Below are 64,203 nucleotides of genomic sequence, written 5' to 3' on the forward strand. Positions count from 1 at the left end.
ACAATGTGACCTGCAAACACACGCACACAAGCACTGGAGTTAGACTTCGCTCAGCATTCAACATTACTGCACGAGAACCTCACAGGTCGCCTGTGTGTATAAATGCCAATAATGCTACTGAATGGTGATTCACCAGGTTCCATGTGTGTTACTCCAACACTCATGTTTCCTGTTGCCTAATCCAGCCAGTTTGAAGGGATGCCAAATAAGTGAAAGGTGTGGCCAGTGTTTTTGGAGGGGGAAGGGGAGGGGGGTCACACCTGGAGTGTGAGAAACAGGTGGTTTCTATGGGACCAGACTCCTTTGTACTGGACCAGATCTAACGCTTACCATCATGGCTCCTCTGGTCTTCAGGAACCTCTGCGACCAGGCAGTGGTAGAAGGGGTGCTCCCCGAAGCCGTCCTCCAGAAGATCTGGGGGAGGAAAATAAACATTAAATTCCCATTCCATGAGGTCACAGACAGACACACTCCTCACCCAGTTATCCACAGAACAGGAACACATCTCCTTCCAAGTGTAAACACACACTAATTTCCAGAACTACTTAACTAGTAGCAGGTAAGTACTGAAATATCAAAACCTTGACCATGTTAATTTCTTAAAGCTTTTTGAATGTCCTTTAAACCTGCCTTGACCTTTCTGTGAAACTTCCGTTGGCCGGAGGGGGACTTAGCCATGGAGTTACCCCTCCCTTCCGTGTCACGTGTATTACTGGCAGCTTAGAGGTAACAACGCTACACAGCAGCTTTATGGCAAAGTCCTTTTAGGCATTATAAAATCTGTTTAAGGGTTCTGGTCTGGGAATAATTGGAAAGACTGCATACGTTTCTTAAACTCCACTTTTTTTAGGCCTATATTTTGTTGTATTGTGCCTTCTAGATTTTTGCAACATTCCGACTACAAAGAGCATGAACGCTCCGCAGTCGGAAGAATGACGTAATCAGTGGGGGAATTTGATGGTCACACGACCATCAAATATGTGGTTATTTTTTACATAACTTATTTTTAACCTAGGAGTTTAGATGACTCGATTTGGAAATGGTATGTAATGTTTACACGTCGTGGATATAGGCCCTAATGCAATAAACAAATCTGGTGTCACCAGACCCGTCTGAACTGGTCGTGTCTGGGTGAGAAGAAACAGTGTGTGGGGGAGGGGAACTTCCCATACCTTTCTCGGTCAGCACAACTTGTTCCTCCATCTCCTCGAATTTCGCAAGTTCCTAAAAACAAATCGAAACCGGCGTTAAAATGTTATCGGCTACTGAAGACATTAAAGCAAACAATTATTGAATCCGAAAAAATAAAAACTTAAACATAATTGACAAGGAATTGACACCGAGGCACAACTTTAGCCTACACTCGACACTTAAGTTGATCAGAACAAAGAAAAAAACATTTGAAACATTACCTCCTGCTAAAGAGAATTAGCTGCTAATTAAACCACCCATTAACATTATACGTTCATGAATATGGCTAGGCCTAATACACGAGGACGTCAACAACTAAGATAAAGTCTTTTGTTTGGTCTATTCAGCCTATAATAACAAATATTTACAACGTCCTTCATGTCTGAGTATGTATGTTGGTGGTCTTTAAAAAATTTTTTACAAACCTTACCTTAATCAACCGCAATATATCGGCAACGTCTTTTGGTTCCGCTTTTCTGAGGCTAAAATTGGCCATTTTCTTCTTTTAGCCTTCTTTCCTTTACCCTTTCCAACTAAAACTCCGCGAAATGTGAAGTTAATCAAAAGCTCTTTCTTCATAAGTTTGCCTTTTGAAGATTTTAAACTTCCAAAAGGGAGGTTTTGCAACCCTTTGGTATAAAGAGTCTACCGTGATCACATGAAGGCTCTGGCGGAGTATTCCGTCTAACGCGTTAGATGCCTACTTCCGTATTTATAGCAAGAACAAGACGTCATCCAACGTGTACGACATTCAGCGTACGTGGTGGGTGTGTGGGGCTAGCTTACCTACCGGAAAGACGATTTGACTGAAATGTCCGAACGTAAACTTCGCTGGGGAGAGAGAAAACAAACATCTGATTTAAATTATGCTGACCTGTGTAGTAGGCCTATCACCTTATTCTGCCTATGTGCCAAGTTAATGTTCAATATGCCTAACTCCCTGTTTATTATTGTGGTCTGTAGTCACAAAGACACGGGAGGCCCAGATAGTGCGTCTGGTGCGTAGAGGAGGGGAAGATAAACAGAACCCGAGATGCAGTTCAGAGTTGCAGAAATAGCCAGGTCTCCATTTCATTACACTGCGATGTGGGCTTCACAATGGGCTTTCCCATACAGAAAAATAAGATATCCACATATGCAGATGAACATATTCCAGTTTAAGTACATCTACGTTAAATATGTATTTCCATCTATGTTAAATACATATATTTCTATGTATTTTATATTTCCATCTATTCAAATATAAGCTGGATGCAGCTGCATGTGAATATATTTTTTCCCTTGATTTTTCTGTATGGGTTGATTTCAAGAAAACATTTTAACATAGAAAAATGCCTATATGCCAGGAAGGCTCATTAGCCAGAAATACCTGAGCTGGCTAAAGAGCCCTCCTGGCATCTAGGCAGGCAATTGAATTCACTGTGTAATAGACGCTGAAGAAACATTGGGACTTGCAAAGCCAGACATGGCCCGGAGATGTAGGACAAAGTTTCTTCCCTGAATATGCTGCACCTTTCCAGGCTGTAGAGTTTTATGGTTGAGGGACCGGGGTCATGTCACATGATGTTCAAGTCCAATTATAGGAGATAAGATAACACAAGATGAAACCAGTTCAGATGCCATCAGATAAGGCTTTGCTAAACAAGAAGAAAAAGGCCTTCACGGAGGGAGACAGGAAGAAAAGAACTTCAAAAGGTACTGAAAGTGAAGATTAAGGAGGGGAAAGAAGCATATAGGTTCAAACCGGAACAACAGCTGCTGCAAGATGGAGTGAATCAGATATGGGCTGGAATGCGAATCACAGAAGGAAGCAGAAAGGTGCTGGCTGATGACAAACAGACTCTATCTGATAATCTGAACAGATTCTTCAACAGATTTGACTGCCCCACACCACCCCAGCCTCCCCCACCTGGTCTACTGACTATCACTGCTTTCTCTTAACCACCCCCCCCCCCCCCCCCCCGCCCTTTCCAACACACCTATGATATCATCTGCTTGCAGTCCCCTCTTCCCACCTCCTACTCCAAGAGCTCCAGCATCCAGCTCAGGTCAAGATGATGCTGGACGGACTGAAGCCAAGGAAAGCAGTGGGGCCCAATTACATCAGGCCAAGTGTAACCTGCGTTGTGTTGAACCTGCGTGATTCAGCCCTTCACACGCCCGGACTCGAAAACGGACGCGAACAGCAGCAAACAGAGACGAACTAGAAACGGTATAGCAGGTCCCTCCCACGTCTGTCAACTTTCGGTTTCAAACAAGTTCATAGCGATTTATTAGCGACAATAAATTATTAGATAGACCAAGACAAGATCTTTATATGCTGGAATTATCTTGAACTACCATGCAGACTTTAAAAACAGGGGGAACTTGCCCTTGATTTTCTTTAAACAGGCGAACTGACTCATGATGTCTCACCCTATCTTTGTTTGTAGCTGAGGGAGCCGTCACAGCCCTAAAATGGGAAGAGGGAGCTCAGGCCTCCTTTAGGAAATGACGTCACATCCCTTCCCAGCTGCTGGACGGCTGCATGGAAGAGCACAAGAGTTCAGCGAAGAATTCTGTCTCTCACACACTCACACACACACAACCTTTTCTCTGTCTCTCATACACACACACACACACACACACACACACACACACACACACACAGGCCTCTCTGTCTTTCTTACACCCACACACACACACACACACACAGGCCTTTCTTTCTCTCTCCCTCCCTCTCTCACTCTCTCTCTCTCTCTCTCTCTCTCCAAGAGCTGGGTTAGCATGCAGTAGCTGAAAAGTTTTGGGTTCAATTCCTGCCTTCCACTGCTGTGCTCTGAGCAAGGCATCCCCAAGTTGTTCTGGGGGCAATGGCCCTTGTACGACATATGTAAGTCACTTTGGATAAAAAAAGTCTCTCCTTCTCTTCCCAGCATAGAACAACATGCTGTCCAGACCTTCCTTCATTTCTGGCAGCACAGTGATGGGATGGCCTATAAATCTAAAAGAACCGTGTAGTTAGTTATAATAAGCAGTTACTCTCTGCCCAATCTTAAAGGCCTAGCTAGTTATAACACACACACACACACACACGTACGCACACACATACACACACACAACCACACACACACACACAGGCCCTTCATGTGAGTGTTCATTTAGAGCAGGGATGTGCAACTTTGGTGATAGAAAGGGCCACAAAAAATGTATCGTCACTATCAGAGGGTCAGATTTGACCATGCACTCCTACTTCCATAGTGGTGACTAATGGGATAGGCCTATGGAATAAACGCTACCATTTCAGAAGAACAAAGTATAGCTTATACTATAGGGCCACATTCCAGTCCAGTCCAGGTAGTGCTTCTGAAATGCCTAGCTTGTTATAACAAGCTGTTACACCCCCCCCCCCCCCCCCCCCCCCCCCACACACACACACACACACACTGGCGCATCCCAGACCAACACCCACCACTTAAGGAGGACTAAAGCTCTTCATAGGCGTGGCAGACTGAGAGAAGCTGCAACAGTTGTCCAAGCAACTTTACCTGTCAGGTGTGTCTCTGGCTGGAGGGACGTATAATAACTTGCAGCAGAAACTGGAGTGGTTATCTAAGGTCTTCCATGGAGATATCCTGTAGTTTGAACACACACACACACACCACATGGACATGCACCCCCCCCCAAAAACACATATTTAGATACACAAAATCACACGCACACACTACATCTATTATTATGACCGCCGCTAGCGAAGCGGTCATATAGGGATTGTGAAAGTTTTTTTTTTATTTTATTTTTTTTTCCGTCATCTACTTCCTGAATTTTTGGTCAACGATACCCGGGACACCGAACCACCGGGACACATGAAATTTGGTGGGTATGTAGCCCCACTAGACTTTTACGGAAAAATTTCGTTTCGTCCCCGGGGTCCACTCCCCCCCCCCCCCGTGCTGGGCCCCCCGAACCGCAAAAAAAGCAGTTTTTCCTAAATAACTACCTGAACCGTGGCACCGAGGATGAAGAATCTTTTATGGTATGTTGGTCTCAAGGGCCCACATCAATCTGGCCCATAATCACTCATTTGTGATTTGCACCCCCCCGGTAAAAAATGAAAATGCAATATTATTCTGTTTTAATCGCCCCTATCTTCAGTTAAGATGTTCAGAACTGCACCAAATTTTATTTGTATGATTGACCTGGCATTCTCTGGGGGTATGCCAAGTTTCGTAGAATTTCATTTACAGTACATTTAGTGACTGTACACTCATTGGCCTGTAGATGGCGGTGCACACATATACACATGCACACACACACAGGCACCCACATACTATCGGTATTAGAACGGCCGATACATAATTACAAATTCAGTAGGATTAAAAGAAAGCCAAAATATAAATTCATCATCATCATCATCATGGCTGCATTTCCAGTATTGGCGATAAGTAGTCGTTTGTCCACTAGATGGCGCATCGTTGCAGTGAGACGTAATTTTGTTGGAAATTAAACGTGGGTTGGAATAACAATGGACGCTTCCTACAAGGACTATAGTTTACCGCAGAGAACGTCTAATAAGGATAGGATGATGTTCACATGAAATGTAATTCCCATTTCTTCTTGAAGCCGAAATAAATCTGAGGATGTTTATCGGACATGCTTGGTTTTTACTGCAGGTACGTTAATTTTATAATATCAATAAGGACCTAGGTAATGTTACCGTTAGCGTTGGTTGAGTGATGATGATGGAGGCCAATTTGATTGATTGCATTTGTAGAAAACTATAAATGCGGTTATACCAAGCAAATTGATAGCAGCACTGTAATTGTATCTTTCGACTGTCATTTGTTGCATGTGCTACAAAAATCATTCTGTGCAATGGAAGATTTACCAACGTTACACCGTGATACAGTTTTGCCTATACATGAGTGAGACTGAGATGCCTGTTTATTTTGTTTTAAGTGCGTGCAGGGTGAGAGGGGAATCGATGTGCTTTGATTCCAGCTTGGTAGTTGTAGTCTGTGAAATTAAAAAGCACGTGTGTGTGAAGTATCCAAACAATGACACCTTCATTTCATTATGGCTGCTTTAAGCAACACACCTTAAGCTACTGTGTAGTGGGTCCCATTTAGAAGTGGCTACTTCATTCGCGCTTTCCTTGACTCATGGAGCTGCGTGAATTTTATTACAACTTTTCGCCACGATATGGCAGTTTAAGTCCGCTTGATACTGTAAGGCGTAAGCCATTGGTTCCCAAAGGAGATTTTATTTGTGTCGCCAGCATAGCCTATTGACAATTTATGTTGTAAATAGGCCTACCTTATAAGCCTACCTGTAGCTTAGGGAAGCTAACAGCTTTCTATTAGGATCTAGTGTGTTAGTTACAGTTTTGTCATAACTCCCTGATGCATTTTTGCATTTAGAATAGCCAGAGCGTGAACAATATCGGGTGCCTAATGGACTAGGCTTGGTGAACCCAGCCTGATCTGCCCGCTATTTTTTTTTTTTTTTGATTTCTTAAAATATTGAGGTTGGTCTGGTGAAAGCCAGACTAGCCATGGACCTCAGTTACACAATGCAAGGGAACATGAATCAGCCTATATTTGCACGAACAATAACGGACAACAGCTCTTCAACTTTGGCCCGTTAAAATGTGTATGAACAGTCTAGCGACGCATTTCATCAAGGCCCATTTGGACATGTCAGTTATTTGCACCACTAGATGTAAAACAGCATTTCGTCAAGACTACTGTTACTTAATTTGTGCATTGACAATAAAGTATTACATGAACTAAAGATGACTAAAATCTTAGAAGAAGAAACATTCACAAAAAATCCATCCATCCAAAAATGACCTTTGTTTTTGATAGCTGTTGAAAACGGCACGGAACTGACAGAGATGTTTTTGTATATAAATAAATAAATAACATTATGCTGATACCTTTTGCTTTTCCCAAATACAATGTAGCCTACAGGTGTAAGTGACCTTTCATCAATCCAGTTGCAATGGATGAACTGTGATGAACTGCCCTACTTGTGATTGTTATAAAACCTTTAACATCTCTAAACAATCTTCTTTGGCTATTCTACAATCTATTCACCTTTTCAGCACCAGTAGGCTATCGTGCAGCCGCACACACACACTCTCAGGCATGCCAAACAAGCATACACAAAAGTTTCAAGAGTGGGGGATGGAGTAAAATATGGAGACAAATTGAAGTGTGATTTATTTTCGCGGAACGGATGTACAGGACTGAGCGGCGGTCATATTTTGTACCGCTATGCGGTACATCTAGTTAGCTTAGACATTTTCATCCAAAGGGACATACAGAACATGCATTTTTATACGTTTTGGCAAGATGCTCCATCCTTTCGTAATCAGAAGGAAATGGATGTTAATTTGGTGTCATCAAACATAGACATAAAATGAAGTGGTAGTTTTAGCGTTTATTCAATGCATGTGTGTGCACGTCTGCACGAGAGATACTGAAACCACTCGATAACAAAGCTCCGCTTCAACCTGGAAGAGGTCTGCAAAAGGTGAAGGTGGAGTTTGCTGAGGCCAAATTGAAAAACTGGATACTGAGGACAGGAACTTAAATAAATAAAAAAAATCATAGACTGTAAAAAGTGGACTGCTGCACACAATCCCCAATAGACTAAATCGCTGTAGAAATATCCTTGAGCAGTTGGATGTTAACCAGTTGCATGTGTTTGTTTTCACACTCTCTTTTGTTGTTTACGTAAACAAGTTCTTTATGCTTGTTATGAACTGAAATATGTATTTTTGCATTCATTTATTTGTTTATTTATTTTTATGTGAGCTAAATTTCCACATGTAAAGTCCAGAAATTGTATGCTTTATGGCACTGTGCACTTTGCAAGGCAGGTTCATCTGGTCAGTTTTTGAAACAGACACTACAATGTATTGAATACATACAAATACTGTGTACACAATATTTTGCCTTTTCAGGAATATTTGTTCCTCTTTTGTTACACATACATTATATGTCGTAGATCAAATTGTCTTGCAATTGTATCATAGTTGGGAGTACACATTCACCAGTGCTATGTAATTATTCTTGCCTCACTAAATGCCGCAAAGTGTCCTCCTTTTTGGTGTTATGAAAATGGCCACCCTAGTGTGTGTGTGTTCAGTCTGTCTGAGTGTGTGTTCAGTCTGTGTCTGAGTTTGTGTTTTCAATCTGTCTGTGTGTTTAGTCTGTGTGTGTTCAGTCTGTCTGTGAGAGCGTGTGTTCAGTTTGTGTGTGTGACGCTGTTGAGTCTTCTTGATCAGGGTAGAGGTGTTGAGGGTCCAAGAGAGGTACTCAGAGATGTGGACACCCAGAAACTTGAAGCTGGTGACACGCTCCACCTCAGTCCCGTCGATGAGAATGGGGGTGTTTTGGTGGGGGTTTTGGTCTTCTAAATCCCATGACCCGTGGGAACCCTACACATTGCACCTCAAGAGTTGCTGTGTCAAACACATACAAGCCAACAAGTTCAAGACAACTCAAATTATTTTTAAGAATTTAATTGAATTCTTTCTGTATTTAGAATTGATCTGTCTGAGTGTTCAACCACTTGGTCAGAATAGACCTCTGAAGTTCGCCTACAAAAAAGCTGCTATCTTTGAGATCCGTATCTTGTGTATCTTGAGTATCTTGTGATTTTTCCTATGGGAAAATAACATGGGGATTTTGAATTATCGCACCTGTTAAACTCTCACGGGGACAAAGAAGTCTGAAATGCCGACGTTTTACGCAACACACTTTTGTCCTCTGCCTTCGAGTAGGTACTGTGATCTTCGGTACGTTAAGACGGCAAACTTAGATTTTTGCTACCCCAGAGCTAACTTGCCATAAGTAGTTAGCTTTAATTAACACCCGGATCTCCTTATATGGGCAAAGATGGCCTTTTTTTGTAGGCGAACTTCAGAGGTCTATGGTTCAGGATGTCATGGTGAGGCGCCATCTGTTGGACAGAGAAGTGAAATGTCTTGGGGGAGGTGAGAAATAATGGCATTTATCTATTTCATAAACAGCTTTAGTGTAACCAGGCATGTGTTTACTTTTGTAGGAAGGAACAGAGCATCCGGTAAATAATAAATGTAGATCTGATAGGGTTCATATATATATATATATATATATATATATATATGACAGAATGACAGGAGGCGTTCATTATCAAAAGACATCAACTGCTTTTATTTGTTCAGCTTCAGAACATGAACATTGATATTGATCACAAAGCACACCTGACAAACAGACTGCACGATGTCACTGCAGGACTGATGGGGCGAAACGCTGGGGAATTAAACAGGCCTGGAGAATCCGCTCCTCAGTTCAGCTTGTCAAAGTACTTCAGCTTCCCAGATGGGTCAGGAATAATCTACAACAAAGACACACAATTTAGATCCAGCAGTCACACACACTTCAAACTAACACAGTGTTACACACACTCTTTCACACAGTGGTGTGAACAAGTCAGAGCCGGGCCGGGGGCGGGGCACATGACCGGGCCCTTTACTAAACTCATCATAACATAATTTTACATAGGCTACACATGCCCGCAACAGCGGGTCTTACAAGCGTCAGCGCCACGGAGAGCAACTATGTAATTTTGAAGTCCATCAAACGTACATGAAGTGTAACCAAGAGAATAACAAAAACATTAGGCTACATGACCCCTAATAATAAAACAACAATAATACGCAGCACTATTTGAAGGGCATACGACGAGCCTTGCGCTCCGCAAACTCGTCCACGATGCTCTGTGTAGGCCTATGTCCATTTTCTTTGCTCTCTCATTCTCTATGGACAACATGGCAAGTCCACTCAGTCTCTGATGTCCCACTGTGCTCATCGAGTGGTTTTTAATGGTCTTTAACTTGGAGAATGAGCGCTCAGAGGTTGCAACGGTGACGGGAAGAGTCAAAAATAAAATTAGGGCGGTGCAAATTTCACTGAATGCAGAAGTTACTACTGGGTGGTTGCATTGGCGGAGCGAGGGGGTGGCTTCGGGGGCTCAAGCCCCGAATCTCTTTTCAAAAGCCAGAATCTTTTTTTAGTATGTGCTTTCAATTTCCAACGATTTCTAATTTAACTTCCCCTCGGTTTCTCTATAAATGTTACAAAATGTAGCCTAGGCCTACTATTACTGAGCAAATATCCCTTACTTTCAAAGCCCAATATTGACAGATAATCTGATTTCCCACACGATGAGTTTAGGCAATGCCAGAGCCGAGATGTAGCGGTTTAGTCATAAACCTGGCAGGAAAGTTCAGAGCGGCGCAGTCAGTCTAAACAGCAAGCCGGTAAGAAAAACTATTGTCAAGACATTAGGCAATTAGGCTACTGTACCCCGGAATACAAAAATAAACTTCAGAAAGACAGAAAGTTTGTTGTACTGTATTCTGTAGTCTGTAGTCTCAATGACCGAATCAGTATAGGCCTACCTGTTGTCAGTTGAGTTCGTTCAATTCATTTATTGTAGGCTAGTAGCCTAGGCAAATATGAAACGGAGATGTAACGTACCGGCGGGATTTTGAACTTGCATGTTTCATGCATTTTAGGGCAAAAAATACCATGGGATTGATGTGTTCTCCATTTGAGGAACGTAATCAATTGCGGATGTGCACAGACTCAGACACAGAGCGCATAGGCCTAGGTTAGGCTACTTTCACTTTCTAGAGCGCATTCATTAGGCTACGTAAAAGATGCTTCATACCAAAACAACGATCAAACATTAGCCTATCAAATGTATCATGACGTGTTGTGTCAAAGACTTACTCCAATTAGAAAATCGAAACCAAAATCATGTAAGTGTAAGTGTTCTCTCATTGACGCCTGTAGGAGACAATATCGTTGATCCAATTTTGTAAATTTGCACGTCGTAAAGTTCAATATGAGAGTTAAAATAAAGCCAGTCATACAGCAGAACATTTTATTCAATATTTTACACCTACTAAATCATCAAAGTAAATTTCAAAACTTTTCAGCAACCGTGAGTCATAACTCGTCCTGACTGGGGCAACCTATAAGCCTAATACGTCCCACTCTGATGAAAATGATTGAAAAGAAACCGTTTGCATGATCTTAGCTCCTCCGGCCCTGTGCCGTGGGAGAGGCCCGTCCCACCTTACCCGGAGGTGGGGGAGGGGCGCCCTCGCACCGGGCCCCTGCGCGTCCCAGGCCGGGGGCGTGCTGCACCTCCCGCACCCCCTCAAGCTCCGCCCCTGCTTTCACACACTCCTTCACACACACACACTTACCGTATCACTGCCAGGCTTCCAACCAGCTGGGCACACTGTGAACACAGTGACAGAAGAGAGTGAGTGAGCGAGCAGTGTTTCCCATACATTGACTAATCTGTGGCGGAGCGCCACGAAATCAAAATCGGCCGCCACAGATGAATATTCTATGTTTAATTTAATTTAATTTAAATATAAGATCAAATCCTTGCATTGCATAGGATATGCAATGCAAGAATTTAGCATGCTTAGCCTACTTACAGCTGCTTGTCAATTTCGTTGAAGGGCTCATTTTATTGACTCTGACACTGAATGTTTGCAAAATCCCGATGTAAATGGAAAAGTGTTTTCCAAAATTCAAAAGTGCTTGTCCCAAGGAGAAGTAGGAACCTTTATTTTAACTATGTAGAAAACGTTATGAATTGCATCCACACATCAGCAGCCTTTTAACGTTAACTGTGTTAATCACGAACCTCTTAAAGTGACAGGCACTCAATTAGACCTATACACTACCAAGACGATCTTAATCCCCCCACCCCACCCCCGTTGTCCAAGTCAGTCACCGCCACAAATTGAATCCAATTCTGTGGGAAACACTGGAGAGAGTGTGTTACTGTGTGTGTGTGTGTGTGTGTGTGTGTGTGTGTCAGGTACAAGGATACAAGGAAGTTTATTGTCACATGCATATAGTTATGCAGTGAAATTATGTCTGGTGTCAGCCTATTTGGGGGAGGGGGGGGGGGTAAAAAGTGCAGTAGAAGAGGGGTTTAGTAGATTAAGTGGCAAGGGCTGCATAAAAAAGGTGGGGGAGGATTGGGATTGGGGGGGGGGGCACCAACAAGGAGCACCCAAGAGCAACAGGGGCAAGGAAAAACTCCCTTACCAAGGAAGAAACCTTGGGCAGATCCACGGCTCAAGGGGCTAACCCAACTGCCAGGGGTCTTGGTGTGTGTGTTGGGGGGATGACAGGGGAGATGGGATAGTGTGCTGTGTATGTGGGGAGAGGGCAGTGTGCAATATGTGTGTTGGAGAAGCTTCCTCATGAGACAATGTGCTGTGTATTGGGGGGGGGGGGGGGGGCAGGGACTTACTATTGCAACAAGGAGCACCCAAGAGCAACAGCAGGTTTATGATTGTGTGAGTAAGCTACTGAGTGTGTGTGTCTGAGTCTGTGTTACTGAAGGAGAATGTGTGTGTATGTGTGAGTAGTACGTTACCTTCTCCATGTTTGTCGGTATATTGGAAAGCCTGCACCAGTCTGAGGGTTTCATCCACAGAGCGTCCCACCGGCAAATCATTCATAGTGATCTGTCTGAGAGTGCCCTTGTCATCGATGATAAACAGGCCCCTACACACACACACACACACACACACACACACACACACACACGAGAGAGGGGGAGAGAAACACAGAGATGGCTGTGTGAAAGTGGGAATTAAAGACCTAAAGGTACACAAAATCCTACAGCTACAGTAATACTGATCGACTCTGCCATTCTGGTGTGCTGGTGTGTGTGTTTGTGCACTTACAGGAGTTGGGCAATTTAATCGAAATGCATAAATAACCTGTGTGTGTGGGGGGGGTAGCAGCAGTGTGTGTGTGTGTGTGTGTGTGTGTGTATACCTGAGTGTGTGTCCCTGGTCCTCCAGGTAGACGCCGTAGTCTTTGCTGATCTGGTGCGTGAGATCCGACAGCAGGGGGATCTTCATGGGACCCAAACCTCCCTGCTTCCTCGGTGTGTTGATCCTGTCCATTACACAAACAGCAAATCATGGTCACAGGTCAGTGGGGTATACTACGAAGCACGTTAGACATATCTAGGCTATGTAGACATATCGAGGCTTGACAAAGCCTTGACTCAGGGGTATACGTTAAGTGATACTACGATAGCAGTTATGTGATATATTTGTCAAACTAGGCTTTCAGCTCAGATCTGTGCACGTTCTCAGTGTTGGGATGACGTTGGCCAATCGTGAAACGTGGAGATGCACAAGACTGCTTCTATTTAAAAACAATTACTTCCGCATTCATGAGCGATAGCATAATCTACACTGCGGTAATTTTTTGTGTCTAACCTATACATCAAATAAATCAATTGTCATCAGTTGTTGTATGGTATGCACGTCCACAGTGGGATATTTGCACGCACAGCACTATTAAAGCGCATTCGAGATCCAAAATATTAGTAGAGGCGGAGTTCCACCTGTAAGATATATGACAGAGTCCTACACGTGAGAACTTCGTTTTTAAGACAATTGATTGGTCAGTGGGCGGTAGATTACACGATTTGAGCTATAACTTAGCACATAACCTCCTCCCAACCAGGTTTGGTTGACAGCATAAGATGCCATGGTGATATAGCAACACTAATCCACTTTCGTGTCACAGCATACCCTAGCTTTGAGCGCAACATACCTCGCTAACCCACTAATCGAGATTCGTAGTACACCCCACCTGTGTGTGTGTGTGTGTGTGTGTGTGTTTACCAGGTCAGGTGTGAGAGTGAATATTGTATTTGAGTATGTGCACTACCAGTCAAAAGTTTGGACACACCAACTCTCAAATTATATCTTTATCTTAATTTATCTGAGTAGGCGGTTATTATAACCCACATGGATTCACGTTGTAAGCAAACAAAAAGTGTAAATAAAGCTACATTTTCAATATTTTAAATTCTTCAAGGTACAGACCTTTTGCTCATCCAACCATCCATGTCTCTCATCCAACTTTATATAGTCAGCCATGATGGATGCATTGTGAGCATTTGTTAGCTGCTTGTCTTTCACTGATTTTAATTCAAAAGAATGAAGTTGGCTTCAATAATATAAATTATCGGCAAAGTTGTCAGAGTGAAAAATATGAAATGTGGCGATGAAAATAATATATTTCTAGAGACCTTTGTCTTCTGTCATACTTTGGATGTTGTAGGTATTGTTGTGCGTCCAAACTTTTGACTGGTAGTGTATGTGTCTGTGTGTATGTGTGTGTGTTTACCAGGCCAGGTATGTGACTGTATATTTTATGTGTGTATGCTTACCAGGCCAGGTGTGTGAACTGAGAGTCCACTGAGCATGCCACCACTTCAGCATTGATGGCTCGGAACTCTTGGACGCGATCACTGAAGGCAATGATCTCTGTAGGGCAGACGAACGTGCTGCAAGGGCACACAGACACACACACATTAAACAGGAATTTAACATATCCACACTATTGCTCTTGTTTCATGCACATAACGTGTGTGTGTGTGTGTGTACTTACAAATCGAGTGGGTAGAAGAAGAAGACCAGGTACTTTCCCTTATAATCTGACAGTTTCAGCTCTTTAAACTCTCCATTAATCACTGCGCTTCCTTCCCAATGAGGGGCGGGCTTCGATACTGTTGACCAATCAGAAGTGAGCCATTAGCCACTGACTATGCTGCCTGCACATTCACTGAGACCCTAGTATCCGACCCTAGTATCCGATTCATCTGTGGACACCCTCCGAGTAAGTGAAGAACAATGCATATTGATTGGCTGGTTGATGAACGACTAAACAACTATTACTAAACAACCATGTGGGTAGTGTAGCTAAGGAGCTGGGCTAGGGTGCAGTAGCCTGAAAGTTGTGGGTTCAATTCCTAGCTTCCACCGTTGTGCCCTTGAGCAAGGCACTTAACCCCAAGTTGCTCCGGGGACAATGTAATCCCTTGTAATATAGTTGACATAAGTCACTTTGGACAACAGTGTCTGCTAAATTAATAAATGTAATGAAAACTGCTGTGGCAGTCCAGTGCCAGAGTGAGGGGACTGGTGTAATTAAAAATGACAAAGGGGGCAGATCTTTCTATTGGCTAAAACAATAGGTTATCATCCTGCTGTGCCTATAATACATATTAACTGGAGCCATATCTACACATATCTGAGAGAACATGATGTAGTAAAGTAGGCTACGCTACCTGTCAACTTCCAAGGGAGCGTCAACAAAGTAACGTGTCTGGCAGCTGACTGGTCAAAGTTCATGCCTCTTCTCCCTCGCCCTTTCCTTCGTTTACTTTGTCGTTTTACTTCATTAATCTATGATGATATCTAATGACAACTGATAGTATAGCATCGCATTGCAATACCAAGTCACAACAAAAAGCTCAACTCAGAGACAGCATGGCCAAGATATGCGAGCTTCAAACTAAACGTGCACGCCTCCAGCACTGGATCCAAGTGCCTTTCACTGACGTGTACTACCGAACATTTGTGCCAACGACTCCTATTTTATTAAAAGGGTCCGCAGTAAATAAAATCATACGCCACACTAATGACAGCTGAAGAGGTCATGCTTAAACAAGGCATGAAATGCCTGATCTAACGGGGCCGCACATTCATCAACTCAGAGTAACGTTAGGCTATCGGAAAATATAACTTTTCTGAAGATGGATTACCAGGGAACTATGTTGGAACGTTAGAACGTTAACTTAACTGCAACATTTCAAGGACTTACAACGAGTCCCTGAAAGGACAGTGACTTACATCTTTTTAGGTCCGGACAAACACATATTTATGTTAAAACATACATTTTTAAGTAAAACGTAAAACATGCTAAGGTTAAGGAATCGACGACAGCTGAAAAATGATAAAAGCTAATACACAGCAACTAAATTAGCTACCAGCTAGCGCCAGCTAACGTTACCATATGGAATGACAAACCCGATGACCAAGAGTTCGGTAACCTCTGCATTTAATGATTTAAACGATATCGCTGGTTCAGATTCAATTAAATTAATTCAAGATACAACTTATATAAACGTTTCGTTGATATCGCACTCACTTTTGGCTTTACTTAAGTGCAAAGAGTGGTCCGACACAGGCACTCTGAAAGCCTCTCCAGGATAAACGTGTCCACCTGCATAATTATAGCATTCTTGTTTTCCGTTTGCATCTTGAGAGCAAATAACGGCATCTAGAAGCAAGAGCAGACCACAGACGAGGCTTAAAGAACGGGTCTGGAAGAGGATGTTGCAGCTTGTTAGCTCCATGCCCAGGAATTGTAAGTTGCACGTCTGCAGAACTACCAGGAAGTTGTATTTGAAGGAAGGAAAACGCCTGACTTATATTTGTCCTACGAGGAGCACCGTAGATCCATAAATGATCACTCCTCAAGACAGGCCAGCAGGTGGCAATCGTAATCACACGCTCTGCAAAATAATGCAGATAGATAGATAGATAGGCCCTGCATTTGACATAATGGCCACAACAGTGAACAATTGTTGTCTTAATGCCATGTTTACGTTTTCAAAAACCCGTCACACTACGCTTTACACACTCCTACATCAGTTAACCTTTACTGAAAATGCCATACAATCACTAAAACGTAATACCTCACCCACAAGTGACTCATGCTGCTGCTCTTTTTGCTTTTTCATTTTTAAATATAGGTGGCACTATACATCGAATGAGTGGTTATAGGATGGGTTGACATGGCCCTTGAGACCAACATACTGAAAAAATGTGGTCCTCCTAGGCCCTAGGGTTCTCGAGATATTCACGGAAAACTGTGTCCGCCCTACCCTCCTTGCTCGATGGTGTTTTAAGCCCCCACTGTCGACTTCAAGGCAGCGCTGTGACCATCGACTTCAAGGCACCTTACCCTAACGCCTTCCATGCAGCGTGGCCTGGAAGACAACATTGGGGCCTTAAAACACTATTGTGCACCCTCCTTTCGGGGGTCCAGTTCGACGGGGGTGGGGTTGGGGTACAATTGTTCCGTGTCATCCTTGTGGGGCTACATCCAACAAGTTTTGTGCACCCCGGTCTTTCAGTGTCCTGGGAATCGTTGATACAAAATTACGAAGAAAAAAATAAAATAAATAAATATTTATTTGCGCGGCGGTCATAATAACTAAATCAGCTTTTTACCACCTCAAAAATAGATAGATAGATAGATAGATAGATAGATACTTTATTGATCCCCAAGGGGAAATTCAAGGTCCCAGTAAGTTAAGACATCACACCCAACATACACTACAACTTCAACAGGATGATAAAATAACATAACAAATCCACATGACTAATAAGGACAGTAAAATATACTAAATCAAGGATCCACATGAATGTACTATGAGCATGAGGTGCTTCGCGCTTGCAGTGACAGGACAGGGACAAACCCTGTGTTTCAGTATACAGTGGTAGGTCTCTATGAGATGTGTGCCATGGTAGTGCATGGTAGTCCAACAGTGCAGCAGTGCAGGGATAAAGTCTAGAGACCAGCATTAAATATGGCAATATAAGAGAAACATTTAAGCATAGTAACAGTTATAGTATAATTATGGACAATATAAGAGAAACATTTAAACATAGTAATATAAGAATTATAGCAGCAGTGCAAGGATAGTTTTGAAGTAATAGGGTATCAGCCATTGGTCAAGTATGAAGTTAGACCACAGTCCAGACTGGGGGATGGAGGGAGGGGTTGTGCATGTGGGCTAATATAGCCAGTAAAACAGACATAAGCAGTAACACAATGGGTCAGTGGACAGTCAGTACACAGCATTGTTATAGGAGGTCATGGAAGTGCAGAAGAGGGTATGGAGGGCTGATGTCAAAACATTATTTAGAAAAACTCATTCATGCATTTATCTCAAGGGTTAATTACTGCATGGGCTTTTTACAGGTCTTCCTAAAAAGACTATCAAACAGCTTCAGCTTCTTGTTTATAAATCAGTAAATGGAGCAGGACCTAAATATACCTATCAGACATGCTTCAACAGTACATACCTTCTCAACGTCTTAGGTCTCAGGAGAAAAACCTGTTAGTAAAACTATACTAAGTATGGCTATGTCAGGCTAAGTAAAACCTACTGTTAGAACTAAACATGGGGAGTATGCAGTTCAGCTCTGGAACCAACTTTTGGATGACATCAAAAAGGCCTGTAGCCAGTTTTAAATCTAGATTTAAGATTAAACTGTTCTCAGATGCCTTCTGCTAACTGCACTAGGTTACAAATTCTGAATAAGCCCTTAAATGATTCTTGTGTCTTTTATTTTGTCTTTTTAATTGTTCTTTGTTTTTAAATGATTTTACCTTGTGTGTTTTATGTTATTGATTTATTTATTTATTTTATTACAGTCTTTACCTTTTAAACTATTCTTTGACTATTGCCCTTCTATGCTTTTATTTGCTATTACTGTTTGCTTTTGTTTATGTAGACCTTTGTGTATGAAATGCACTATATAAATACTTGACTTGACTTAGTATGTTGTTCTGAGATAGGAAATCAGAAACATGCTTGAACACCATTTTTTCCAAAAACCTTTGACAAGAAAGGAAGAAGGGAGACAGGTCTACACAAAGCATTGTCCTTTTTAAAAGCTCATTTAATTGGGCACTAATCTGCTCTGAGACATACAGTAGGCTACAAGCCCTTTTGAAATGGGGATAGAAAAGCATTTTGTATATCACCTAGATGATAGTTGATAGTTAATGTACAGAGTTATTACGAATATTTAGTTGAATATCTTTTCCCAATTCAGGTAAAAGGCATGAAGGCAGTTACAAAGGCATGAGCAGTCTTTCTGGAATGATCTGTGAAGCCTGGCTCCAATCCAGGAGGATTGAGTCACCTTTAACTTGTAGAGCAATGAAATTTGGTTTATTCAATGATCAGGATTTGACTTTTATTCTTTGTTTTTGACTTTTATTTTTTGTTTTATTTTTCAACAAATGTAGATAGGCCTAGTTTACAACGGCACCGCATTAAGATTTTGTGCAAGTCCCTGGGTAGTAAGATAATAGAGTCCTAAGAGAGCATTTCATTTTAGCTGATCCCCTGATTTGTTTGCCTTTTCCTCTTTTGCTCAACGCTTGTAAATGTGCCATGTGAAGAAATAGTCCATGGGCCAGGACCTAGAAAATCACATATCGGTATCACCTGAGGTGGCAAAATCTACCAATGATTTTTGTAATCCTCCATGCCTGAGGGACATTATTTGGTATGATAACCCTCTCTAAGTGGTAGCTTAGTTGTATTTTTCATAGCTTTTATACCTGCACACGGTGAATTATACAATACAAGCCTATGTACAGATGTGGGTGCCTCAAAGTCTGGAGGAAGGTGGGACATGTCTTAATCCATGTTATATCACATCTAGATGACATAGGCTTCTAGAAAATCAAAAATTTAGATGGATGATTTAGTTTTTCATTAATGATGCAGGCTAAATTAAATAAAATCTACACATTTTCGCCTATATAATACATTAATATATACATGCAAAAGGATGGAAAAGGGTGAATCAAGTCCAAACTCATGTTTTGTGACATCTAGAGAGTATGGGCTTTTAGAAAATATATAGATTAAATGGCTGAATAGGCATGTTTGGCTTTGATAGAGACCATAATGTCTTGGCTGCAAAAATGGTTCAACTTTAGGCTACAGTGGAATTTATAGGTGGATGTGCTCAAACGTCTAAAGACAAGATTAATGAGGACTCAAAAATATTTTTCTAATTTTCATCACTATCATCATATTCATCCAGACTGGCATTTATGTTCTCCTCATCTTCCTCTTCCTCCATCTGATTGCTACAAGTTTGTAACCTACACAATTCCGTGCACTTTTTATTTGTTTGAAAGGCAGGAGCAGTCAGGAAGTTTGCAGGTCCGTACACATTTGCAGGCCAAGTTAGTTTCATCTTTGTCTATGTCTGAATCTTCCATACGCCCTGTAGCAGGATCTATGGTAATGGCCTTCTGCTGCACTAAGTCACGACTGGCTATGGATAGTACTCTTTTGTTACCTTTCCTGACGGCTGCTCTTCTGATTTTGTCATCAGCTCTTAACTCTTTGCATTTTGTTAGACTCTCTTTTGTCCTTTGAAATTTCAAATACTTGCTACATTTGTCCCAAAATACAGGTGCTGGTCATATAATTAGAATATCATGAAAAAGTTTATTTATTTCAGTAATTCCGTTCAAAAAGTGAAACTTGTATAATGTATACATTCATTCCACACATACTGATATTTTTCAAGTGTTTATTTCTTTTAATTTTGATGATTATAACTGACAACTAATGAAAACCCCAAATTCAGTATCTCAGAAAATTTGAATATTGTGAAAAGGTTAATTAACTCAAAACACCTGCAAAGGCATTTACATGGTCTCTCAGTCTAGTTCTGTAGGCTACACAATCATATGGAAGACAGCTGACTTGACAGTTGTCCAAAAGACTTCCAAAAGACTGCTGCTGAGTGGTCCAAAGTTATGTTCTCTGATGAGAGTAAATTTTGCATTTCCTTTCGAAATCAAAGTCCCAGAGTCTGGAGGAAGAGGGGAGAGGCACAGAATCCATGTTGCTTGAAGTCCAGTGTATTTCCACAGTCAGTGGAAGTTTCCACAGTCAGTGATGGTTTGGGGTGCCATGTCATCTGCTGGTGTTGGTCCATTGTGTTTTCTGAGGTCCAAGGTCAACGCAGCCATCTACCAGGAAGTTTTAGAACACTTTATGCTTGCTTCATGCTGACCTGCTTTTTGGAGATGCAGATTTCATTTTCCAACAGGACTTGGCACCTGCACACAGTGCCAAAGCTACCTGGTTAAAGGACCATGGTATCCCTGTTCTTAATTGTCCAGCAAACTCGTCTGACCTTAACTCTATGGGGTATTGTGAAGAGGAAGATGTGATACGCCATACCCAACAATGCAGAAGAGCTGAAGGCCACTATCAGAGCAACCTGGGCTCTCATAACACCTGAGCAGTGCCACAGACTGATCGACTCCATGCCACGCCGCATTGTATGCATTGTATGCATTGAGTGCTGTATGCTCATACTTTTCATGTTCATATTTTTCAGTTGGCCATTTGGAATTACTGACATGATTGAACTTTTTGATGATATTCTAATTATATGACCAACACCTGTATACATTTGGCCTCATAAACTCTTAAAGTAGTTGGACCTTCCCTTGCAGATTTTATTAGGCCTTTTGCAAGGATCTTGTCAAGCAGTTTCTTCATAGTAAAGATGCTACAGCATTTTCTGTGACACAATATGATATTCTACCCTCGGGGAGACATTTAGCAAGATCAAGAATGGGGCGATAGGCTCTTATTTCAGCTGCTCCCAGTAGTGTGTTCCATGACTTTATGTAGGTGCCACAAGGTTTATCATCTGAACAATGTATTAAACACTCCCCCTGAATACCACTACTTCCTTCTGCCATGCTTCTCTATTCTGGGATGTACAACAATTTGAAAGCAACAGAGATATATCAGGAATGATGTGCTAAAATCAGGCCTTTTCCTACTTAGCAACAGTGTGTGTGACTGTGTGTGTGAGAGAGAGAGACAGAGGGAATATATGAAGTGTGTGTGAGAGAGTGTGTGTGTATGTGAGGGAGAGAACATGTTTGTGTATGTGTGTATGTGAGGAAGAGAGTGAGAGTAGTGGCTTGAGCTGTGGCTTGACTGTGCATCATCAGTATTCTGCCACTCAAAATTCCAAATTCAAATACAGTAAATTCAGTTAGCCTACCAACTGAAGCTGCTCTCTCACACATAGGCTACATCTCTGTATATTATTTTTGTCCTTTCTTTTGTTCACACACAAATTGGGGAAGTACAGTTTACAGCAGACATTGCTTGATAATGATGTTAGTACCTTACTTGGGCCGGTAGGGTTATTATATCTAGTCTTTCACAAGTAGCCTAGTCATTGGTCATATCTTTACTCATTCTCACACATCTGAATCATAACACAAATAAAAATAAACAGGACTCACCTTGTAATCTGTTTTTGACACTACAGCCATGTTGTTCTGTAGCCTAACTAAACTGCTTCCATCCACATACATGGTAGCCTGGGTGCCATACCGAACTTAGTCCCGCCCACAACATTTGAGGTCGGGAAGTTCGGTCTGGCATTGCTCCATTGTGGAGCAAGTATGCTCGCCCTAGATCGGGCAGACCAATCAAACCGGGTTTTACGATGATGGACAGGTGAGCAACAGCGCCTGGTCTATCACGTCATCTGAGCACGCTTAGATTAGGCTTATGTTTGAAACAAAAACGGTGGCTAGAAGGATACATGGCTTTTAAGACCCCATATGGAAAATGCATATTATTTAATGAGGTTTTCACTGAAAACGATTATTTCTGAAAACTTTGGCCAAAGTTGAGATGTGGGAAAACTCGTAGTTTCACTTTCATCAAGGGAAAACAGCGCTGTTGCATAGACCTCTCCAGAATAAGTCCCGCCTCTGTAACCTCCGTATCCATCCAACTTCCGGTCGTGAAATGTCAATGGGAAATAACATGGCATTTCGAAAGATCGTACCTGTCAAACTCTGTAGGTGACAAAGTAGAAAAATTTGATTGGCCTACACACTTCTGTCTAGTTTCCACTGGATTTTTTGATTGTCCACCTGACCACCTGTTCGAGGGATTTGCGACAGCCTTTCCGAGCTGTTCAACATGTTTGTAGCATATCAGTGTTCAACAAAATTATTTTTAAAAACGGAGGGGATATAGGCTATCAGTTTTTTCCTAATAGCCTACCCTACTACGAATCTATTAGATTTCGATAATGAGTGTTGTAGGCTAGGAGTTATTGACGGCACTAACTTTTACAAAAGACCAGAAAACAATGAGGCATTTGTGGAGAAGGATGGTTCGTGTGTTTTCTTACACCTCACGGTAAGCTATTTCGTTGCTCTGATTGGTTAGGGTCCGTGTAACGCTTTGCAGTGCTATGTTCTATTTGCAGAATTCACATGAAAAAATATAAAAATAGGCTTAAAAATCCGTTATCCATTCTTTAGGACGGCACAGTAAATGGGTTATTGTTGCTTATTTTGATTTTCAATTGAGCACAGTTACGGTTTTCTGTTCAGAAGTTAAAAATTGAAATGATGCGTCAATTTTCTAATTTTCCTTTTTTGCCCTTGTGGTTGGACTGAACCACGAACACCGGGGGGAGAACACCATCTAGCTGGGCCAGGCCGGGGGGAGAACAGCATCTAGCTGGGCCAGGCTAGATGGTGGAAGGGAGCGCCGCCTGAAGTTGTTTGTGATTTTGACTCATTACTTTAGAGATGAATGACAAACTTTTTGGGAGAAGGCACGTTAAACATAAGCCTATGTTGAACATATCTACAGTAGCCTATATTTGAATACCATGGCCATAGCAAATAATTCCCCAAAGCAGAATGCTTTGCCATCGACGTCAGTCTTGGCTATACCGGACTATACAGGCTACCCCGAGCACTGTTTGACATGGTATTTTTGCTTATTTAACGCTTTACGCTAGACTAGGTTTCATTAGGCTAAACGAAGACACAACGGTGAGCCTAATTTATCCGTTTATCCATTTATTAATCTGAAGTTCTGATCTCGAGCTGACATTATCAATCGCTTGGCACCTTGATGCAAGCGGAACTGTGTTTGATAGCCCTCCATCTCTACATCTATTTTTTACAGTCTATGCTCTACATCCGCTGATAAAATGTGATCACCAACATCGCGCGCCAATATCTATCAGGTCACCCACCCCTACGCGTGGTTCAGCCCAACAAAAACAGTAAAAAAAGGGGCCAAAATCCAATATTAACTGAATTTTACTTTTGTTTCCAATCCAGTTTCTGTTTTCTTTATCTTGCGTGACTAATGACACATTTAGAAAATAGCAGCAATTATCTATTTGCTGACCAGTTAAAACAAATTGAAAATTGGATTATCGAACACATTTTTTATTTGGACCAGATGGATGGAACAAATAGAACAAAGCACTGCAAAGCGTTACACGGACCGGTTAGGTCTATCCAATTGAGTGCAGAGGCATTCCCCCCCTGTATCGGTTGAAACACGCCCCATAATTATGTCCCAATGGAGCAGTATCAGACTCATATTCTGACTAGAATTGAGGATGACTACATCAGGCTAACATACTGGCCTGTGACCCTGCAAACACCAACACCAGTATTGCCAGATTGGGGTGAGTGATTTCCGCCCAATTACGCTCAAACGAAGTCAAAAGAAGCCCAATTGGGCGGGCATCTGCCCAACCTGGCAACACTGACCAACACACTCTAAAGTTGGCAGTTTATATTTGTACTGTAGAATGTTCAGAAAACAAATCTAGTTCCAGACTAATTGAAAAAACAGAATTTAGGCCCAATAGTTATGCAAGATCTACATGCATTCTCTTTAAAATTTAAATATCATGGCATCTCCGTTCATAGTTCTGGTATCATTAAGGAAAACAGATTTATTACCCTAAAATATATTTTAAGTCTATATATTCTAGATGTGATATAATGTGCATTGAGACATCTCCCAACTTCCTCCATACCACTATACCTTAGTTCTGTAATGTATTTTCCATTACATTGAAATGCATCATTTTCAATGGACAGCTATTAGTTATGGGTCTAAAATAGCTGTGTATGTGTAAGTGTATTCAGCTATCTAACCCATATATTTTCTAAAAGCCCATACTCTCTAGATGTGATATAGCAAGAGTTTGGATTTGACCCACCCACTTTTAGTCTTTAGCCTCTATCTAATCCTATATTATATAGGTGAAGAAGTGTATGACTGATACATTTTAGCCTATGTAATTCATGGAAAGCTAAATTATCCATCTAAACTGTATATTTTCTAAAAGCCTATGCCATCTACATATGATATAACATAGATCAAAACATATCGTATCATCCCACACACTTGCATACATCTATACCTACAGATAGGCATGTATTGTGAATTGTACTGGGTATGGGTATAAAAGCCAGTAAAAATACAACTAAGCTACCACTTAGAAAAGGTTATCATACCAAAACATATCTCTCAGACATAGAGGATTACGAAAATCATTGCTAGATTTTGCCAACTTTGGTGATACCAACTTCTGCTCTGGCCCATGGGCTAAAAGCAAAGTGGCATGTTTTTTGTTATAAATAAAAAAAAAAAAAATTGGTGGCGCCACCAGATGACGTAAAAACAGCAGTCACATAAACTCTGACGTCACTTTTTTGGGAACGGTGCGACCGTCCCATCTGGAGGCAGCTAGTAAGGGAACTGTAGTATGCAGAAGATGCTGTCCATCATATCCAACGTTTTGCGGGGAACCGCCAGCAAGAATGTACGTTTTCTTTGTGTTTATGGTTATTTTTGTCAGATGCAACAGTAGCCTCCACTTTAACCCTATGTGTAAAATGAATGTTTTGACAATTTGTAGAAGAGCGTAACATATCAACAGCCACTGACCTTGTCAGCTAGCAAGCTAGTTAGCTAATGCTTTGGCTAGCGCTACTTTTCAAGGATCTTAACGTTTTACTAAAATAGGTAGCATGTTGGCATGCTGTGGGTATTGCTTTGGTGTTGAATTCGAATAGAATTGGTATAAACTGGGCTGTTGTTGTTATATATGCGTTGGCCTGGGAGATACCCTGTATCTATGGTCATGCTAACGTCCTGTATCACTTTCATGGTCGTCCTGTGAAGTGTCACAGGAAAGGCATCTTAGCCTGAGCTTAGACTAGCATAGCAGCTAACTTCAGACTACGGCTCATTAGACTGTTTAACGATTAACGTTAGTTAACTTTATGTTTGACACTGCCCAATGTCGACGTTTTAATCTGAATTAAAACGAATGTACTTAATATGCTTAAGTGGTGAGCTAATTTCACAACGTCCAGTAGCACACCATTCTAGGCTAGCGTGACCTAGCTTGAACTGTAACGTTATTGCCTACAGTGTCTGTAGCTTATATATAATGGTCTGCAGTATAGTATAACGAATTCTGTTGTGGTCTAGAGCTAGGGCCTAACTTAAGTATCCTTGATCTATTAGACTTCTTATTTTTCATCTTACGGAAAGCATGAATATTAGCTTGCGAGTCAAAGTACGTGGTGCAGGCCATGTAACATCAAAGGTAAAGGTTTTTCTCAGAGCTCATCTAACCGTATGAAATTATGTTTGCAAAAAATGGGTATGTATTTGAAGGTTTCGTATCAAAATGACGCCAACGTTAAACATTTTTCACAGTCCCATGTACACAGAAGTCGGCTGAAGTTCTTCATATGCACTAAATTCCCTAAGTCCAGATATTCTTGCATTAGGACAGGTTGCAAATTAACAAGTTCTGGTCATGTAATGTAATGGCTGTGCATCTGATGGTTCAGAACTTAGTTGTAGTAGCCCATGCAATCAGGTCAGTTCAGATACTCACTTAGCTGTTCTGTGGGAACATGCTTTTTTAGAACCAGTTTTTGTTATTACTATGTGACATTGAGCTCAGCTGTTGCTTCTTGTCTGTGTGGTTTACAGAAAACAACAGTTTGGTAACAGTAATGGGCAGTAACCGGCATTAGTGTTGTGTGAGCGCTGCCTGCCTGGTGTCAACAAAGAGAAGAGGGCAGGACATTGTGTAGACACGGGGTTCATGGCACACCTGAACTATCCTGCTCATAGCATGGAGTTTGTCTCTGCATTTGTGAATTTAATCTTTTTTTACAAACAAGCTTCAAAATGTACAGCGAGAGGCTAGTTTATTGTGTAACTATACGGTGAAAAGATAAACTTGTTTGTTTTCTGGATACATTCCCATTTTTTTAGGCCATTAATCCACACAGTGCATAAAATTCAATTGATCATGTCATAAAAATACTTAAAGGTGCTAATTTTATTTAGCCTGAATGCTGACACAGCTGATTTCAATAACCACTATCAGTAATGTGATTTGTGGCCCCCCAAGAAAACCTACTGTATATCACACAATATTGCCATATTCATTCTAATACTAGTCAGTTTGACTGCCATTTGTTGCGGCACTATTTAATGAGGCTATACTGTGTTTTATTTCAAAATACTTTGTTTCAAATTATATATAATTGGCTTAGTTTTACCGATAAGCTGTGACTTTAATTACAACTGAAATAGTAAAGAATGCTGTGGTAGCTATGGTCATTAAACCTTGTCAAGCTAATTTAAGGTCAAATTGATCTCCCATACTCGATTTTAGCCTAAATTAATCACTGGTGTTATACAACATTGTACTATTCCTTGTGATATTGCAATGAAAATTGGGAACTACTGTGATTTTTAAAAAAAAATATATTTTTAATCTAGGTTGGCAGGCTTGCTAATTGCTAACCATTGTACGCGTATTGAACGGTTTCCCATCTCTCACATCTCCTTTCTCTCCCTCTCTGTCTTTTTTGGCTGCCTACTAAAAGGGAGCCGAGGTGGCCTCAGAGGTAAGGAGCTACTTAGCTAGTCAGCTAGCTTGGCCATCAGCTGAGGCACTCTAGTGCTGTTTGGGGTGTACTGCTAAGGCTAAGCTGCTAAGGCTAATCTCGCTTTGAAGAGGTTAAGTGACTGAAGCTCTCCTGCATCACAGCAAAGTGTAACATAACGCTTTCTTTATCTTAAACCTGTACTTCTGCTCTTTCACACATTGTTTTCTTATTCACACAATTTTCATGGTCTCATCTACACCCATTTTTTTTTTTTTTTTTTTTTTTTTTTTTTACTTTACCGTCGCCACCCCTTGTCCTTCATCATCTGGCCTTTGCTCTCCTTCTCTGGCTCTACTTTTATATTTTCTTAGGTAACTACCAGGGATGTAATTTTATACAGAAGTCACGATACGGTTCACACCACTTTGTGGCCATCAAATTTTGCTAAAAAGCTCACTACAGCAAAAGCAACAAAAAAAAAAGGAAATCAAGCAAAAAGTATTTTGATCAGACCGTACAGTTTTGACAGATTCCATTCACCTTGAGCTATGCTTAACATGGCATATTGCTAATTTGCTAATGGCTTGCAGCTCAAAGGAAAATGTTGGGACACAACAGTTTTGTACATGTCTTGGTTTTAAAGTCACGGTCTGGTTTAGTTATGGGAAAAAATGCCCCTGTGTACACGTTACTGTATTCAGTTCATTGAAGGCATGATACGGTATGTTGCGGTATGGTGCAGTATGGTGGCGCATGGTACGGTATGGTGCTGTAGGGTGCAGTATGGTGCAATACGGTGAGGTAGGGTGCGGTAAGGTGCGGTAAGGTGCTGCAAGGTGCTGCATGCTATGGTATGGTACGGTACGATACAGTACAGTATGGTGATGTAGGGTGCAGTTTGGTGTATAGTGCAGTATTGTGCTGTACGGTGCGGTATGATGCTATAGATATAGCTCTTGATGCACCCATAAAATCAGAGTTGGCGTACTTATAAAACGTTGGTTAACACTATCGGTCGTTCAGATATTTCAAGTTGTCTGTGTGCACACCCCTAGTTAGTACAGCGCCACCTGGAGTCTCATTAGTGATGGTTCAAGCCCACGGGTTTGAGGTTCTTTTTCCTCCTTCATTGAGTCAGTCGGGACTGTACGGTTCTGTGGTTTGGACGCCATGTTGGAGTTACTTCCTGAGCTTTCAGTGATGTATCACTTTTCAATCTTTTCCCCTTCGTCTAGTACTCCACTCGGAGAGCCATCCTACAGCTGCTGGCCAATCAGGGCGAACTTGCTGACATCACTTCCCCCCCACCAGAGCCCGTCCAGTGCAAAGTCCAGTCACACCCTGAACACAACACACATTCCCACACACACTCCTCCACACCTGCCGATGCTCGCCTTACCTCTTTGCATCCTGACTCCCTCCGTGGAGGTGACCGACTCCAGCCTTGCCCTCGAGAGCATTCCTTGCCCTCCTCCCCTGGTTACATACCCATTCTCCGTGGGGCTGATGAAGTCAGGCTAAATGATGCACCCTCTGCTGAACCCAGCTTTGAAACCGAGGGTGTCCCTCTTGGCCCCCTTTCCTCAGAGTCTATCACCCAGGAACCTTCTGCAGGTGCCCAAACCTCACCAGCCCCTCCTGCTGTCTGCTCAGGTCCTGTAGAATTTGCCGCTGAACGTTCAAAGACACTACAAACAGCCTCCAAGCCTGATCTGGTATCACCAGACCAGCTAGAGTCAGACCAAATCCTCATTCAGTCATGCATGGAACCTGAGCTTAGTCTAACTAAGCTAACAGATCTACAAACAAATTTACATGATATTATAAAAGAACAGGCTTCACCTGAAGTAGGGTTGGATCTAGCCTCACTTCAGAAATCTGTAGAGGAAAACTCGACTGTAACAATGCCCACACTAACAGAGGAAGAAGTGGACCGCCATCTCAGTAAAACAACAGAAGCAGACTTGGAGCTAATTTTACCTCAAGCAGACTCTACCAAATGCACACAAACAGAATTGAGTTTAGGTATGAGTCACAATGAACAAGCGCCCGAAGCCAGAAATCTCAACCTCGCCTTAAACCCAACCCCATCCCAACTCGAAACATCCGCAGACCTAACCTTCCCCAAACTTTCACATGAAGTGCCCTCCCCCTCAGACTCTCTCCTCCCGCACTCTACAGTGCCCCCTGCCCCCATACCTGAACACTCTGACTCAGCAGCGCCCCCTGCCCCCATACCTGCACACTCTGACTCAGCAGCGCCCCCTGCCCTCATACCTGCACACTCTGACTCAGCAGCGCCCCCTGCCCCCATATCTGCACACTCTGACTCAGCAGCGCCCCCTGCCCCCATACCTGCACACTCTGACTCAGCAGCGCCCCCTGCCCCCATACCTGCACACTCTGACTCAGCAGCGCCCCCTGCCCCCATACCTGCACACTCTGACTCTGCCGACCTGCAGCCACACCAGAACCCAGGCACCAGTCCTGGTGGCAGCACCGAAGAGACTCTAGGACCACAGCTTGCTGTGAGTACCTGCACTCTCTTCTGTCTTGCCTGCTGTGCTAACCAGCTCTCACACAAACTCATCTCAAACTCTGCATAACGGCTCACACATGAACCAACCTTAAACTTTGGGCACTATGCCAACGAACCCTGGTAGTCCCTCGACACACTATCCCAGAGTGGTGCTATTCTTGCAGCTGGTCCAGCAGCATGTGTTAGCCAGTAGCTAGTGTGAACTACCTGTAATTGAGCACCAGCAGCAGATGTTTGAGAAAAACTCTGGCAATATTTCACATAGATCTCAAATAGATTTCTCGAGGTCACCAAGTACTGTTGGCATGGAAAAAACAACAGCTAGAGCTGCCAGACAGCTACAGTGTTACACTCTGGGGGCATGATTTAAAAAAAACCCGGAAGGACCAAGGCTGTCTAGTTTTTCCTGGCAGACAATGTACGGACGTTGGTAGGGATGTGATAGTTGTGGAGTGTAAACTTTTTCCCAGGGATGAGATGGTGAATGTGCTGATTTATAAGAAAGGGAAGTCCCTGAGTGAGTCCCCAATGACCTCCTGCTCCATGTAATGTCACTGGTCTGGTTGAGTTTTGGGATTGGTTAGGGTGGAAGTGGTGGGTAGGAGGCAGAGACTGCCTGCCTGCTGGTTCAGAAAGAACGGACAGGAAATGGCCTCACCCACATATGCATGCAAATACATCCCATTTTTTAGATTTGCCAATGCTTGGTTTTTAGATTGTCCTAATGCTACCACAGAGAGGACTTAGGTTTGTCGCTGTTGCATCTGCCTTGCTCTTCAGAACACAAACGGCAATGAAAGAAGAATGAAGAGTAACACAGTGATATGCTAACAATTGCTAATTAATGTATAATAATGCAATCAGTAGATAAGTTATAATTAGTATAATGGTTATGGAATTGTGATTAAGCTTTTGATTAAAATGTGTAGTTTGCCAAAGAACATTCCCACAATCTACTGAGCTGAGTGTGTGTGTGTGTGTGCGTGCGTGTATGCGATTGTATAGGGAGGTGAACTGATGTATGTGTGTATGCGAGTGTGTGTACGAGTGTATTGGGAGGTGAACTGATGTGTGTGTGTGTGTGTGTGTGTACAAGTGCATTGGGAGGTAAACTTGTGTGTGTGTGTACGAGTGTGTAGGGAGGTGAACTGATGTCTGTTGGTGTTCTTTTACAGGGCGCTCGGGTGGTGCTCTCCTCTAGGGGCTACGCAGACTTCACCCCGCAGGCATCCTTCGACATCAAGGTGAGTGACACCTGTTCGTCAGTCTGTCGAACGTGTGACCTGTGTGAGACTCACGTTTTTACAGTGCTACATACTGTATATGTAGCACATGCGACAAAAATCAGTGTGTTATGGATGCTTTACCAGCTTAGCACCAGTGACCCCTTATTTAAAATGCTTTCTAGAGATTAGCCTACACATGACATGTTTATAACTTACATACAGATGCTACAGTTTTTGTGGATTGTGCTACAAAACTATCAACCTCTGTAGCACCTGTGCTATGAACAAAAAGAGTTAACGTACAGCCCTGCTCTGTGCTGATTGTTGTTGTTATTTGTAGAAGTGTGACCTGCATAAGCTGGAGGAAGGCCCGCCCACGGTGGCAGTGCTGACGAGGGAGGAGGGTCTGCAGTACTACAGGACCATGCAGACGATGCGGCGCATGGAGCTCAAGGCTGACCAGCTCTACAAGCAGAAGATCATCCGCGGCTTCTGCCATCTCTATGATGGACAGGCACGTATACACACACACACACACACACACACACACACACACACACACACACACACACACACACACACACACACACACACACACCACCCAAATGCACACATAGACCTTTCAGGGGGTTGATCTCTGTATGAACACACACACACACATAACACATACTTATGGGTGCATTTCCACGTTCCACCATTTATATGCATGCTCGTATACCTATGTTCATACACTGACTTGTGTAATATGGTGTGTAGGAGGCCTGTGCAGTTGGCATTGAAGGGGGCATCACACTGTCGGACCACCTCATCACTGCCTACCGTGCCCACGGATACACAATGACACGCGGCGGCACCGTCAGGGAAATCCTGGCCGAGCTGACTGGTGAGAAATGCTGGGAATCAGGGGGGGAGGGGTGTCCGGGACACTGTAGATAAATTGCTGAAAGTATGTGTGTGTGTGTTTGGGGGGTGTGTGTATGTGTGTACTGATGTAGTAGCTGTGTGTGTGTATGTGTGTCCGTCCAGGATGTTAGGTGAGAATTGCTAAGGAAAAGGATGTAGTGTGTGTGTACGTGTGTTCTTAAGCAGTGTGTGTGTGTGTACTTATGTGTGAGTGTGTGTGTGTGTGTGTACTTATGTGTGAGTATGTGTGTGTGTTTGGGGGGTGTGTGTATGTGTGTACTGATGTAGTAGCTGTGTGTGTGTGTTTGTGTGTGTGTGTGTGTGTGTGTGTATATGTCTGTCCGTCCAGGATGTTAGGTGAGAATTGCTAAGGAAAAGGATGTAGTGTGTGTGTACGTGTGTTCTTAAGCAGTGTGTGTGTGTGTACTTCTGTGTGAGTGTGTGTGTGTACTTCTGTGTGAGTGTGTGTGTGTACTTATGGTGAGGTGTGTGTGTACTTATGCAGTAGTTGAGTGTTTGTGTGTGTGTGTGTGTGTGTCCAGGTCGTCGGGGAGGAATCCAAAAAGGAAAGGGCGGGTCCATGCACATGTACACTAAGCACTTCTACGGGGGAAATGGAATCGTGGGAGCTCAGGTGAGTCATGTGACCTCATCCAGCTCAGCTCTCCGCGGTTCTGTTTGCTTGCTAAAACAATACCCGTTAGCTTTGATGCTTCTTCATTTATCTTTTTGCACCGGTATCAGAATAAGGAAAATATCACCAGATATTTCACCTTTTTATAAATATATATAAAAAGGAATACATAAGAACTGTGGGTGGCAGGTTTAGGCTCTAAACTAGGGTTATCAATCTGTTACTGTGTGTTTTAATCTAGGCCTGTGTTTGCGTCTCTCTCTCTTTCTCTCTCCTCTGTGTGTTTTGTGTGTGTGGTACAGGTCCCTCTAGGTGCAGGTGTTGCCTTGGCCTGTAAATACCTGGACAAGAACCAGGTTTGCGTCAGTCTCTATGGTGACGGAGCTGCAAATCAGGTGAGGGTTTCAGGTTGAAGGTGACTTTTGATTAAATACATGTTATATCATACACATGAAGTCTTTCAGAGCCTCCTATGCTAGCTCTCTTTACTAGCCTAACAGAGCTTCCTTTGCTAGCTTCTAGTTCTGATTGTTGAATGGTTGTAGACTGATAAACTGATGCGTTTATATGAGGTGTTTATAATCATAATAGACTGTTTATATAGAGGTGTACTCACAAATGTTAACACTGTATCCTAACACACTCTATCTGCTGACCGCTCCAGGGGCAGATCTTTGAGACGTACAACATGGCGGCCCTGTGGAAGCTGCCCTGCATCTTCATCTGCGAGAACAACAAGTACGGCATGGGCACTGCAGTGGAGCGCGCCGCTGCCAGCACCGACTACTACAAGAGAGGAGACTTCATCCCAGGCATACGGGTAGGGTGATGTGTCTATCTATCTATATGTGTGTGTGTGTGTAGGGTGATGTGTGTGACACACACACACACACACACACACACACACACACACACACACACACACACACACACACACAGTTTCTGTCGGAAACTCATGGGTGACGATGGTCTCTCTCTCACACACACACACACCATCTCACACACACATATAGTACACTTGTGTAGTAAAATTGTGACCCTGTAGTGTAATCGCGTAGTAACATTGTAACCCTGTAGTGTAATCATGTAGTAACATTGTTACCCTGTGTGTGTACGCATATAGGTGGATGGCATGGATGTCCTGTGTGTGAGGGAGGCTACCAAGTTCGCAGCTGATTATTGCCGCTCTGGAAAGGTTTGTGCGATTATGCGTGTGTGTGTTTGTCTTGTATGTGTCTTGAGCACCTTATGTGTTTATGTATTAATAGTAGGGGTGTAAAGATTAACCGATACGTATCGGTATCCGTTTTTAACGTGTAAGATACGGCTACATCGATATATGAAGCCCCGTATCGGAATAAAACTGAAATGAACCGGTCGTTATATCGATTTACTTGTTAAAATCGGTTCATAACCTTTTCTGCTCGCTCAGACTCTGATTTACGTTGCAAGCAGCGCGTTCATCCCAGTTCCTGTTTTGAAACTACACGTGGCACGGATTTGTGGGTAATGAAGTGCGTTTTGGGCTACACTCATTGCCCAAAGTAGACAAAGGACTTCATTACCCATACATCTACTGCAACTTAAGCACGTGACAACTCGCACTCTGTCGGTGTTTGACAGATTTTACTCTTTTGTTTGTCAAAATCCAGCGCGAAAACACTTACTATAGCATTCCTAAACGGCAACGATAGTCTGTAGAGTAGCCTTACGTTTGATGAAGGGATTTCCTTAATGTTAAAGAATAATTTGGCCCTTGCTGCTAAAACGGTGTACAAATTATTATTATTTTGTTCATATTCACTCAGACTTGGAACAAAATAGGCCCAGTTCATTGATATCTAGGCCTATGTTGTTCTTGTAGGCTATGAGAAAAGGCCAAGATTGTCTTAAGCACCGTTTTATTTTATTTCGGTATTGTCTTACCTCAACAATAGGCTACAGCTCCTTGAAAACAATCAGATATAACTCTATAAAATCTATAAAGTCTATAAAAATGTATTTTATGTTGTATCTGGCTGCTTTGTTTGGCTGAAATGTAGACTATTCTTTTTTCATTTCAATACAATATATGATACAAACCTCAGTTTAGATAATCATATTCACACATTTGTTTTTGCCTAATTGACATGACCATGATAATTTATAATATAAAATTAATGTGCACCTTAAGCAAAGGATAAAAAATCTTTCAGAATGCTTTCCATTCTTCAACTGCATCGAACTGCATCGAATCGCATCACATCGAATCGTACTGAATCGTTTTTTATGAACATGTATCTTTTCTTGTATCGAATCGTGCCCATGTATCTAGATGTGAATCGTATCGTCTTTTACATGAGCGATTCACACCCCTAATTAATAGTATATCTATGTCTTCAATGTGTACGTACACATTATGTGTTTACATATTAATAGTATCTATGTCAGATTATATATATTTTCTCAATATATATATATATTGAGAAACAATAAATGTTTTCACCTTGTGTGTTTTTAAGTGCATTGAAATTGTTTTGTAATTTGAAAACCAGGGTCCTATGCTGATGGAACTGCAGACATACCGTTACCATGGACACAGTATGAGTGACCCTGGAGTCAGGTGAGTGTCCATGGTGATTACTTAGCAGAGGTGGCGATAGGCAGATTTCAGCACATCTCAGATCAATAGATCAGATTTCATCATTGTCATGTCACAGATCGATAGATCAGATTTCATCACGGTCATGTCACAGATTGATGGATCAGATTTCATCATGATCACAACACAGCTTGATGGATCAGGTTTCTTTATGCTTATCGCATATTAGAGGGAGATGGATGAGAATTATTTTGAAATGTAGAAATCAATATTTTGGCTGTTTTTTTTTTTTTGTTGATCTCCTGATTTTTTATCGACATGTGTAAGATTAGATTTGAACAGGTGCAGTGGTTGATGCATAGTAATACTGAGAGAAAATATTGAAGTTATTTTGTGTGTGTGTGTGTACTCATCAGCTACCGGACACGAGAGGAAATCCAGGAGGTGCGTAGTAAGAGTGACCCTATCTCCCTGCTAAAGGATCGCATGCTTCAGAACAACATGGCCACCGTGGAGGAGCTCAAGGTAAAACACACGCTCTGTCTCTTTCTCTCTCATACACACATACAGTACACTTGTGTAGTAACATTGTAACCCTGTAGTGTAATCGCGAGTAACATTGTTACCGTCTGTCTGTGTGTGTGTGTGTGTGTGTGTGTTGCTCTGCAGGAAATTGACGTGGAGGTGCGTAAGGAGATTGAGGATGCAGCTCAGTTCGCCACCACTGACCCCGAGCCCCCACTGGAGGACCTCTGCAACCACATCTACTCCAGCGAGCCGCCCATCGATGTGCGCGGCACCAACCCGTGGAGCAAGCTGAAGTCCCACAGCTAAACAGGAGGAAGAGGAGGAGGAGGAGGGGGGGGGGGGCGTACATGTGAACAGAAGAGAAGGGGGAGGGGAGACGAGAGAGGGAAGGGGGATGAGAGTGGGGAAGACAAACTCATCAGAAGTTTAACCTTTTTAAAAGCCCAGTTTCTTTAACTTTAAAAGCCCAGTTTCGTTAGCTGGGCTCCAGAGTCTAAATAAATACATCTTATTTTTCTGGGTTACAAGTCTGAACAAACTTCCTCAGCTCCAGGGACAGAGAGAGAGAGAGAGAGAGAGAGGGGGGTGGAGGGGGAATGGAGAGACGTCTGCTTGTCAGGGGAGGTAGAGAGGGAAGTCATATCAGCATACACTCACAGAGAGGGAAGAACACTTTGCCTTTTCTTTTAACCAGTTTAATCTTTCATCAAGCCTTCTTTCATGCAGCTTTCCGAGGAAGGCAGGAGAGGAAAGGAAACAGATCTCTGCCTTTTCTTAATATTGTTGCTTAGGTCAAATATAATCATTGCTATTAAAAACTGGAACATTATTAACCTTGATCTCTTTCAGAGGCCTAATGTTAGCTCAGAACCACTCAGAAGCGCTCAGAGGCATGTGGGGGCGGGGCCCTTGGGGTCTCTACACTCGACAGCGTGAGACGGGGGCCTCGTGTTAACATCGAATTTCGCCGAAGGCTTGTCCGACGCTATACAGACATTCGTGAAAGACCTCTTTTAAAAAACAAAATAACGCACAAAACCTTCTGGTACTTCTGGTGGCTCCTACAACACTTTGGTCTTTTTGTAACATTTCTGTGCTCTTAGTCGCACTCCTCCGATGCCAACTGTCTTTGTGAGTGTGTGTGTTTGTGGGTGCCCATGCATGCATGCACACACACAGACACACAGAGCCTGATTCTTACACTTTAGCCTTCTCTCACAAAAACACTCTTGAATTATTGCACTCCATTGAAAGTACTTTGATGCGTTACTGTCGTCTTCAGATGTGGTACACACCTTTTACTTTCTGTCGGAAACTCATGAGTGACAATGGTCCTTACCAGAGACCGCCACCTTTCAGTCAGTGACAAAAAAGGGATTTCTGCATCACTGTTGATCAGAGACTATCAGCTATAAGACCTCAGTTAGGAATGGTGAAAAGGGAAAAAGGAAAATGTTAACCTTTCTGGAAAGAGCATTTCATCTTGCCAAACTTTTAACACCGTTAATTACACAGTTGCTTGTATTCATATCGGCACGTTGTGTGTGTAGTTCCTGAAGCCAAGGCCGTCTCATCTCCACACCAGCTGCTGCTGCTGCCGTAGTTAGGGCCTGTTCAGGACCAGGAGCCCAGAGCCTGTGTGGTGGATGGGCTTCCCAGTCTGAAGCCGCCGACCTCGATCACGGAAACGGAGGCGTGATCGGCCCCGAGGGACCCTGGGGGGGTGGGGCTGTCAGGGCAACTCTGCTGGGTGGTCTGTAGAGACCAGACAGGTTTGTAGTGCAGGGTAACATGCTCACCTCTGTATTGCAGCAGAACTACTACTGGTCACGCTCTGGCTGCAACGGCAGGGCCTTATGTGGCAATATTAGTGATTGTAGCAATATTGATGATGCAGTAAAGAAATCCACAGCGGAACTTGAGTATGAGACCTTTGTGTCACTCCTCTGCCAAACATTTTTTCTGTTTTATGGAGAAAGTACAGATTTAGGTAAAGCGCCAGATACAACCATAAAACAGATTAAATGCTACACAACACCTACAAAAGACATTATTATTATTATTATTTTTTCATTTTAGTTGCAGTTTTTTAAAATTTCAGAAAGCTCAAACTTAAAGTCTTGCTATTCTGCTGTCTTCTCAAAGTCTCTCTACCTCTCATGTTCAGCAGTCACTGTCTGTGTTGTATTTATTGGGAGATTGTTTTTCTTTGTTACATTAAAAGAGATGAAATACCCCACTGTCTTTAAGCCTGTATTTTTATGTTCAACACTGATTTAATTTAGTAGGAATGGTATAAACGACTGGCCGCTGTAAATGTTATATACATCCCAGATAAGTACATTTAAATGGGCTCTTATTGGTAGTAGCAGTAATCATGTCACCCTCCGAATTGGGAAGTAGGCCTACTGTAGGTCTGTCTGTTCAATCCATAGACAGTAGTAGCAGAGCCCGTTTATTATTAGACATTATTTGGTAGTAGGTTGGTTCGATCGAAGATGTCGCTATCTAGAGGATATCGAACGACATGACGCACGGGTAAACATTTCTGTACGTCACGACGCAAATTTGACATGAATACCGGAAGCCCGTGATTGCACCAGACAAATCGACCTAAGAAAAGTTATCATAGTTAAATGCGTTCATATTTATAATATATAATATACCGACTTTACGCAGAACGTAACTTTATGTGTTTAGTCGCCACGGGTTTGTGTTCGGAAGGACGTTTTGTATGCATATATTACTTCTCGCAAACTTTGCCCCCTGACTATCGTTGTTACATCGTGGCTTTTTTTTTAGTTGTGGCAAACTTAAAGTTGAGCTCAAACTCATTAACTCGACTATATCAGGTCTGGCACTTTATAAAGTCCCTTAGAACAGTAACATGCCATTGGCACAGTTTCCAGATCCGTTTCAGAAGTTACCCTTAAGCAATGACACAGAGGTAAGTGATTATTGCACTTCAAATCAGTAGCAACGTTGATCATGTTGAAGTCGTGTTACAACGAATAGGCTATAGCCTATCTTTTTTTTTTTTTCAGTTCACTGCAAAGAATCGACAACATTTTATTCAACAATGACAACAACTTGACACTATACATACATTCTGCGTCTTTATGAAGTCAGAGAAAACTAACTAACTATTTGTGGTAACGCACGGTAGCTGGTTTGCAAGTGTTATCAACTTCAAAACTGCTGTTGTGTGTAGATTCGTGTGTAACAACAATTATCTGATTAACGTGTGCAAGTACTTAATGTATTAGCTGTCATTTCCGATCAATCTATGTGTTTTCGAACACATAGACACATTTCCGAATATCTATCTGTTGTCTTGTGACTGTCCTATGGGGACGGGTGGAAGTCGGCTGAATAGTTGGCTTGACCAGGCTTGCCCTAGTGGTATATCTACATAACAGTTTGAACTCACAAATGTAAAACACTTTATAATTTTGTATCATTTTTACTCTACCACGTTTGTTTTAATAGACAGATACATATTTGACTTAGGGCTGTCAAAATAACTGATTAATTTCGATTAATTTGAGAAAAAAATAACTGACTGAAAAAAATAGCCCCGATTAATCGATTCCGTATGACCTTTGACCCCGAGCCGTAGTCAGTATTAGATTGTAAAATGAAGGAGAGCGAAGAACATGTGCTGCCTAGATCATTGATTGGAACATTTACTTTAAAAAAACGGCCTGATGGTCTTGATAAAAATAAAGTGTTGACTAAAATAAAGTCCTCTGCAATGTCTACAGCAAGGAATTTGCATTGCACCGGAGTTCGTCAACTCTAAAGTCGCACATCAATGCAATAGGGCTGACATTGAGGGGAGTGTTAATTTAAGTGTTATTTTCATTGTGTCCCCTAGGTTATATCTATGGCCTGAAATGCCTTTTATGTGAAAAAAAAAACTTCTTCCTGAAGCACTTTTGAATTTATTTCCTCAGCATATTAGGTCATATCATAGATTATTATGGCCATTATTTGAACAGTGTAAATAATAATAAAAGAGTTTTTGAACTTTAATGTCACTTATGTTGATTATTCAATTTGAATTTAAATATTTAAAATACTTTCACAGCAAAAATTATATGTGATTCATTTAGATTAATTAATCACAGAGTATGTAATTAATTCGATTACATTTTTTAATCGATTGAAAGCCCTAATTTGACTGAATAGGCAAAAATATTTCCCCTCCTGCGGTCCATTAAACTGGCCTGTGGCATGCTTGGAGACGTTGTTGAGGCATTCAAGAAACCCACACAAATAAGCAACGTGTGTCAAAAAACATCTCTCCAGTACCCAAAAGCAGTGCAATCGAAAATAAAGTGACATGCGATTTTCACACATTCACTCTGCCCATGCACAAGGTTGAGCTGTGACAGGCTGCAGTGTAGTCTCTTACTGGCCACTAGATGGCCACACTGCAGCTGCGTAATGTAGTCTTCTCTTGGACATGTCTGCTGTGTGTGTCTTTTGATGTGTTAAATATGTCTCATTTAAACCTAGCAGGTCACTGATGATGCCATGGGGGAAGAGGACCATGTTGAAAGTGTAAGTGTGTGTGCTGTTAAGGATGTGAGTGTGTGTATAGTTGAGTGAGTACTCTGAAGACGTTGGCTGTTGGGGTGTGTGTTAACAAGGCGGTTGTATGTGTGTGCGTGTGCATGCATGTGTGCATGTTGCAGGAGGACTCTGCTGTAGAGATCAACATCACCAATGTGGTTAAAGAAGGCTCAGAGAAGGCTGACCCGTCACACTTTGACCTCCTCAAAGTTCTAGGACAGGGCTCCTTTGGCAAGGTGGGTATTCTACATTACTCTGGCGTCCACATTACTCTGGCGTTTTCGAGCTCCTGAAACAGAATGACAATGGTCATGTGATTTGTGCGAATGCTCATGTGATTCACGCTTCAGGTTTCCCTCCTACTGTCTAGGTGTCTTGTGCAGACAAGTTTCTGGCATTTAAAATGTGCTGTGTGGACCGAGAACCTTATTTAAAACAAAACAATGTTGTAATACAAAATCGGAGTAGTGTGGATGTAGTCAGAGAGAGAGAGAAAACAATTCAGGTGTGTGGGAAGTTACAGTAAGGTCTGTGTGTGTGTTAGTGTGTGTACTGTTGTAATTCAGTCCATCTAACATTCAATCAGTGGGAGAGGACAGTACACAGATCTAAAGAACTAAAGCCCAGTCAGGAGTGGTCAAAAGTTGTGCACAATAGTCTGTGTCTGTGTGTGTGTGTGTTTTAGGTGTTTCTGGTGAAGAAAATTACAGGCCCAGATGCAGGCCAGCTCTATGCCATGAAAGTGCTAAAGAAGGCCACGCTTAAAGGTGAGCATGTGTGTTTGTAAGAGGGTGCGTGCACACACACACACACATATACACACACACACACACACACACACACACACACACAAAATCATGGACACTGGACACACAGGGAGTCAGCCTAGTTGGCTAACCTGACCCCTAACCCTGTAATTAACTATTAAACACCTGAGGAACAACAGGCCCTTTCTCAACTCTACTGTTCTTTTCAGCAAAACACACAGTCAGATAATGGCCTCTACAGGAATCAGTTGACAGATATCCGTTGTAGTGATGGAGAACTTTAATCCCTGTGTGTGTTTGTTTTGTATTTCTGCATCATCGCAGTGAGGGATCGTGTGCGGACCAAGATGGAGAGGGATATCCTGGTGGATGTCAACCACCCCTTCATTGTCAAACTTCACTACGGTGAGTTAACGGTCAGAGGGCAAACTTGACTACAGTGAGTTATAGAGGTCAAACTTCACTATAGTGAGTTATAGAGGTCAAACTTCACTATGTTGAGTCAAGAGGTGAAACTTCACTACAATGAGTTGTAGAGGTCAAACTTCACTATGGTGAGTTGTAGAGGTCAAACTTCACTATGTTGAGTCAGAGGTCCACCTTTACTATGGTGATTTGTAGAGGTCAAACTTCACTACAGTGAGTTGTAGAGGACAAACTTCACTATGTTGAGTCAGAGGTCAAACATTACTATGGTGACTTGTAGAGGTCAAACTTCAGTACAGTGAGTTGTAGAGGTCAAACTTTACTACAATGAGTGAGTCACTATGGAGAGTGACATTCAATTCTGTTCCCATGTGCTCTACATATTCACTTCCAGAACTGAAGTGGCACTGTGTCTGGAGTAAAACAACGTTTTTGTAACGCAGGGCTGGTATTTTACACTGATATGGCGATGGTCAAGCAGAAGGCATTCTGTGACTGACTGTCAACTGTGTGTGTATGTGTGTGTGTGTGTGTAGCCTTCCAGACAGAAGGGAAGCTTTATCTGATCCTTGACTTCTTGCGAGGAGGTGACTTGTTTACTCGGTTGTCCAAAGAGGTATCAGTACTCACTTGCTCAAACACACACACTCAAACACTTACTTACACTCATACTTACACTCTCGTACACTTACTTACACACTCATACACACAGTAACTTACACTGTCTTACACTTACACACTACACTTATACACACTATACACTACACACGCCAACACACTCATACACCTACCCTAACACACTTACATTCACCCTTATACTTGGAGGCACATGTAACAAGGTGAAAAGCACATTTTCATACACTCATGCACATTCACTCATGCATGTAGATATTTAAGGCTGGGCTCGACATTAATGGTTGCCGGGTTGCCCTTGGCTACCAAATTGTTACAAGTGGCAACCCGATTTGGTTGGCTTTGAGCCCAGGACACACACAGGAACATTGTAGAATTGTTTCTTTCCTTTGTGTGTCTTTGCAATGTTGTGGCTGACTTTGTGTGTGTGTGTGTGTCACAGGTCATGTTTACTGAGGAGGATGTTAAGTTCTACCTGGCTGAGCTGGCCTTGGCGCTTAATCACCTTCACACTCTTGGGATCATCTACAGGGACCTCAAACCAGAGAAGTACATACACATGTTACACACAACCACGCACACGCACACGTGCACACACACACACACACATACACATTTTAACCATTTATTTATGTCCACATGAAGAAAATGGTACAGGGACACAAATATTAAGAATGCAGTACAATACATATGCAGACCCATGGACCAGTAGCATGCACCAGGTCTTCACAATATCACTTAACTTAAGTGATATATAACTTAACAAGCACAATTCTCAGTTCTTAAGGGTATAAGTAGCAACGTCTCCGCCATATGTGGCGGCTGCCAGTAATAGCAGAGATGGCACAGTACTTTGTAAGCTGTTCAGCCCTCCCTTTGGCCATCCCAAGTTGTTGCAGCACTCTTACTACCAACCTGTGTACGTGTCCTAGGCTACCAAATATGAATATGAGTAGTCACACACACACACACACACACACATACAGAAATACATACAGGGCTGCTTTCTGTCACAGACGTGATGACCTAGTTGATCAAGAAAAGGACCATGTGAACCGTGTGTTCAGTGTGTGTAATTTAAAGTGGTCGTCTTGAAGAAGCAGCTTGTGCGGCGGGTTTTAGACCATGAATTTTACATTTGCTATTAAATGACATCACTGGTGAAATGAGGCTTAAAACAGATGGAGGCTACTTTTCAAATGAAGTGGACACACATTTAAGATCAATAAACACCAATAAACTAACTAACCAAAAATGACACAGTCCACCATTAGTTACACATTTATGATCAGACACCCAAACTACACAGGTTACCAGCAGACACACCCACTTACATTAACCTGCCCATTAACTGAATTGGGTTTAGCCAGGTGGGCTTTACACACAAGGCAATAGCCATTTCACATTACTAAATTCCATGGCAACAAGGCATATTTAATAATGTGTGTGCATGTGTGCCCGTGCACGTGCGTGCATGTTTGTCTCCACAGTATTCTTTTGGATGAAGAGGGTCATATCAAATTGACAGGTGAGTAGTATGTACACATTTCTTCCGCATTTGTATGATAAGAACCCCTCTCTTTCGCTCTGTGTGTGCATGTGTGTGTGTGTAGATTTTGACTTCAGTTTTTGGACCAATGAGAGTAAGGCCTATTTTCTCTCTCTCTCTCTCTCTCTCTCTCTCTCTCTCTCTCTCTCTCTCTCTCTCTCTCTCTCTCTCTCTCTCTCTCTCTCTCTCTCTCTTTCTCTCTGTCTCTGTGTGTAGATTTTGGCCTGAGTAAGGAATCGGTGGACCATGAAAATAAGGCCTACTCTTTCTGTGGGACGGTGGAGTACATGGCCCCAGAGGTGGTGAACCGCAGAGGCCACACCCACACAGCTGATTGGTGGTCCTATGGGGTCCTCATGGTAAGTGACCACACCCACATGGGCTGATTGGTGGTCCTCATGTGGTCTTCATGGTGAGTGGCCATACCCACACAGCTAATTGGTGGTCCTCATAGATCAGTGGGATAATCCACTGCATTGACCATAGAGTACCGAAGTGTGACATTCCGTTTCCATGACGGCAGTGTCACAGGATCTAAACAAACTTTCAAAGTGGCTTCAGACATGTGGCATCATTTCTAGCTAATAAATTGTTTTAAATACAGGCTGTAGCCATTTAAACATGTTTTACCTGCTAGGCAGCAGCATAGCCACATAACACAGGTGGCAGGTGTAATAGAAAGAATCAAAATTCCAGTGGATATTTCACATCTTATCAAAGACTGGTGGCTGTTAAGAATGACGATTTTTGTCTCAAAAATAAAGCCAAGACACGTCCGTGAAATTAAGGATTTTAACCGCAGGCTGTTAAGTTAAATGCTAGTCTCTTTTACGGAGGAAGCCCATGCTAAAACAAAACTCTGTAGTCATAAGTTTGATCGTGTTTGTATGAATATGTGTTGTAGTATGTGATTCCTACAGTGTAATAGAAATGTACTAACGTCTTAAAAACGTTTAAATGTAAAAATATTTAAATAGATTAAGAAAGCCACCACTATGGTGACCTATGGATAGATTGGTTTGTTTAGATCCAGTGAAATTGCTGCCTTGACAACGCTACGTCATGGCTTCAGTACTCTATTGTATTTAGTCAGATTTGAATTCAACATTCTCAAAAGCGGAAGTAGTCAAAATATTTTTCCTGTTTAATAAATATCTCCAGATCAGTGAGTAAAGCCTGTTAGTACTGCCATTTACCATACACAAAAGCTGGTGTGGTGTGTCCTGATATTCAAATTTAATTTGAACAAAAAACATGTAAATATTTCTGAGGGTTGGCCCTGTAACCCAAAGTCTGACATGACCTGTTACATATGTGCATCCATATCTATCAGCACATGTTACATGCATGTGCTTCTGACGTTCTTGTCATTTCGTTTCTGACATTCTGATTGGTCCTCTACTCTAGTTTGAGATGCTGACGGGGACGTTGCCCTTCCAGGGAAAAGACCGGAAAGAGACGATGACCATGATTCTCAAGTCAGTCAAACCACCCCCCGCCCCCCTTACAATCTCAATCTCAATCTCTCTCTCTCTCTCTCTCTCTCTCTCTCTCTCTCTCTCTCTCTCTCTCTCTCTCTCTCTCTCTCTCTCTCTCTCTCTCAAAGAATTAGATAAATAACTATTTTTTACACAAAGACAACATTAACTGTGTGTGTGTGTGTTTACGTTGGTCACAGGGCCAAGCTCGGCATGCCACAGTTCCTGAGCGCTGAGGCCCAGTCGTTGCTGCGGAATCTCTTCAAGCGCAACCCTGGCAACCGCTTAGGTGAGTGCTTCTCATTTCAGATGTTAGAGTAAGAGTTAAACCAGTCATGCATTGGTTATGGTTAGAGTTAAACCAGTCATGCGCTCGTTTGGGTTAGAGTTAAACCAGTCATGCGTTTGTTAGGGTTAGAGTTAAACCAGTCATGCGTTGGTTATGGTTAGAGTTAAACCAGTCATGTGCTTGTTTAGGTTCGAGTTAAACCAGTCCTGCGCTTGTTAGGTTTTGAGTTAAACCAGTCATGCATTGGTTATGGTTAGAGTTAAACCAGTCATGCGTTGGTTATAGTTAGAGTTAAATCAGTCATGCATTGGTTAGAGTCAGAGTTAAACCAGTCATGCATTGGTTAGGGTTAGAGTTAAACCAATAGTGTGTGGGACAAGAGAAGAACTGTGTGACCCTTAACCCTCTGTGACCCCTGACCCTAACCCTGTGATGATTTGCCTGCAAGACAAGTTGCCTTTAGTAATAGCTATTGTTCTTTTGGGCTGTAGCAGGTAGCCTTATCCACAGGTAACCTTATGGTCAGGCTGTAGGAGGTAGGCTGCAGCAGGTAGCCTTATCCACAGGTACCTGCGTCAGGTATGCCTCTGTGGAAACAGACTTGTGTTTGCCTGAGTGTAATGTGTGTGTGTGTGCGTGTGCGTGTGTTTGTTTGTGTAACGTGTTTGTGTTTGTTTAGGAGCAGGGCCCGACGGTGTTGAGGAAATTAAGAGACACGCATTCTTCTCAACTATTGACTGGAACGTATGTACAGCCCACACACACTCTCACATAGACACACAGTCACAAACTCAAACACACACACACACACACACACACACACAATGTTTTGTGCTCTTTTAGTTCACACCACTTGCTGCTGAGGCTGCTATGCATCTTTGCAAGCATTTCATTAGTTTCATTTGTGCATTCATAGCACACAGGAAGTTATGGTGAAATGTTTTTCTTCAGAGATAACAGGAAGCCGGCAGACAAGGTGTGGCCTCATTAAACTAGAGTTTTCACATAGATCTCCATTTTTTGAGGTCACCCCCCCCCTCGAAAATAATCGTTTTTTATCTAGCTCGAGTTGCTAGGTCTAGCAGCTAAAACTTCCAGGCAGCTACAGCCTACAGAGGCAAGCAGGGACGGACTGGGACTAAAAAAAGGCCCTGGACTTTCTTCCGAATAGGCCCACTACCATACATAGTACATGCGCACACACACCCTTGTCCCTTGCTGTCTCACATACAAACATGAAATAGGTGGTCACAATGTACAAAAATGCAAATTATTTGCTGCTGGAGAATTTGAAAAATAACGCCTTAAATGATGACTTCTGGTGAATTTTGTGGAAACTAATTGATAAGATTAAAGAGATTGACAATTGACAAGATCGGCTAGGCCTACGATAAATGATTCGAGGGGTAAAGTTTGTCAATAGTCTAAATATTGGGACAGGACCATAGCCTACCTTTGTTGGAAAACTGGTTAAATGTCGCTGTTCTCCCACTCCGTTTTATGTTGCCTTGTTTTTCGTTTTTGATTGGCCTAAGTTCTTCCATGACGATCGGCTCTAACTCAGTGGTTCTTAACTGGTCTGGCTTTGGGACCCACAATTTCCCATGTTCATGAAGTCGCGACCCATATATAAATTTTTGGCGTTCAAACCAATGGATATGGTGAGCTACATGGTAAGACAAGCGAAGTGCCTGTAGGCCTGCTTGTTTGGAACATGCAGATGTTTGGCATTAGCCTACATTTGTGAAGTCTTCAACTCTTGATGTCACCTTTCAAAGTACTCAACAGGTTTGTCTTTGACAGGGGTGCCTTGTTTCCATGTGGCATTTTAGTTTTGATGGTTTCATGCTCTCATGTGCCAGCCATCTACTGCACACCACACAATGGGGTTTCTGTCCTATTTTGTCCTCAGTTTAAGTGAATCCATATCCGAGCCTACTGTAGGGTACTTCAAATATTCAGAGGAGCTGCCACTAAACTGTGTTTACCACTAAAATGATGTCTAACATGACTTGTCACATAAACATTGTCTATGTCCATGCCATGGCAATGACTGATATGTAGGCTATGAATTTTATTTTTATCTAAGTTTATCAAAATAAAGGTCCAACATTAGATCTGATAAGGCAGCATTTTAAATTGCCGAATTTTTTTTTTTTATTATTTATTTTTAACCACAAGCTGTGCGACCCACCCAGAACGGTTCGGCGACCCACTTTTGGGTCCCGACCCACCAGTTAAGAAACACTGCTCTAACTGACACCTGTTCTGCACGCAGGGAATTCAATTCTAGCGCGTTTTTGAAGCGCAAGGCTATGAGCAAGACTGAACCACAGAAAGGGGCGATATATAAAGGCTGCATCATCTTGCCTAGTGTCATTCATTGAAGACGCGATGGCGCAAATGTTTACTTTTTTGGATGACAATGACAACTGATAGCGAACTGATAGCTTTGATTAAGCCTGAGTGACGTATATTTATGTGGAGAGCTAGACAGTCGTACTTGGCTGATGAGGCACTGAGCCAGGCAGTCGACGGCCGTTCTGGACTTTTCCAGAACGCACAGATTGTCAGTCCGCCCCTGGAGGCAAGTCCCACGGAGATCTATGTGAAAACTCTCCTTTAAATGAGAAGCCTGCGATGGAGTGGACACAATGGTTTGCTCCATTTGCACTGAGGGAGGGAAAGGACTTCATGAGGCGGTCAGCTGGTCTAAGAGCCCTCACCTACCTAGCTTGACCCAGAACACAGATCCTAGCTTGACCCAGGACACAGATAGGTGTGAGATCACATGCTCTCAACCAATGTGCACAACACCAAACTAGAAGAGCGTTCAGTGGGCCCAAAACTTTCCCCGTCAAGGCCAAATGCCGTGTCAGATCACACAGTTAGCCAAAGTGAAACTTCAACTGTGGAGACGCCTTTATCCCCAACAATCATCAACACTGGGGTGGTAGTTTATGAGTAATGTATTCACACACGCACTCATACACACTTTCATACACACATACTGTAGGCATACACGCACACACACTCACACACATGCATACAGACACACACACACACACACACACACACTCGAATATGCATACTCATTCACACTCACAATCACTCCCAGATCTGTCACTGTGTGGGTGGTGGTGCACCCTCTAGTGGCCAAATATAAGTGGCCATTATATTCCTCACTGCTGTTGCTCTAGAGTGGGACATGTAGGCACTACCTACACAAATAACTTTCATGGTAGTTCAAAATTCACACAGAAATGTTAATCCTGTGTGTGATTGATAGATAGATAGATAGATAGATACTTTATTGATCCCCATGGGGAAATTCAATGTGTGTGTGTGTGTGCGTGCAGAAACTGCTCCGTAGGGAAATCCCACCTCCCTTCAAGCCGGCCACTGGAAGAAGAGACGACACTTTTTACTTCGACAAGGAGTACACCGCCAGGACCCCACGTGGTCAGTGTGTGTGTGTGTGTCTACCATCTGTGTGTGTATATCACCTGTATGTGATTTGTATCTCTTTGTGTGTATGTGGTGCCTGGGTGTGTGCATGCTCGCACGTATGTGCTATACTGTGTGTCTGTGTGTGTGCACACGCACGTGCATGTGTATAATAGGTGTGTGTGTATGTATGTATGTATGTGAGCATGTGTAATATGTGTGTGTGTGTGTGTGTGTGTGTGCATGTGCATCTGCATGTGCGTGTGTATGAATATGTTTTTAACGGTTGTGTGTGTGTGTGTGTGTGTGTGTGTGTCTGTGTCTGTGTCTTTTGTAATGTGTGTGTGTGTGTGTGTTCCCAGACTCTCCTGGTGTACCCCCCAGTGCAAATGCTCACCAGCCCTTTAGGGGTTTCAGTTTTGTGGCCATTTCTGAAGAGGAATGTCAGCCCCCCACCACACAGGTTAGCACAAAAACACACACACACACACATACACATACACACAAACTCATACACATTTCTGAAGAGGAGGAATGTCAGCCCCCCACCACACAGGTTAGCACAAACACACACACACACACATACACACAAACTCATACTCATTTCTGAAGAGGAGGAATATCAGCCCCCCATCACACAGATTAGTACACACACACACACACACACAGACAAACACTCATACACACCATAGATAGATAGATAGATAGACAGACAGACAGATGACTTTATTCATCCCAAAGCGTTAATTATGGTGTTACAGTAGCAATTAATCATTATTGCTTATATTAATAAGTCTCTGTTCAATTGAATGTAAAATGTGCATGGATGTAGACACATATTATCTCCCCTTCTTTTGCTGTGTGTGTGTGTGTGTGTGTGTGTGTTTGTTTGTTTGTTTGTTTGTTTGTTTACAGCATTGCCCCCCTCTGAGTAATGCGCGTAATGCACGTCAGTTCTCTGATGTGTACGAGTTGAAGGAGGACATCGGAGAGGGATCCTACTCCGTCTGTAGGCGCTGCATACAGCACAGCACTGGAGCCGAATACGCCGTCAAGGTTACCTGTGCATCCCATCATAATCACAACATTGCATTACATTTACATTAGCATGCAACGGCAAACACTTCGCCATCTAGGTCGCGGCACGTTAGCCCAATATGCTGTCCAGGTCTCTGTATTTTAACGTTGATAATTTTAGGATTACACAGACTTCACTCTGTGTAATCATAAAATTATGGGCCTGCCCATAATGTTCTGCCTTTGAGATTTCTGGGTGTTCTGCCTTTGAGATTTCCGAGCGAAATCGCTGAAACGTCTGATTGGGAGGCACTCTTGTGATCCCATGTATTAAACAGTAGGCCTACATCACCTCCCTGCAAAGTTTATTTAAAAAATATTTCCCAACTAGCAGTGCTCAGTATGACTGGATTATGGATCCATTTAATGCAGCATGTTGGTATTTCATTGAATATATTGTACAATGCTGTAAAATGGCCTATGCTTCCTAATATGTTGCTGGAAAACAGAAATATGTGTGTTATGTATTTATTTATTATTATATCTGCAGCACCAGCTGATTTTAACTCTGTTGAAGAGGATATATTTAGAACTTGTCATTATTCGAATAAATTTGACAATTTTAAGCTTGACCTACCACTTTCTTAGAGCGGATGAGGGACAGGTGGGGCTCGAGAATAAAAAGTGGGTCCCCAGAAAAAAAGTTTGAGAAACACTGGTCCAGCCTAACCAATTACATTCATCAGGATTTCTAATGCTACTTCCTACTTCGCCTAACATTTACAAACTGATAATACACTGCATTAGCAGTCAGGAAACAAACTCCCTGTGACTATTTGTTTACAGATCATCAACAAGTCCAAGAGAGACCCAGCTGAGGAGGTGGACATTCTGCTTCGCTACGGCCAGCACCCCAACATCCTCACACTCAAAGACGTACGTGGGACCTCAGTACACCATTGTCATGCTCAAAAACAGAGTCTGGCAGCTTTACGCTTACTCTATCTGGTCACTGAACTTTGTGTGTGTGTGTGTGTGTGTGTGTGTGTGTGTGTGTGTATAGGTGTATGATGATGGGCGGTCAGTCTACCTGGTCACTGAACTGATGAAAGGGGGGGAGCTGCTGGATAAGATCTTGCGTCAGAAGTTTTTCAGTGAGCGTGAGGCAAGCGCTGTGCTACACACCATCACTAAAACCGTGGACTACCTGCACTCACAGGGGGTAAGTAATCACTAGAACCGGAGAGTATCTGCTTACATAGGGGGTGAGTTAATGCTAGAACCGCAGAGTTTCTGCATACATAGGGGGTAAGAGACGGACATCTTGGTAAAGGGGCAGTTTAAATACAGGAGGGTGGCCCCAGCCAATACACGCCACCCCTGTCCACAGTGCCCAATCTGATTTCTTCAGGGAGACTGCACAGACAGCAGCAATTCTAAACCTTGTGTGTGTGTGTGTGTGTGTGTGTGTGTGGGGTGCATGTGTGTGTGTGCGTGCGTGTATGTGTGTGTGTGCGCATGCAGGTGGTCCACAGGGACCTGAAGCCCTCCAATCTCCTGTACGTGGACTCCTCTGGTGATCCCTCCTCCGTTCGCCTGTGTGACTTTGGCTTCGCCAAGCAGCTGCGGGCCGATAACGGCCTTCTCATGACACCCTGCTACACCGCCAACTTCGTTGCTCCCGAGGTCCCTCTCTCTCTCCATCTCTCACTTGATCACTCTCTCCATCTCTGTCCATCTTTCTTTCCATCTCTCACTCCATCTTTGTCTATCTTCATCTCCGTCTCTCTTTATCTCGGTCTCCATCACTGTGCATACACTACATCTCTTGTTGTCTCTGTCAGACAGACCAGTTAGGTGTGTGTTCATTGTGTGTGTCTTTGTCTGCTATTTGCTTCCTGAGTGTATTTGTCTGATGGCTACTTATATATGTATATGTGTGTGTGTGTGTGTGTGTAGGTTCTGAAGAAACAGGGCTATGATGCTGCGTGTGATATCTGGAGTCTGGGTGTTCTCCTCTACACCATGCTGACAGGGTATGCTGTCATTTTCCCTTTGTCTCTCTCTCTCCCTCTCTCTATCTCCCTCTCCTCCATCCTCCCTCCATCTTTCCCTCTCACTGTCTCTCTCTCTCTCTCTCTCTCTCTCCTTCTCACTGTCTCTCCGTCTCCTCTATCTCTCCATCTCTCCCCCTCACTCTCTCCATCTCTCCTTCTACTCCCTCTCTCCATCTCTCCTCCTCACTGTCTCTCCATCTCTCCTTCTACTCTCTCTCCATCTTTCCCCCTCACTGTCTCTCCATCTCTCCCTCTCATCTATATCCGTCTCTCCCCCTTAAAGCAACACGCCACCCAATGTCAGTATTAATATATGTTCTTACCTTAACTTTCACGAGTTGAGTCATACCTCTCTTGTGTCGGTTCGTGCACTCAAACGCTCTGGTGCGTGGCACGAATGTGTTAGCATGTTGCTATGCTAGCGGGCTCAGACGTAGCCGTAGAGGGAGGAAGATAGCAGTAATCAAATACATCCACGTTTTCCGTACTTAAATACAGTTGCGCGAGTAGTTGATAAAAATGTGTAAGGTCACACAACATGAAACGTTTTTTCCAAGCGAATAAACAGGAGGACTACAATGTGTGGCGCAATTCGACCTAGCGTAGTAATATTAATTAACACCTAATTGTAGATCCTATCCACCACAGAGTTTAGAATCCATGCTTGATCGAACCTTCAGCCTCCCCCTCCCTTCTGAGCGAGAGAGAGAGAGAGGCACACACACTAGAGATGCGCGGATGGGCTATTATTTCAACCGTAACTGCATAGCAAAACTTATCATCCATCCGCACCAAAGTTTTTTGACCAATTTTCAAAACCGCACCCGCCCGCCATCCGCTGGTTGTTTTAATGTATATGGGTGATGCAGCGCTGCTGACGTGAGGCTAGAAAGCTCTTGCCTGTTCTAGAAAGACTGATCCAATGCAGCAAATATATTAAAAGGCTAAAGTCCTACATTGGCTATGTTGTAGCCTATCCCCAGAATATCAGCAGCAAACTCAGTCTCTGTCTTGCAAAACAGTCTCCACATAAAACGCACATCAGCCTGTTGCCTACAATTTTATCATTGTAATAAAAAACGCAATTTGGCACATAATTTCAACATGCTGCTATCTGGCCTACTAATTAATGCCTATTGTATTTTATTTTTTGCAAAAAGAAAGAAATCCTTGATAAAATAAAAAGTCATTCACATTATAGGCTACTTTACGCAGTGTCATGTCAGGCACTATGTGTGACACTATGACAATCCTGTTCTGAAGACTCCCATTCATTTTGACTGCATGGGAAGAGAGCGCGTCTTTTTCAGACAGACAGCGCAATTCATTTTATACCAGCAGGCAGGGACGTAGTCACCATAGACATTGAGGGGGACGTGTCCCCCCCCAATATTTAAATATGACCAAAATGTCCCCCCCAATATACGGACATAGAAAAATAAATAAAGAAAAAAACGCTACAGGAAACCAACAAGCACCACCATCTGAAATGTAATCAAACGTAAATAACGCACAAATTAGTGACCTAGGGATGGTTCCAGAGTGGCCTATACCCCTGAGTGGTTTGACCTGGTGGTTTTCCATTTTTCTAGGGTGACCTGATTGTATCCTCTTTTTGGTTTGTGAAAAAGAGGACATATGAGAAAACACTGCCTCAAAAGGCTATTTTTAACTAATTTGTGAACGACAGAGAGAAACGCAATGCAAATTCGCTGTAAACACGTTTAAGGCTCTAGAATAACAAAATTCTGGACGATTTTTAAGGTCTCAAAGAGGGCATGTCCTGGAAAAAGAGCACATCTGGTCACCCTAGTTTTTTGTTAGTGGCGTGCGCTATCAAAAGCTTCCATTTACTGCACCCTACCAAAGATCCTTGATTACTAGCTCCGCTTTAACCCTCTCTGACCCTACTGCGGTGAGGTAGGGCTGGCAACAATATCGCAAAAGCTACTGGTACAATTCTCACAAAACTTGTTGGAAAGGTGTAGCACAGACTCAAAGGGAACTTTGAAACATTTTCCATATTGTAACCTATTCTCGCAATGATAGCGAAACTGAAATGTTTTATTTTAAATGATGAATTTGTGCAAGCCTGTGTCATTCATTTCTTTCACATGTCTTACAACATAAATAATGCATTCATATGCTAGTACTAATGCCAAGAATTACCCTCTTTATAGGCCTCTTAGAAATGGTTGTTGCATCTTGCATGTTATTTAGATAATACTGAATCGCGCATCCATGCAGGCAAAACATAAGAATCAAACGTGGCGACGGCACACAAGTTGGAAAAAACGTTAACAATGCACTCGCGGTGATAGACAGAAGTCATCATTTAAAGGGTCATTTTTTTTAACAAATCTCCCGTGGTAGAATGCCTTAGGACCCCTCTATCTGGAGGGGGGGGGGGGGGGGGTATCTGTGCCCAGGGGTTCATAATCCATCCATGCCATGCCTATGTCCGTCAAAAGTTTGGAATACCCTAATTGACTGACTTAACTAACGACTTGTTTGTGATTTTTAATAATACTTTTGCATGGTAGGAAATGTATTGAAATTCTGTTTGGAGGTTCCTCAGACCCCACCACAGATTTGGTCCCCCCCCAATGTTGACATCATGACTACGGCCTTGCCAGCAGGCCGATCGGACAAACTATGGCGCCTCGATATTAAAGAAACGCCGACTCCATTCATTCCGAAAGTCCACCGCACAACAGTGCAACGTGCATGTTCACATTTTTAGTAACAACCGCCAAACTTGCTTGCTTTCTGAAGTTTTGAAGTTTTTCTGACTATTTTTCTTACCTTCTTTTTTCCGCTGTGGATGTTATTGAGCTTGTAGAAGTTTTAGCTCTTACGTTCTGAACATCTCGCACTGCCATCGCCCGATGTCATTTCTGAGTCATATCACTCCAGACTCCGCTGTCTGACGTGCTCTTTTCCCATGCAGTCAAAATGAATGGGAGTCTTCAGAACAGGCTTGTCACCCTGACATGACACCCTGACATTGAGTGCGTAAAGTAGCCTATAATGTGAATGACTTATTATAGTATATAGTACTTATTATTATAGTTATTTTATCAAGGATTTCTTTCTTTTTGCAAAAAATAAAGTACAATAGGCATTAATTAGTAGGCCAGATCGCAGCATGTTGAAATTATGTGCCAAATTGCATTTTTTATTACAATGATAAAATTGTAGGCAACAGGCCGATGGGCGTTTTATTTGGAGACTGTTTTGCGAGACAGAGACTGAGTTTTCTGCTCATATTCTGGGGATATGCTACAACATAGCCAATGTAGGACTTTAGCCTTTTAATATATTTGCTGCATTGGATCAGTCTTTCTAGAACAGGCAAGAGCTTTCTAGCCTCACATCAGCAGCGCCGCATCACCCATATACATAAAAAAAAACAGCGGATGGCGGGCGGGTGCGGTTTTGAAAATTGGTCAAAAAACTTTGGTGCGGATGGATGATAAGTTTTGCTATGCAGTTACGGTTGAAATAATAGCCCATCCGCGCATCTCTAGCGTGTGTGCCTCTCTCTCGCTCAGAGGGGAGCGGGAGGCTGAGGGGTCGATCAAGCATGGATTCTAAACTCTGTGGTGGATAGGATCTACAACTAGGTGTTAATTAATACTATGCTAGGTCGAAGTACTCCAAAGTGCTATTGCGCCACACATTGTAGTTCTCCTGTTTATTCGCTTGGAAAATCGGCATGTTTCATGTTGTGTGACCTTACACATTTTTATCAACTACTCGTGCAACTGTATTTAAGTACGGAAAACGTGGATGTATTTGATTACTGCTATCTTCCTCCCTCTACGGCTACGTCTGAGCCCGCTATTCGCGCCGCGCGCCAGAGCGTTTGAGTGCACGTACCGATATGGGAGAGGTATGACTCAACTCGTGAAAGTTAAGGTAAGAACATATATTAATACTGACATTGGGTGGCGTGTTCCTTTAAGGGGGCTTTAAACCAAAGATTCACGGCGAGATGAGCTGCGACGTTCTAAAACCTTGAAACTGCGACTAGACATGATGAATGCTTTGCAACGGCTTGCAACAGCTGGCAACAACGTGCAACATCTCCTGCAACAGTTTCGTCTCGTCGCGAATCTTTGGTGTGAATTGGGTCTTACAGAGAGCATAAACATGTGTACAAGAGCACAAAGCTAGGTCTCTTTATTCTTCTTTTTCTCTCATAGCTTCACTCCATTTGCTAACGGGCCTGATGACACTCCAGAGGACATTCTGACTCGTATTGGCTCCGGAAAGTTCTCCCTGACTGGTGGATACTGGAACTCTGTCTCTGCAGAGGCCAAGGTGAGGGTGTTGCTTTAACAGGAAAACTTTTTATTTTAGGAAACACAAGTAATCAACCATAAATACTTCACCAATATGTGTATGTTTGAGTGCTCAACAAGGTCTGTATTAAGCATCATTGCACATGTATTCTATCTTTATTAGTTCTTTCTTGATCTAAGGTTACTGGTATGTAGTATGGGGGGAAATGGAGAGTTTACAGACTCCTAATACACAGTCTGAATATGTGACTTAGAGTGCCAGAATAGTAGCATAGACAATATGTTGGAAGGTTATAACATTTAACACAATGCGACTAATACACAGGAAATTACTGTTTACCAACAACCTTAATTAAAATCAACTAGTTGCTTAATAGGGATTTACCAAGAATAAATCGCCTATTCTGTAAGATGCTGTGTAGTGATGCTTAGCACAGACCTTATTGAGCACTACCACTTACACATATGGATTATATTAATTGTCTAACACTAAAGTAAAGGGTTATCTCTTTAACCTGTATGTTAGTGATGACGCTTAACCGTGTCACTGCCGGTGGTGTTAATACTCGGTTGCTGTGTGATTGTGTGTGGTGCCTTCAGGACCTGGTCTCTAAGATGCTGCACGTGGACCCTCACCAGCGCTTAACAGCCGCTCAGGTCCTGCGCCACCCGTGGATTGTCCACAAGGACCGTTTACCTCAATTCCAACTACAGCGACAAGACGCTCCCAATCTGGTCAAGGTATCTCAAATGCACTTTAACACTCGCTCTCTCTCACACTCACACACACACTGTCCTAGCTTTATATGGAGACTGAAGTTAAGGTTTTCATGGTTAAAGGAGTGCTCCAGCATGTTTCAGCCTGGGTGCTGTTGTCAGATGTTTTTGAGTATAGTCATTAGGGGGAGAAAGGAAACATTGGTGTAGCATTGAGATAGCTCTCCTCCTACAGTAGTTGTGAGAATAGCTAGGTGGCTACATTGCTACTTATCATAAGAGGGTGGACGTCAAAGTAGACCGCTTTTTGAGCCATTTTGTGTCTTTTTAATGGAAAAGGACCAACAAATAAATATTTAATACCTATCAATCTACACATCTCCTCCTCCCTCTCTCTCTCCACCACGCCCCCCCATCTCCTCTTTCTTTCCCTCTCTCTCCACCATCTCCTCTTTCTCTTCCTTTTTCCACCATGCCCCCCCATCTATTTCTCTTCCCTTCTCTCTCTCTTCCTCTATCTCTCTCTCTCTTCCTCTTTCTCTCTCTCTTTCTCTATCTCTCTCTCTCTCTCCACCATGCTCCGTTGTCTCCTCTTTCTCTTCCTCTCCCTCTCTCCACCATGCCCCCCCCATCTATTTCTCTTCCCTTCTCTCTCTCTTCCTCTATCTCTCTCTCTCTTCCTCTTTCTCTCTCTCTCTCTCTCTCTCTCCACCATGCTCCCCCATTTCCTTTCTCTTCCTCCCCCCATCTCTTCCCCCTTTTTTCTCTTCCCCCATCTCTATCAGGGTGCGATGGCTGCAACCTACTCGGCTCTGAGCCGCCATGTGTCCCCTGCTCTGGAGCCAGTGGGTCGCTCTACACTGGCCCAGCGCCGCGGGGTGAAGAAGTTGCCCTCCACCGCCGTCTGACCTCAGAGTCACCTCTGCTTTACCTCAACATGACCCCTCAGATGACCTCAAGATGACCTTTGGATAACCTTTGGACAACTTTCAGACAACTTCCAGACCACCACTACCAAGTATGGTATGAACCATATCTGTGTGCAGATGAGGACTATCAATAAGAAAATGACCGAGAGATGGACTTTTGATACACTGTGTTTAGTTTTTGAACATTTCTATTTCATTCTGCCATGCTTTAGAACGTTCCGCCTAGTTATATCAATTTATACTGCCTCCCTCACCAAGTACAAACACTGAATCTGTGTCTAAACACCTTCCATTATGCAGCTGATGCCTCAGTAGGACTCCTACACAAGTTGACCTTAACAGCTGCTGAGTTAAAGATTTAATAGTCAGTTAATAGTTAGTTAATAAAGTTAAATGGTGAACAGATGGGAAAGGTTCAAGCTAGCCTACCTAGCATACTAACATGACTGAGCATTAGCATGGACCGCTCAGATAGCATATCGCTGATGACTTGTAAAACAGTGAAAATATAGCTATAGTTTTGGTTATACCTAATGATTGCCATGCTTATTCATCTTTCTGATTCCTGAAATCACAGCACAGACCTGATTTAGTTTGTCATAATTGCGTTCTTAGATGTTAAACATACACAGGAGAGTCAACCAATTAGACACTCAACCAATTATGTAGTCGTACCCATAACCTTAGATAGATGCTATAAACAGTATTGTTACATTTCCGTTGTGGTGTGGCCTTTCCAACTCTGACCCCAGAACTGGATAAAGATTCTTCAGGACAGCTTATGTGTTTATAGCCACTTTCAATCTGTAGTCTTCAACTTTTCTACACATTACCCAAACTGTATGAGAGAATGGTATGACCTGGATGTTTCTCTGCAACCTTCCAAAAATTAGCCCATGCGTGACAGTTGCAGTTTCAAGCTGCGTGGCCTGAGTCCCAAAAAATATCTTCAGTATACTAAAATGTCCCAGTTTTCTCCTTCACTCGTAGTTACCTACCCCAATCAAAAACATGAACAATGCAACTTGCACCTGAATTCAACGCTGTTTTTTCTGTATGTGTCAAGCGGTGTATCATTGCCAAGGCTGTTTGCTGTGGCCCTCCTGAATCTGGTCAATTTAGCGGTCATCATGCCAAAGAGAATGGTGGCCTTATCTTACTGCCCAGTAGGCTTACTGTTCCTTTTTTTAGCATAATATCTGGCAAGAAAAATTCTGTGTTGATATAAATGTTGATATAAAACATCAGATAAGACCACCATAAGTTATATTACACCGGTGCAATTGTGTTTAGTAGCATTGTTATACAGAATCTTTAGACATTAGCCGGCTTCAGACCGTCAAGCCAAAGCCGAGCTAGCCAGGCCGTGCCGGGGCTAATTGCTTTCACACCTTCAGGTGCTGGTGCTAACTGGTGCCACTTAGGGGCTATATTGGTGCTACTGGCCCCTGATTTTTGGCCCACCCTAAACGTTGGTCCACTTGGTGCTAGAGCCGGGCTAGGGGTTGTGTCAAGGTGAAGGCAGGGTCAACCCCTTGTTGTGTGAGAAAGTCGAGAAACATGATAGAATGGAATGGCTATAAAAGCACAGCTATATTTGCTAGTACACCGAGTTTAGAGATAGCGGTTACGTCTGTATTAAAGATGTTTGCCTGTCAGTAGGCTAACTCTATCCAGAGGTCGCCATTTAGCACAGTAGGCTAAAATTAAAAGAGTTAAAAGAATTATGAGTTAATTAACATAGACAAACGTCCCACTAAATTATTCCTGCCAGTGTGTTTTATGCTATCAATAGTGTAGCCTACTTAGATCGTAAAAGCTCCAATTTCAGTTTCAGCCCCTTTCGTTCCGAAATTCTAAAATAAAGATGTTTTTTAATAACCTGACTCCGCCAGATGGATTTGCTCCGCATATCCATCTGGGAACTTTTCATTGAAGAACTTTTGGGAAGGGGCGGAAATACTGGTTAGCTGATTGGATAAACCATCTGTCTATCACCACCTTTGGTGGTTATCGACGGGCCAAATCAACCAATTAGATGAACAAAGTGTTCTTCTAATGCCTTCGTTTAACATACAATTAAGTTAGGTAACGTAACTAACGTTAAGATGTTTTAACTTACCATTTGTATGTGACATGAACCTAATCAACGAGATCATTTATAGAAATGAATAGGCTATTAAGTGACATACAGTACACGTAAAAGGACAGAAATAGGTGACTGACTTCGATAGCACACAGTATAGGAAAGAGATACGCTACTTTCTGCTCATCCTATGTGAACATTGGTGACGTTTTCACAAGCGAGGGTGTGTCGAGGTGTAATGCGGAGAGGCTAATGGCCTGACAGTCTGAACACAAATGTCTCAGGGTCATGAGGCTTGTAGCCTGGGCTACCATCACCAGGTGGCCCCTCAAATTACCCTAGCCTGGCCTGGCTCAACGGTCTGAAGCCGGCTATTGTGTCTGTACGTCAAAACCGCTTTGGTCTCCTTACAGCGTGTCCTAACAGGATCTGACTGTATTGTAGCATTCAATGTTATCTGTCTACACTGAATCTGTTAAATATATGTCTATTGCATCACATTTGACATTCCAATTGAAAACAATGCTCTGGAGGGTCTTGCTGTCTGCACCATGTACAGTAGGTGTTATATAGAACTGGAGAGGGGAAGAAAGTACCGCCCTAATTCATTTCAATGGTCCGTGATAGGCCATGTCTGACCTTGACCGCAACCATCTTTTTCTAAAATGGCGTTTCACATGTTTTTCCGGCACCAATCTGGAGTCAATTGGGTGTCACCTTACAGATGGAGAAAACATAGAGAACAATGATATGCCATCGATATCGATCAGCCAATCTACACGGATGACATATTTTGTGGCCATCAGAAATGTGTCACCTAATTGGCTTGTAAGTGAAAATGGGGCCAGAAGCAAGCACATGTTGGATGCCATTTTTAAAGATGGTGCTCTTACAAAAAATAACTGCAGTGATGGGATCATTATACTGCAGGTTTTCTGCAGGTACAATACAGTCAGAATATTGCTTTTGTGCAGTAAAGTGCAGCACATGTTTTGGACAGTTTTTTTCATGACAAAAACATTGCACTTGCACTAGTGCAGTTATTTTTTGTAAGGGTGGTGGCCAGCTTTGATGCTAACTGGCCGAAACCAGAGAGGAGACACAGCACTCAAAGAATCCTCCATAGAAATGCATTGGGTAGTTTGTAATGCCAATATGGCAGTAGTCTATACATATATCTCGCCCCTTCCTGTATGCCTCCCCATTCACTTGAATAGGAAAATAGCTGCCTGATAACTGCCCAAAGTGCGTTACCAAGATGGCCGCCGAGTGGGGGGACTTGCCTATAAGGACTTTACTGAAACTAACCCTGTAAATGCTAACCTCCTGCTCTGGGATGCTAACGGGCTGAAGCTAACCCTCCAAATCCTGACACCCTGGTCTGCATCCAGCCCTAGCACTCATGAGAGTGACTCTGCTGTTTATGCATTCCAGCAACCTTGTCTGAGAGCTGCACTGGCGAAGGAGTAGAATTGGTTCCAAATGTTTGAAAAGTTGTTAGTTCCTCACATTGCACATTTCCCTGAATGCATTTATAAGTCGTAAAGACAGAATTCCATAGGACTATATCGGGCTAATGCAATGCCAGGTCTACAATGAACTTTTTTGCACTTGACAATCAGTCTTCTCAAACATAAGGAGCAAAAATCTACCCAGTGAAAGTTTAAAATTGATGTGTTGGATTTTTTGTATACATGTTTTTTGGCTCTGTGTTGCCAAGATATCCACTAAAGTTAGCATGCTAATTAATTACCCTAGGATTATATTCTCTTGTAATACCTCTGTGTACCTTGAGAGGCACTGTATTAAATATATACAAGTCAATACACGGGAGCTGTAACGGTGCATTCAAGGCAACTCAAATTCTACACACACCCCTTTAAGGAATATTTTAGGATTCTAGATACACACCCCTTTAAGGAATATTTTAGGATTCTATACACACATTCCTTTGAGGAATATTTTAGGATTCTATACACACAATCCTTTCAGGAATATTTCTACACACAACCCTTTAAGGAATATTTTAGGATTTCATATATGTAATTTAATTCTACATACCCCTGTTAACCTAAGTAATATTTTAGGATTTCATATGTAATTACTAGTATTTGAAGTCTGACTATTCACCAGACAATGTAAGTATGTAGCCTTACCGAATCAAACAGGCTATACAGTAGGCTAGTTGTCTTCGCTTTGGGGACTGGGATTATCTGATATTAAATGCTTGAAATAATTATACATGCTTATAAATATAAATATGAAGTTTCAGTATGCTATAAAGTGTTCAAAAGGATTTGTAAGACACAATTCTGATGTTTCCTGATCTTGTGGAATGGATATTCTGCTGCATTTCAGATGGCTACTTTCTAAAGCCTTGTATTCTACAGTACCTGTGATGTTGCATGTATGTGTGTGTGAAGAGAGGAGCAGGGCAGTCATATGCTCCTACTCAGGACTTATGTTAACAGTTCAGGAGTGTTCGCTTCATGCTCTCCAGCACATGTACTGTATGCAGAAGTCAGTGATGTGGGATGTGTTGTGAACTTCACTGGTTGCCTTTGCTCTTGTTGGTTATTCCGGCTCCAAACCATCTCATACGTCTCTCCTTTCTTCTGGAACGCTGTGAATGACACAACAAGGCAGGGGCCTCTTGAACATTATGGAGGCTGTGCATCATACAACACATAGGCAGCGTTATTTTACACACTCCAATCACCTATTGAACATGCACTTGATATATCTAGATATAGCTTCAAAGAGATTAATTTGCTTTTATACCTTTGGGAAATATGCTGGTGTTTATGTGGGATATGGCTTTTGGTGAGTATGGACTGTATGGGAAAGTCTATTTGGATTCCAAATGTATTCTGTAACTTTTTTTATCTTCTTTCTATAATCTATATTTTAACAATTTAACATGATTATAATTCTTTGTCACGTGGCTTTAATGATCAACATTTTAAAAAAATGTGAATGTTTTTTTACATACATAAACCAGAGCAGAATCATTGCAAGCAGCACAACCCTTCATGCAGATAGCATGGGGAGAACCTATATTCTATCACAGAGTTCTATAGGTTCTCCCCATTCCATCACAGAGCCCTATAGGTTCTCCCCATTCCATCTTAGAGCTTACAGCATGGACTCCAGATGTTGCCTATTCCATTCCAGAACCCTATAGGTCTGGTCCATTACAGTTCTGAGTGCTGCTGCTCCTAGCGCCCACTCATTGGGCTGGGAGCTGGACCTGCTGGGTCCTCCAGCATCAGATCAACATGCTGTCCCGACTCAGTAGTTGGGTTTGGCTCTCTAGATGCAGATTATGGGCTAGATTCTGTGTGTTCTGCATGTGTGTTTGTGTATGTATGTGTAAGTGTTTCGACTGTCCCTGAACACTGTCAAGAAAGAATATCGTACTTACTTATCTGTTTTGCTTCTTGTATCAGAAAAATACGTACATAAAGGGATGATTGTTTGAACAATGGGATATTTTAGTTCAGTGCTTATCCGAGACCAATTGTCAAATCCATTTAAAAAATGTATTTCTGTCTCTTCTGCTGTGTCTCTATATGTGTCAATGATTAAGTCAATAAAAATATTTTTTCTACTTATATAATTTCTGTCTACAGTTTACAGTGTGTATTCCAGATCACTGCGGGGCACAAGTGAAGTGTAAGTAGGTAAATTGTATTTTTAAAAGACATTTGAAACATAATGTTATGCAATAATGTTTACAGAGATACACTGTAAAGTTGGCTGCAAAGATTAATATGCAGACTGTTACGATTGACTGACACACACGCGCACACACATTATCGAAATAATACGCCGGATGCTTTGGCTATCGTCTCTCTACATGGGTTTAGTTAATGATCAGGCT

General features: G+C 42.5%; 4 protein-coding genes across 8 annotated transcripts in view; 2 read left to right on the plus strand and 2 right to left on the minus strand.

Moving 5' to 3' along the window:
- The window catches only part of LOC121709160 (diamine acetyltransferase 1-like), a 3,212-nt gene extending 1,326 nt beyond the window's left edge, over positions 1-1,886 (minus strand). Inside the window, exons 1-4 of the mRNA XM_042092304.1 lie at positions 1,622-1,886; positions 1,173-1,224; positions 331-414; positions 1-10 (exon numbers count right to left, since the gene is read on the minus strand). The exon at positions 1-10 is cut by the window's left edge and continues 92 nt beyond it. Coding sequence (XP_041948238.1) covers positions 1-10; positions 331-414; positions 1,173-1,224; positions 1,622-1,687 — 212 coding nt within the window. The 5' untranslated portion in view covers positions 1,688-1,886. The remainder of the gene's footprint in view (positions 11-330; positions 415-1,172; positions 1,225-1,621) is intronic.
- A 7,464-nt stretch (positions 1,887-9,350) lies between these two features.
- On the minus strand, positions 9,351-16,491 carry prdx4 (peroxiredoxin 4). Of its 2 annotated transcripts, none has more exons than XM_042092302.1 (7): positions 16,221-16,491; positions 14,679-14,796; positions 14,458-14,574; positions 13,044-13,166; positions 12,637-12,767; positions 11,441-11,475; positions 9,351-9,558 (listed from the first exon to the last, which is right to left on the minus strand). In XM_042092302.1, the coding sequence occupies exons 1-7, from the start codon at positions 16,426-16,428 to the stop codon at positions 9,508-9,510; spliced, it is 783 nt and encodes a 260-aa protein (XP_041948236.1). In that variant the 5' UTR covers positions 16,429-16,491; the 3' UTR covers positions 9,351-9,507. The 2 variants fall into 2 exon arrangements, with proteins under 2 accessions (XP_041948236.1, XP_041948237.1); XM_042092303.1 differs by lacking the exon at positions 16,221-16,491 and adding an exon at positions 15,358-15,578.
- An 8,888-nt stretch (positions 16,492-25,379) lies between these two features.
- pdha1a (pyruvate dehydrogenase E1 subunit alpha 1a) lies at positions 25,380-38,276 on the plus strand. 2 transcript variants are annotated; one of them, XM_042091655.1, is made up of 12 exons: positions 25,416-25,531; positions 27,627-27,647; positions 31,344-31,412; positions 31,735-31,908; positions 32,151-32,277; positions 32,840-32,931; positions 33,234-33,326; positions 33,596-33,751; positions 34,055-34,126; positions 35,466-35,533; positions 35,929-36,037; positions 36,182-38,276. In XM_042091655.1, exons 1-12 carry the CDS (start codon positions 25,475-25,477, stop codon positions 36,344-36,346), a joined length of 1,203 nt encoding a protein of 400 aa, XP_041947589.1. In that variant the 5' UTR covers positions 25,416-25,474; the 3' UTR covers positions 36,347-38,276. The 2 variants fall into 2 exon arrangements, with proteins under 2 accessions (XP_041947590.1, XP_041947589.1); XM_042091656.1 differs by lacking the exon at positions 27,627-27,647 and having other exon boundaries at positions 25,380-25,531.
- Positions 38,277-38,607: 331 nt separating this feature from the next.
- Positions 38,608-58,870, plus strand: rps6ka3a (ribosomal protein S6 kinase a, polypeptide 3a). 3 transcript variants are annotated; one of them, XM_042091651.1, is made up of 22 exons: positions 38,608-38,987; positions 40,562-40,606; positions 40,741-40,854; positions 41,304-41,385; positions 41,710-41,790; positions 42,348-42,427; positions 42,887-42,993; positions 43,935-43,972; positions 44,210-44,352; positions 45,401-45,471; positions 45,672-45,760; positions 46,440-46,504; positions 49,120-49,222; positions 49,570-49,670; positions 50,123-50,263; positions 51,071-51,160; positions 51,288-51,446; positions 51,749-51,910; positions 52,184-52,260; positions 56,490-56,607; positions 57,189-57,329; positions 58,091-58,870. In XM_042091651.1, exons 1-22 carry the CDS (start codon positions 38,928-38,930, stop codon positions 58,211-58,213), a joined length of 2,190 nt encoding a protein of 729 aa, XP_041947585.1. In that variant the 5' UTR covers positions 38,608-38,927; the 3' UTR covers positions 58,214-58,870. The 3 variants fall into 3 exon arrangements, with proteins under 3 accessions (XP_041947585.1, XP_041947587.1, XP_041947586.1); XM_042091653.1 differs by having other exon boundaries at positions 46,446-46,504; XM_042091652.1 differs by having other exon boundaries at positions 40,565-40,606.
- Positions 58,871-64,203: the final 5,333 nt, after the last annotated feature.

The sequence above is a fragment of the Alosa sapidissima genome, chromosome 5, assembly GCF_018492685.1.
Source record: "Alosa sapidissima isolate fAloSap1 chromosome 5, fAloSap1.pri, whole genome shotgun sequence".
NCBI classification, from domain to species: domain Eukaryota; kingdom Metazoa; phylum Chordata; class Actinopteri; order Clupeiformes; family Clupeidae; genus Alosa; species Alosa sapidissima.

What these genes read in the sequence shown, in the direction of transcription:
- prdx4 (XM_042092302.1), bottom strand. Translation starts at nt 16,428, where the DNA reads ATGGAGCTAACAAGCTGCAACATCCTCTTCCAGACCCGTTCTTTAAGC. An exon ending in TTCTTCTACCCACTCGATTT is followed by an intron (nt 14,575 to 14,678) that starts GTAAGTACACAC and finishes GTGCCCTTGCAG; the next exon opens with CACGTTCGTCTGCCCTACAG. An exon ending in CAGTTCACACACCTGGCCTG is followed by an intron (nt 13,167 to 14,457) that starts GTAAGCATACAC and finishes TGTAATGGACAG; the next exon opens with GATCAACACACCGAGGAAGC.
- pdha1a (XM_042091655.1), top strand. Translation starts at nt 25,475, where the DNA reads ATGCAGAAGATGCTGTCCATCATATCCAACGTTTTGCGGGGAACCGCC. An exon ending in GAGCCGAGGTGGCCTCAGAG is followed by an intron (nt 27,648 to 31,343) that starts GTAAGGAGCTAC and finishes GTTCTTTTACAG; the next exon opens with GGCGCTCGGGTGGTGCTCTC. An exon ending in AATCCTGGCCGAGCTGACTG is followed by an intron (nt 32,278 to 32,839) that starts GTGAGAAATGCT and finishes GTGTGTGTCCAG; the next exon opens with GTCGTCGGGGAGGAATCCAA.
- rps6ka3a (XM_042091651.1), top strand. Translation starts at nt 38,928, where the DNA reads ATGCCATTGGCACAGTTTCCAGATCCGTTTCAGAAGTTACCCTTAAGC. An exon ending in CAACCCTGGCAACCGCTTAG is followed by an intron (nt 45,761 to 46,439) that starts GTGAGTGCTTCT and finishes GTGTTTGTTTAG; the next exon opens with GAGCAGGGCCCGACGGTGTT. An exon ending in CACCGCCAGGACCCCACGTG is followed by an intron (nt 49,223 to 49,569) that starts GTCAGTGTGTGT and finishes GTGTGTTCCCAG; the next exon opens with ACTCTCCTGGTGTACCCCCC.